Genomic DNA, 65,980 nt, shown 5'->3' with positions numbered 1-65,980 from the left:
AAGCTACGTGTGTGAGGCAGCTGCTGGACTCCCAGGGAGTCAGCCTCCGGGTGTGCGGGGCTGCAGACCCCAGCCAGGGGCCCTGGGAGCCTGGTGCACTCCGTGCGGCGCTGAGCCTGGGCGGCCAAGCAACCGCTGGAGGAGCCCTGCACTGGCCCTTCTCTTCCCTCGCACAGAGCTCTTCCTGCTGGAGCCCTTGGCAGTGTGCAAGCCACCGGCCCCTAAGCCCTCCCCAAGGACGCCTGGGGCCTAGGTGCAAAGGCAAGGCAGGAGCGGAGCTGAGGCCAGGAAGGCGCCAGTGGCATCTCCCAGCCTCGCGCAGCCTGCTCCTTCCTGGGCAGGAAGCCTAGCAGCGAGGCAAGTCTGGGCAAGGCTCGCCCAGGGCAGAGCAGCCTCGCGCCAGCAACTCTGCCAGAACGGGCCTCTGAGCAGAGCTGGAGCTCTGCCGTCCTGGAGGTGCACTCGGCTCCAGCCAAGTAGGGCTTGAGCCAAACGAGGCTGTGCTGCCTCTTCTTCCCTCGAGGAGGCTCGCCTCCGCGCCAGCTGTTCACTCGGCTTCCAGTTGGGGGCGCTCTTCGCCTCCTGCAGGTCTTGGCTCAGGGGCTGCTTGCCCTGAGCTGGGGTTGTGCGCAGGAGCCCAGGCACGCAGGGGCAGGCCCCAACCAGCTGCACACGTCTCTGCTGGGGAGGAGAGCGCTAGGGAAGCTACGTGTGTGAGGCAGCAGCTGGGCGCCCAGGGAGTCAGCCTCTGGGTGTGCGGGGCTGCAGAACCCAGCCAGGGCCCTGGGAGCCTGGTGCACTCCGTGCGGCGCTGAGCCTGGGCGGCCAAGCAACCGCTGGAGGAGCCCTGCACTGGCCCTTCCCTTCCCTCGCACAGAGCTCTTCCTGCTGGAGCCCTTGGCACTGTGCAAGCCACCGGCCCCTAAGCCCTCCCCAAGGACGCCTGGGGCCTAGGTGCAAAGGCAAGGCAGGTGCGGAGCTGAGGCCAGGAAGGCGCCAGTGGCGTCTCCCAGCCTCGCGCAGCCTGCTCCTTCCTGGGCAGGAAGCCTAGCAGCGAGGCAAGTCTGGGCAAGGCTCGCCCAGGGCAGAGCAGCCTCGCGCCAGCAACTCTGCCAGATCGGGCCTCTGAGCAGAGCTGGAGCTCTGCCGTCCTGGAGGCGCACTCGGCTCCAGCCAAGTAGGGCTTGAGCCAAACGAGGCTGGGCTGCCTCTTCTTCCCTCGAGGAGGCTCGCCTCCCCGCCAGCTGTTCACTCGGCTTCCAGGTGGGGGTGCTCTGCGCCTCCTGCAGGTCTTGGCTCAGGGGCTGCTTGCCCTGAGCTGGGGCTGTGGGCGGGAGCCCAGGCACGCAGGGGCAGGCCCCAACCAGCTGCACACGTCTCTGCTGGGGAGGAGAGCGCTAGGGAAGCTACGTGTGTGAGGCAGCTGCTGGACTCCCAGGGAGTCAGCCTCCGGGTGTGCGGGGCTGCAGACCCCAGCCAGGGGCCCTGGGAGCCTGGTGCACTCCGTGCGGCGCTGAGCCTGGGCGGCCAAGCAACCGCTGGAGGAGCCCTGCACTGGCCCTTCCCTTCCCTCGCACAGAGCTCTTCCTGCTGGAGCCCTTGGCAGTGTGCAAGCCACCGGCCCGTAAGCCCTCCCCAAGGACGCCTGGGGCCTAGGTGCAAAGGCAAGGCAGGAGCGGAGCTGAGGCCAGGAAGGCGCCAGTGGCGTCTCCCAGCCTCGCGCAGCCTGCTCCTTCCTGGGCAGGAAGCCTAGCAGCGAGGCAAGTCTGGGCAAGGCTCGCCCAGGGCAGAGCAGCCTCGCGCCAGCAACTCTGCCAGAACGGGCCTCTGAGCAGAGCTGGAGCTCTGCCGTCCTGGAGGCGCACTCGGCTCCAGCCAAGTAGGGCTTGAGCCAAACGAGGCTGGGCTGCCTCTTCTTCCCTCGAGGAGGCTCGCCTCCCCGCCAGCTGTTCACTCGGCTTCCAGGTGGGGGCGCTCTGCGCCTCCTGCAGGTCTTAGCTCAGGGGCTGCTTGCCCTGAGCTGGGGCTGTGTGCGGGAGCCCAGGCACGCAGGGGCAGGCCCCAACCAGCTGCACACGTCTCTGCTGGGGAGGAGAGCGCTAGGGAAGCTACGTGTGTGAGGCAGCTGCTGGACTCCCAGGGAGTCAGCCTCCGGGTGTGCGGGGCTGCAGACCCCAGCCAGGGGCCCTGGGAGCCTGGTGCACTCCGTGCGGCGCTGCGCCTGGGCGGCCAAGCAACCACTGGAGGAGCCCTGCACTGGCACTCCCCTTCCCTCGCACAGAGCTCTTCCTGCTGGAGCCCTTGGCACTGTGCAAGCCACCGACCCCTAAGCCCTCCCCAAGGACGCCTGGGGCCTAGGTGCAAAGGCAAGGCAGGAGCGGAGCTGAGGCCAGGAAGGCGCCAGTGGCGTCTCCCAGCCTCGCGCAGCCTGCTCCTTCCTGGGCAGGAAGCCTAGCAGCGAGGCAAGTCTGGGCAAGGCTCGCCCAGGGCAGAGCAGCCTCGCGCCAGCAACTCTGCCAGAACGGGCCTCTGAGCAGAGCTGGAGCTCTGCCGTCCTGGAGGCGCACTCGGATCCAGCCAAGTAGGTCTTGAGCCAAAAGAGGCTGTGCTGCCTCTTCTTCCCTCGAGGAGGCTCGCCTCTCCGCCAGCTGTTCACACGGCTTCCAGTTGGGGGCGCTCTTCGCCTCTTGCAGGTCTTGGCTCAGGGGCTGCTTGCCCTGTACTGGGGCTGTGCGCAGGAGCCCAGGCACGCAGGGGCAGGCCCCAACCAGCTGCACACGTCTCTGCTGGGGAGGAGAGCGCTAGGGAAGCTACGTGTGTGAGGCAGCTGCTGGGCGCCCAGGGAGTCAGCCTCCGGGTGTGCGGGGCTGCAGACCCCAGCCAGGGCCCAGGGAGCCTGGGGCACTCCGTGCGGCGCTGAGTCTGGGCGGCCAAGCCACCGCTGGAGGAGCCCTGCACTGGCCCTTCCCTTCCCTCGCACAGAGCTCTTCCTGCTGGAGCCCTTGGCACTCTGCAAGCCACCGGCCCGTAAGCCCTCCCCAAGGACGCCTGGGGCCTAGGTTCAAAGGCAAGGCAGGAGCGGAGCTGAGGCCAGGAAGGCGCCAGTGGCGTCTCCCAGCCTCGCGCAGCCTGCTCCTTCCTGGGCAGGAAGCCTAGCAGCGAGGCAAGTCTGGGCAAGGCTCGCCCAGGGCAGAGAAGCCTCGCGCCAGCAACTCTGCCAGAACGGGCCTCTGAGCAGAGCTGGAGCTCTGCCGTCCTGGAGGCGCACTCGGCTCCAGCCAAGTAGGGCTTGAGCCAAACGAGGCTGGGCTGCCTCTTCTTCCCTCGAGGAGGCTCGCCTCCCCGCCAGCTGTTCACTCGGCTTCCAGGTGGGGGCGCTCTTCGCCTCCTGCAGGTCTTGGCTCAGGGGCTGCTTGCCCTGAGCTGGGGCTGTGGGCGGGAGCCCAGGCACGCAGGGGCAGGCCCCAACTAGCTGCACACGTCTCTGCTGGGGAGGAGAGCGCTAGGGAAGCTACGTGTGTGAGGCAGCTGCTGGACTCCCAGGGAGTCAGCCTCCGGGTGTGCGGGGCTGCAGACCCCAGCCAGGGGCCCTGGGAGCCTGGTGCACTCCGTGCGGCGCTGAGCCTGGGCGGCCAAGCAACCGCTGGAGGAGCCTGCACTGGCCCTTCCCTTCCCTCGCACAGAGCTCTTCCTGCTGGACCCCTTGGCAGTGTGCAAGCCACCGGCCCCTAAGCCCTCCCCAAGGACGCCTGGGGCCTAGGTGCAAAGGCAAGGCAGGAGCGGAGCTGAGGCCAGGAAGGCGCCAGTGGCGTCTCCCAGCCTCGCGCAGCCTGCTCTTTCCTGGGCAGGAAGCCTAGCAGCGAGGCAAGTCTGGGCAAGTCTCGCCCAGGGCAGAGCAGCCTCGCGCCAGCAACTCTGCCAGAACGGGCCTCTGAGCAGAGCTGGAGCTCTGCCGTCCTGGAGGCGCACTCGGCTCCAGCCAAGTAGGGCTTGAGCCAAACGAGGCTGTGCTGCCTCTTCTTCCCTCGAGGAGGCTCGCCTCCCCGCCAGCTGTTCACTCGGCTTCCAGTTGGGGGCGCTCTTCGCCTCCGGCAGGTCTTGGCTCAGGGGCTGCTTGCCCTGAGCTGGGGCTGTGCGCAGGAGCCCAGACACGCAGGGGCAGGCCCCAACCAGCTGCACACGTCTCTGCTGGGGAGGAGAGCGCTAGGGAAGCTACGTGTGTGAGGCAGCTGCTGGGCGCCCAGGGAGTCAGCCTCCGGGTGTGCGGGGCTGCAGACCCCAGCCAGGGGCCCTGGGAGCCTGGGGCACTCCGAGCGGCGCTGAGTCTGGGCGGCCAAGCCACCGCTGGAGGAGCCCTGCACTGGCCCTTCCCTTCCCTCGCACAGAGCTCTTCCTGCTGGAGCCCTTGGCACTCTGCAAGCCACCGGCCCGTAAGCCCTCCCCAAGGACGCCTGGGGCCTAGGTTCAAAGGCAAGGCAGGAGCGGAGCTGAGGCCAGGAAGGCGCCAGTGGCGTCTCCCAGCCTCGCGCAGCCTGCTCCTTCCTGGGCAGGAAGCCTAGCAGCGAGGCAAGTCTGGGCAAGGCTCGCCCAGGGCAGAGAAGCCTCGCGCCAGCAACTCTGCCAGAACGGGCCTCTGAGCAGAGCTGGAGCTCTGCCGTCCTGGAGGCGCACTCGGCTCCAGCCAAGTAGGGCTTGAGCCAAACGAGGCTGGGCTGCCTCTTCTTCCCTCGAGGAGGCTCGCCTCCCCGCCAGCTGTTCACTCGGCTTCCAGGTGGGGGCGCTCTTCGCCTCCTGCAGGTCTTGGCTCAGGGGCTGCTTGCCCTGAGCTGGGGCTGTGGGCGGGAGCCCAGGCACGCAGGGGCAGGCCCCAACTAGCTGCACACGTCTCTGCTGGGGAGGAGAGCGCTAGGGAAGCTACGTGTGTGAGGCAGCTGCTGGACTCCCAGGGAGTCAACCTCCGGGTGTGCGGGGCTGCAGACCCCAGCCAGGGGCCCTGGGAGCCTGGTGCACTCCGTGCGGCGCTGAGCCTGGGCGGCCAAGCAACCGCTGGAGGAGCCTGCACTGGCCCTTCCCTTCCCTCGCACAGAGCTCTTCCTGCTGGACCCCTTGGCAGTGTGCAAGCCACCGGCCCCTAAGCCCTCCCCAAGGACGCCTGGGGCCTAGGTGCAAAGGCAAGGCAGGAGCGGAGCTGAGGCCAGGAAGGCGCCAGTGGCGTCTCCCAGCCTCGCGCAGCCTGCTCTTTCCTGGGCAGGAAGCCTAGCAGCGAGGCAAGTCTGGGCAAGTCTCGCCCAGGGCAGAGCAGCCTCGCGCCAGCAACTCTGCCAGAACGGGCCTCTGAGCAGAGCTGGAGCTCTGCCGTCCTGGAGGCGCACTCGGCTCCAGCCAAGTAGGGCTTGAGCCAAACGAGGCTGTGCTGCCTCTTCTTCCCTCGAGGAGGCTCGCCTCCCCGCCAGCTGTTCACTCGGCTTCCAGTTGGGGGCGCTCTTCGCCTCCGGCAGGTCTTGGCTCAGGGGCTGCTTGCCCTGAGCTGGGGCTGTGCGCAGGAGCCCAGACACGCAGGGGCAGGCCCCAACCAGCTGCACACGTCTCTGCTGGGGAGGAGAGCGCTAGGGAAGCTACGTGTGTGAGGCAGCTGCTGGGCGCCCAGGGAGTCAGCCTCCGGGTGTGCGGGGCTGCAGACCCCAGCCAGGGGCCCTGGGAGCCTGGGGCACTCCGAGCGGCGCTGAGCCTGGGCGGCCAAGCAACCGCTGGAGGAGCCCTGCACTGGCCCTTCCCTTCCCTCGCACAGAGCTCTTCCTGCTGGAGCCCTTGGCACTGTGCAAGCCACCGGCCCCTAAGCCCTCCCCAAGGACGCCTGGGGCCTAGGTGCAAAGGCAAGGCAGGAGCGGAGCTGAGGCCAGGAAGGCGCCAGTGGCGTCTCCCAGCCGAGCGCAGCATGCTCCTTCCTGGGCAGGAAACCTAGCAGCGAGGCAAGTCTGGGCAAGGCTCGCCCAGGGCAGAGCAGCCTCGCGCCAGAAACTCTGCCAGAACGGGCCTCTGAGCAGAGCTGGAGCTCTGCCGTCCTGGAGGTGCACTCGGCTCCAGCCAAGTAGGGCTTGAGCCAAACGAGGCTGGGCTGCCTCTTCTTCCCTCGAGGAGGCTCGCCTCCCCGCCAGCTGTTCACTCGGCTTCCAGGTGGGGGCGCTCTGCGCCTCCGGCAGGTCTTGGCTCAGGGGCTGCTTGCCCTGAGCTGGGGCTGTGCGCGGGAGCCCAGGCACGCAGGGGCAGGCCCCAACCAGCTGCACACGTCTCTGCTGGGGAGGAGAGCGCTAGGGAAGCTACGTGTGTGAGGCAGCTGCTGGACTCCCAGGGAGTCAGCCTCCGGGTGTGCGGGGCTGCAGACCCCAGCCAGGGGCCCTGGGAGCCTGGTGCACTCCGTGCGGCGCTGAGCCTGGGCGGCCAAGCAACCACTGGAGGAGCCCTGCACTGGCCCTTCCCTTCCCTCGCACAGAGCTCTTCCTGCTGGAGCCCTTGGCACTGTGCAAGCCACCGACCCCTAAGCCCTCCCCAAGGACGCCTGGGGCCTAGGTGCAAAGGCAAGGCAGGAGCGGAGCTGAGGCCAGGAAGGCGCCAGTGGCGTCTCCCAGCCTCGCGCAGCCTGCTCCTTCCTGGGCAGGAAGCCTAGCAGCGAGGCAAGTCTGGGCAAGTCTCGCCCAGGGCAGAGCAGCCTCGCGCCAGCAACTCTGCCAGAACGGGCCTCTGAGCAGAGCTGGAGCTCTGCCGTCCTGGAGGCGCACTCGGCTCCAGCCAAGTAGGGCTTGAGCCAAACGAGGCTGGGCTGCCTCTTCTTCCCTCGAGGAGGCTCGCCTCCCCGCCAGCTGTTCACTCGGCTTCCAGTTGGGGGCGCTCTTCGCCTCCTGCAGGTCTTGGCTCAGGGGCTGCTTGCCCTGAGCTGGGGCTGTGCGCAGGAGCCCAGACACGCAGGGGCAGGCCCCAACCAGCTGCACACGTCTCTGCTGGGGAGGAGAGCGCTAGGGAAGCTACGTGTGTGAGGCAGGTGCTGGGCGCCCAGGGAGTCAGCCTCCGGGTGTGCGGGGCTGCAGACCCCAGCCAGGGGCCCTGGGAGCCTGGGGCACTCCGTGCGGCGCTGCGCCTGGGCGGCCAAGCAACCACTGGAGGAGCCCTGCACTGGCACTCCCCTTCCCTCGCACAGAGCTCTTCCTGCTGGAGCCCTTGGCACTGTGCAAGCCACCGACCCCTAAGCCCTCCCCAAGGACGCCTGGGGCCTAGGTGCAAAGGCAAGGCAGGAGCGGAGCTGAGGCCAGGAAGGCGCCAGTGGCGTCTCCCAGCCTCGCGCAGCCTGCTCCTTCCTGGGCAGGAAGCCTAGCAGCGAGGCAAGTCTGGGCAAGGCTCGCCCAGGGCAGAGCAGCCTCGCGCCAGCAACTCTGCCAGAACGGGCCTCTGAGCAGAGCTGGAGCTCTGCCGTCCTGGAGGCGCACTCGGATCCAGCCAAGTAGGTCTTGAGCCAAAAGAGGCTGTGCTGCCTCTTCTTCCCTCGAGGAGGCTCGCCTCTCCGCCAGCTGTTCACACGGCTTCCAGTTGGGGGCGCTCTTCGCCTCTTGCAGGTCTTGGCTCAGGGGCTGCTTGCCCTGTACTGGGGCTGTGCGCAGGAGCCCAGGCACGCAGGGGCAGGCCCCAACCAGCTGCACACGTCTCTGCTGGGGAGGAGAGCGCTAGGGAAGCTACGTGTGTGAGGCAGCTGCTGGGCGCCCAGGGAGTCAGCCTCCGGGTGTGCGGGGCTGCAGACCCCAGCCAGGGCCCAGGGAGCCTGGGGCACTCCGTGCGGCGCTGAGTCTGGGCGGCCAAGCCACCGCTGGAGGAGCCCTGCACTGGCCCTTCCCTTCCCTCGCACAGAGCTCTTCCTGCTGGAGCCCTTGGCACTCTGCAAGCCACCGGCCCGTAAGCCCTCCCCAAGGACGCCTGGGGCCTAGGTTCAAAGGCAAGGCAGGAGCGGAGCTGAGGCCAGGAAGGCGCCAGTGGCGTCTCCCAGCCTCGCGCAGCCTGCTCCTTCCTGGGCAGGAAGCCTAGCAGCGAGGCAAGTCTGGGCAAGGCTCGCCCAGGGCAGAGAAGCCTCGCGCCAGCAACTCTGCCAGAACGGGCCTCTGAGCAGAGCTGGAGCTCTGCCGTCCTGGAGGCGCACTCGGCTCCAGCCAAGTAGGGCTTGAGCCAAACGAGGCTGGGCTGCCTCTTCTTCCCTCGAGGAGGCTCGCCTCCCCGCCAGCTGTTCACTCGGCTTCCAGGTGGGGGCGCTCTTCGCCTCCTGCAGGTCTTGGCTCAGGGGCTGCTTGCCCTGAGCTGGGGCTGTGGGCGGGAGCCCAGGCACGCAGGGGCAGGCCCCAACTAGCTGCACACGTCTCTGCTGGGGAGGAGAGCGCTAGGGAAGCTACGTGTGTGAGGCAGCTGCTGGACTCCCAGGGAGTCAGCCTCCGGGTGTGCGGGGCTGCAGACCCCAGCCAGGGGCCCTGGGAGCCTGGTGCACTCCGTGCGGCGCTGAGCCTGGGCGGCCAAGCAACCGCTGGAGGAGCCTGCACTGGCCCTTCCCTTCCCTCGCACAGAGCTCTTCCTGCTGGACCCCTTGGCAGTGTGCAAGCCACCGGCCCCTAAGCCCTCCCCAAGGACGCCTGGGGCCTAGGTGCAAAGGCAAGGCAGGAGCGGAGCTGAGGCCAGGAAGGCGCCAGTGGCGTCTCCCAGCCTCGCGCAGCCTGCTCTTTCCTGGGCAGGAAGCCTAGCAGCGAGGCAAGTCTGGGCAAGTCTCGCCCAGGGCAGAGCAGCCTCGCGCCAGCAACTCTGCCAGAACGGGCCTCTGAGCAGAGCTGGAGCTCTGCCGTCCTGGAGGCGCACTCGGCTCCAGCCAAGTAGGGCTTGAGCCAAACGAGGCTGTGCTGCCTCTTCTTCCCTCGAGGAGGCTCGCCTCCCCGCCAGCTGTTCACTCGGCTTCCAGTTGGGGGCGCTCTTCGCCTCCGGCAGGTCTTGGCTCAGGGGCTGCTTGCCCTGAGCTGGGGCTGTGCGCAGGAGCCCAGACACGCAGGGGCAGGCCCCAACCAGCTGCACACGTCTCTGCTGGGGAGGAGAGCGCTAGGGAAGCTACGTGTGTGAGGCAGCTGCTGGGCGCCCAGGGAGTCAGCCTCCGGGTGTGCGGGGCTGCAGACCCCAGCCAGGGGCCCTGGGAGCCTGGGGCACTCCGAGCGGCGCTGAGTCTGGGCGGCCAAGCCACCGCTGGAGGAGCCCTGCACTGGCCCTTCCCTTCCCTCGCACAGAGCTCTTCCTGCTGGAGCCCTTGGCACTCTGCAAGCCACCGGCCCGTAAGCCCTCCCCAAGGACGCCTGGGGCCTAGGTTCAAAGGCAAGGCAGGAGCGGAGCTGAGGCCAGGAAGGCGCCAGTGGCGTCTCCCAGCCTCGCGCAGCCTGCTCCTTCCTGGGCAGGAAGCCTAGCAGCGAGGCAAGTCTGGGCAAGGCTCGCCCAGGGCAGAGAAGCCTCGCGCCAGCAACTCTGCCAGAACGGGCCTCTGAGCAGAGCTGGAGCTCTGCCGTCCTGGAGGCGCACTCGGCTCCAGCCAAGTAGGGCTTGAGCCAAACGAGGCTGGGCTGCCTCTTCTTCCCTCGAGGAGGCTCGCCTCCCCGCCAGCTGTTCACTCGGCTTCCAGGTGGGGGCGCTCTTCGCCTCCTGCAGGTCTTGGCTCAGGGGCTGCTTGCCCTGAGCTGGGGCTGTGGGCGGGAGCCCAGGCACGCAGGGGCAGGCCCCAACTAGCTGCACACGTCTCTGCTGGGGAGGAGAGCGCTAGGGAAGCTACGTGTGTGAGGCAGCTGCTGGACTCCCAGGGAGTCAACCTCCGGGTGTGCGGGGCTGCAGACCCCAGCCAGGGGCCCTGGGAGCCTGGTGCACTCCGTGCGGCGCTGAGCCTGGGCGGCCAAGCAACCGCTGGAGGAGCCTGCACTGGCCCTTCCCTTCCCTCGCACAGAGCTCTTCCTGCTGGACCCCTTGGCAGTGTGCAAGCCACCGGCCCCTAAGCCCTCCCCAAGGACGCCTGGGGCCTAGGTGCAAAGGCAAGGCAGGAGCGGAGCTGAGGCCAGGAAGGCGCCAGTGGCGTCTCCCAGCCTCGCGCAGCCTGCTCTTTCCTGGGCAGGAAGCCTAGCAGCGAGGCAAGTCTGGGCAAGGCTCGCCCAGGGCAGAGCAGCCTCGCGCCAGCAACTCTGCCAGAACGGGCCTCTGAGCAGAGCTGGAGCTCTGCCGTCCTGGAGGCGCACTCGGCTCCAGCCAAGTAGGGCTTGAGCCAAACGAGGCTGTGCTGCCTCTTCTTCCCTCGAGGAGGCTCGCCTCCCCGCCAGCTGTTCACTCGGCTTCCAGTTGGGGGCGCTCTTCGCCTCCGGCAGGTCTTGGCTCAGGGGCTGCTTGCCCTGAGCTGGGGCTGTGCGCAGGAGCCCAGACACGCAGGGGCAGGCCCCAACCAGCTGCACACGTCTCTGCTGGGGAGGAGAGCGCTAGGGAAGCTACGTGTGTGAGGCAGCTGCTGGGCGCCCAGGGAGTCAGCCTCCGGGTGTGCGGGGCTGCAGACCCCAGCCAGGGGCCCTGGGAGCCTGGGGCACTCCGAGCGGCGCTGAGCCTGGGCGGCCAAGCAACCGCTGGAGGAGCCCTGCACTGGCCCTTCCCTTCCCTCGCACAGAGCTCTTCCTGCTGGAGCCCTTGGCACTGTGCAAGCCACCGGCCCCTAAGCCCTCCCCAAGGACGCCTGGGGCCTAGGTGCAAAGGCAAGGCAGGAGCGGAGCTGAGGCCAGGAAGGCGCCAGTGGCGTCTCCCAGCCGAGCGCAGCATGCTCCTTCCTGGGCAGGAAACCTAGCAGCGAGGCAAGTCTGGGCAAGGCTCGCCCAGGGCAGAGCAGCCTCGCGCCAGAAACTCTGCCAGAACGGGCCTCTGAGCAGAGCTGGAGCTCTGCCGTCCTGGAGGTGCACTCGGCTCCAGCCAAGTAGGGCTTGAGCCAAACGAGGCTGGGCTGCCTCTTCTTCCCTCGAGGAGGCTCGCCTCCCCGCCAGCTGTTCACTCGGCTTCCAGGTGGGGGCGCTCTGCGCCTCCGGCAGGTCTTGGCTCAGGGGCTGCTTGCCCTGAGCTGGGGCTGTGCGCGGGAGCCCAGGCACGCAGGGGCAGGCCCCAACCAGCTGCACACGTCTCTGCTGGGGAGGAGAGCGCTAGGGAAGCTACGTGTGTGAGGCAGCTGCTGGACTCCCAGGGAGTCAGCCTCCGGGTGTGCGGGGCTGCAGACCCCAGCCAGGGGCCCTGGGAGCCTGGTGCACTCCGTGCGGCGCTGAGCCTGGGCGGCCAAGCAACCACTGGAGGAGCCCTGCACTGGCCCTTCCCTTCCCTCGCACAGAGCTCTTCCTGCTGGAGCCCTTGGCACTGTGCAAGCCACCGACCCCTAAGCCCTCCCCAAGGACGCCTGGGGCCTAGGTGCAAAGGCAAGGCAGGAGCGGAGCTGAGGCCAGGAAGGCGCCAGTGGCGTCTCCCAGCCTCGCGCAGCCTGCTCCTTCCTGGGCAGGAAGCCTAGCAGCGAGGCAAGTCTGGGCAAGTCTCGCCCAGGGCAGAGCAGCCTCGCGCCAGCAACTCTGCCAGAACGGGCCTCTGAGCAGAGCTGGAGCTCTGCCGTCCTGGAGGCGCACTCGGCTCCAGCCAAGTAGGGCTTGAGCCAAACGAGGCTGGGCTGCCTCTTCGTCCCTCGAGGAGGCTCGCCTCCCCGCCAGCTGTTCACTCGGCTTCCAGTTGGGGGCGCTCTTCGCCTCCTGCAGGTCTTGGCTCAGGGGCTGCTTGCCCTGAGCTGGGGCTGTGCGCAGGAGCCCAGACACGCAGGGGCAGGCCCCAACCAGCTGCACACGTCTCTGCTGGGGAGGAGAGCGCTAGGGAAGCTACGTGTGTGAGGCAGGTGCTGGGCGCCCAGGGAGTCAGCCTCCGGGTGTGCGGGGCTGCAGACCCCAGCCAGGGGCCCTGGGAGCCTGGGGCACTCCGTGCGGCGCTGCGCCTGGGCGGCCAAGCAACCACTGGAGGAGCCCTGCACTGGCACTCCCCTTCCCTCGCACAGAGCTCTTCCTGCTGGAGCCCTTGGCACTGTGCAAGCCACCGACCCCTAAGCCCTCCCCAAGGACGCCTGGGGCCTAGGTGCAAAGGCAAGGCAGGAGCGGAGCTGAGGACAGGAAGGCGCCAGTGGCGTCTCCCAGCCTCGCGCAGCCTGCTCCTTCCTGGGCAGGAAGCCTAGCAGCGAGGCAAGTCTGGGCAAGGCTCGCCCAGGGCAGAGCAGCCTCGCGCCAGCAACTCTGCCAGAACGGGCCTCTGAGCAGAGCTGGAGCTCTGCCGTCCTGGAGGCGCACTCGGATCCAGCCAAGTAGGTCTTGAGCCAAAAGAGGCTGTGCTGCCTCTTCTTCCCTCGAGGAGGCTCGCCTCTCCGCCAGCTGTTCACACGGCTTCCAGTTGGGGGCGCTCTTCGCCTCTTGCAGGTCTTGGCTCAGGGGCTGCTTGCCCTGTACTGGGGCTGTGCGCAGGAGCCCAGGCACGCAGGGGCAGGCCCCAACCAGCTGCACACGTCTCTGCTGGGGAGGAGAGCGCTAGGGAAGCTACGTGTGTGAGGCAGCTGCTGGGCGCCCAGGGAGTCAGCCTCCGGGTGTGCGGGGCTGCAGACCCCAGCCAGGGCCCAGGGAGCCTGGGGCACTCCGTGCGGCGCTGAGTCTGGGCGGCCAAGCCACCGCTGGAGGAGCCCTGCACTGGCCCTTCCCTTCCCTCGCACAGAGCTCTTCCTGCTGGAGCCCTTGGCACTCTGCAAGCCACCGGCCCGTAAGCCCTCCCCAAGGACGCCTGGGGCCTAGGTTCAAAGGCAAGGCAGGAGCGGAGCTGAGGCCAGGAAGGCGCCAGTGGCGTCTCCCAGCCTCGCGCAGCCTGCTCCTTCCTGGGCAGGAAGCCTAGCAGCGAGGCAAGTCTGGGCAAGGCTCGCCCAGGGCAGAGAAGCCTCGCGCCAGCAACTCTGCCAGAACGGGCCTCTGAGCAGAGCTGGAGCTCTGCCGTCCTGGAGGCGCACTCGGCTCCAGCCAAGTAGGGCTTGAGCCAAACGAGGCTGGGCTGCCTCTTCTTCCCTCGAGGAGGCTCGCCTCCCCGCCAGCTGTTCACTCGGCTTCCAGGTGGGGGCGCTCTTCGCCTCCTGCAGGTCTTGGCTCAGGGGCTGCTTGCCCTGAGCTGGGGCTGTGGGCGGGAGCCCAGGCACGCAGGGGCAGGCCCCAACTAGCTGCACACGTCTCTGCTGGGGAGGAGAGCGCTAGGGAAGCTACGTGTGTGAGGCAGCTGCTGGACTCCCAGGGAGTCAGCCTCCGGGTGTGCGGGGCTGCAGACCCCAGCCAGGGGCCCTGGGAGCCTGGTGCACTCCGTGCGGCGCTGAGCCTGGGCGGCCAAGCAACCGCTGGAGGAGCCTGCACTGGCCCTTCCCTTCCCTCGCACAGAGCTCTTCCTGCTGGACCCCTTGGCAGTGTGCAAGCCACCGGCCCCTAAGCCCTCCCCAAGGACGCCTGGGGCCTAGGTGCAAAGGCAAGGCAGGAGCGGAGCTGAGGCCAGGAAGGCGCCAGTGGCGTCTCCCAGCCTCGCGCAGCCTGCTCTTTCCTGGGCAGGAAGCCTAGCAGCGAGGCAAGTCTGGGCAAGTCTCGCCCAGGGCAGAGCAGCCTCGCGCCAGCAACTCTGCCAGAACGGGCCTCTGAGCAGAGCTGGAGCTCTGCCGTCCTGGAGGCGCACTCGGCTCCAGCCAAGTAGGGCTTGAGCCAAACGAGGCTGTGCTGCCTCTTCTTCCCTCGAGGAGGCTCGCCTCCCCGCCAGCTGTTCACTCGGCTTCCAGTTGGGGGCGCTCTTCGCCTCCGGCAGGTCTTGGCTCAGGGGCTGCTTGCCCTGAGCTGGGGCTGTGCGCAGGAGCCCAGACACGCAGGGGCAGGCCCCAACCAGCTGCACACGTCTCTGCTGGGGAGGAGAGCGCTAGGGAAGCTACGTGTGTGAGGCAGCTGCTGGGCGCCCAGGGAGTCAGCCTCCGGGTGTGCGGGGCTGCAGACCCCAGCCAGGGGCCCTGGGAGCCTGGGGCACTCCGAGCGGCGCTGAGTCTGGGCGGCCAAGCCACCGCTGGAGGAGCCCTGCACTGGCCCTTCCCTTCCCTCGCACAGAGCTCTTCCTGCTGGAGCCCTTGGCACTCTGCAAGCCACCGGCCCGTAAGCCCTCCCCAAGGACGCCTGGGGCCTAGGTTCAAAGGCAAGGCAGGAGCGGAGCTGAGGCCAGGAAGGCGCCAGTGGCGTCTCCCAGCCTCGCGCAGCCTGCTCCTTCCTGGGCAGGAAGCCTAGCAGCGAGGCAAGTCTGGGCAAGGCTCGCCCAGGGCAGAGAAGCCTCGCGCCAGCAACTCTGCCAGAACGGGCCTCTGAGCAGAGCTGGAGCTCTGCCGTCCTGGAGGCGCACTCGGCTCCAGCCAAGTAGGGCTTGAGCCAAACGAGGCTGGGCTGCCTCTTCTTCCCTCGAGGAGGCTCGCCTCCCCGCCAGCTGTTCACTCGGCTTCCAGGTGGGGGCGCTCTTCGCCTCCTGCAGGTCTTGGCTCAGGGGCTGCTTGCCCTGAGCTGGGGCTGTGGGCGGGAGCCCAGGCACGCAGGGGCAGGCCCCAACTAGCTGCACACGTCTCTGCTGGGGAGGAGAGCGCTAGGGAAGCTACGTGTGTGAGGCAGCTGCTGGACTCCCAGGGAGTCAACCTCCGGGTGTGCGGGGCTGCAGACCCCAGCCAGGGGCCCTGGGAGCCTGGTGCACTCCGTGCGGCGCTGAGCCTGGGCGGCCAAGCAACCGCTGGAGGAGCCTGCACTGGCCCTTCCCTTCCCTCGCACAGAGCTCTTCCTGCTGGACCCCTTGGCAGTGTGCAAGCCACCGGCCCCTAAGCCCTCCCCAAGGACGCCTGGGGCCTAGGTGCAAAGGCAAGGCAGGAGCGGAGCTGAGGCCAGGAAGGCGCCAGTGGCGTCTCCCAGCCTCGCGCAGCCTGCTCTTTCCTGGGCAGGAAGCCTAGCAGCGAGGCAAGTCTGGGCAAGTCTCGCCCAGGGCAGAGCAGCCTCGCGCCAGCAACTCTGCCAGAACGGGCCTCTGAGCAGAGCTGGAGCTCTGCCGTCCTGGAGGCGCACTCGGCTCCAGCCAAGTAGGGCTTGAGCCAAACGAGGCTGTGCTGCCTCTTCTTCCCTCGAGGAGGCTCGCCTCCCCGCCAGCTGTTCACTCGGCTTCCAGTTGGGGGCGCTCTTCGCCTCCGGCAGGTCTTGGCTCAGGGGCTGCTTGCCCTGAGCTGGGGCTGTGCGCAGGAGCCCAGACACGCAGGGGCAGGCCCCAACCAGCTGCACACGTCTCTGCTGGGGAGGAGAGCGCTAGGGAAGCTACGTGTGTGAGGCAGCTGCTGGGCGCCCAGGGAGTCAGCCTCCGGGTGTGCGGGGCTGCAGACCCCAGCCAGGGGCCCTGGGAGCCTGGGGCACTCCGAGCGGCGCTGAGCCTGGGCGGCCAAGCAACCGCTGGAGGAGCCCTGCACTGGCCCTTCCCTTCCCTCGCACAGAGCTCTTCCTGCTGGAGCCCTTGGCACTGTGCAAGCCACCGGCCCCTAAGCCCTCCCCAAGGACGCCTGGGGCCTAGGTGCAAAGGCAAGGCAGGAGCGGAGCTGAGGCCAGGAAGGCGCCAGTGGCGTCTCCCAGCCGAGCGCAGCATGCTCCTTCCTGGGCAGGAAACCTAGCAGCGAGGCAAGTCTGGGCAAGGCTCGCCCAGGGCAGAGCAGCCTCGCGCCAGAAACTCTGCCAGAACGGGCCTCTGAGCAGAGCTGGAGCTCTGCCGTCCTGGAGGTGCACTCGGCTCCAGCCAAGTAGGGCTTGAGCCAAACGAGGCTGGGCTGCCTCTTCTTCCCTCGAGGAGGCTCGCCTCCCCGCCAGCTGTTCACTCGGCTTCCAGGTGGGGGCGCTCTGCGCCTCCGGCAGGTCTTGGCTCAGGGGCTGCTTGCCCTGAGCTGGGGCTGTGCGCGGGAGCCCAGGCACGCAGGGGCAGGCCCCAACCAGCTGCACACGTCTCTGCTGGGGAGGAGAGCGCTAGGGAAGCTACGTGTGTGAGGCAGCTGCTGGACTCCCAGGGAGTCAGCCTCCGGGTGTGCGGGGCTGCAGACCCCAGCCAGGGGCCCTGTTAGCCTGGTGCACTCCGTGCGGCGCTGAGCCTGGGCGGCCAAGCAACCACTGGAGGAGCCCTGCACTGGCCCTTCCCTTCCCTCGCACAGAGCTCTTCCTGCTGGAGCCCTTGGCACTGTGCAAGCCACCGACCCCTAAGCCCTCCCCAAGGACGCCTGGGGCCTAGGTGCAAAGGCAAGGCAGGAGCGGAGCTGAGGCCAGGAAGGCGCCAGTGGCGTCTCCCAGCCTCGCGCAGCCTGCTCCTTCCTGGGCAGGAAGCCTAGCAGCGAGGCAAGTCTGGGCAAGTCTCGCCCAGGGCAGAGCAGCCTCGCGCCAGCAACTCTGCCAGAACGGGCCTCTGAGCAGAGCTGGAGCTCTGCCGTCCTGGAGGCGCACTCGGCTCCAGCCAAGTAGGGCTTGAGCCAAACGAGGCTGGGCTGCCTCTTCTTCCCTCGAGGAGGCTCGCCTCCCCGCCAGCTGTTCACTCGGCTTCCAGTTGGGGGCGCTCTTCGCCTCCTGCAGGTCTTGGCTCAGGGGCTGCTTGCCCTGAGCTGGGGCTGTGCGCAGGAGCCCAGACACGCAGGGGCAGGCCCCAACCAGCTGCACACGTCTCTGCTGGGGAGGAGAGCGCTAGGGAAGCTACGTGTGTGAGGCAGGTGCTGGGCGCCCAGGGAGTCAGCCTCCGGGTGTGCGGGGCTGCAGACCCCAGCCAGGGGCCCTGGGAGCCTGGGGCACTCCGTGCGGCGCTGCGCCTGGGCGGCCAAGCAACCACTGGAGGAGCCCTGCACTGGCACTCCCCTTCCCTCGCACAGAGCTCTTCCTGCTGGAGCCCTTGGCACTGTGCAAGCCACCGACCCCTAAGCCCTCCCCAAGGACGCCTGGGGCCTAGGTGCAAAGGCAAGGCAGGAGCGGAGCTGAGGCCAGGAAGGCGCCAGTGGCGTCTCCCAGCCTCGCGCAGCCTGCTCCTTCCTGGGCAGGAAGCCTAGCAGCGAGGCAAGTCTGGGCAAGGCTCGCCCAGGGCAGAGCAGCCTCGCGCCAGCAACTCTGCCAGAACGGGCCTCTGAGCAGAGCTGGAGCTCTGCCGTCCTGGAGGCGCACTCGGATCCAGCCAAGTAGGTCTTGAGCCAAAAGAGGCTGTGCTGCCTCTTCTTCCCTCGAGGAGGCTCGCCTCTCCGCCAGCTGTTCACACGGCTTCCAGTTGGGGGCGCTCTTCGCCTCTTGCAGGTCTTGGCTCAGGGGCTGCTTGCCCTGTACTGGGGCTGTGCGCAGGAGCCCAGGCACGCAGGGGCAGGCCCCAACCAGCTGCACACGTCTCTGCTGGGGCGGAGAGCGCTAGGGAAGCTACGTGTGTGAGGCAGCTGCTGGGCGCCCAGGGAGTCAGCCTCCGGGTGTGCGGGGCTGCAGACCCCAGCCAGGGCCCAGGGAGCCTGGGGCACTCCGTGCGGCGCTGAGTCTGGGCGGCCAAGCCACCGCTGGAGGAGCCCTGCACTGGCCCTTCCCTTCCCTCGCACAGAGCTCTTCCTGCTGGAGCCCTTGGCACTCTGCAAGCCACCGGCCCGTAAGCCCTCCCCAAGGACGCCTGGGGCCTAGGTTCAAAGGCAAGGCAGGAGCGGAGCTGAGGCCAGGAAGGCGCCAGTGGCGTCTCCCAGCCTCGCGCAGCCTGCTCCTTCCTGGGCAGGAAGCCTAGCAGCGAGGCAAGTCTGGGCAAGGCTCGCCCAGGGCAGAGAAGCCTCGCGCCAGCAACTCTGCCAGAACGGGCCTCTGAGCAGAGCTGGAGCTCTGCCGTCCTGGAGGCGCACTCGGCTCCAGCCAAGTAGGGCTTGAGCCAAACGAGGCTGGGCTGCCTCTTCTTCCCTCGAGGAGGCTCGCCTCCCCGCCAGCTGTTCACTCGGCTTCCAGGTGGGGGCGCTCTTCGCCTCCTGCAGGTCTTGGCTCAGGGGCTGCTTGCCCTGAGCTGGGGCTGTGGGCGGGAGCCCAGGCACGCAGGGGCAGGCCCCAACTAGCTGCACACGTCTCTGCTGGGGAGGAGAGCGCTAGGGAAGCTACGTGTGTGAGGCAGCTGCTGGACTCCCAGGGAGTCAGCCTCCGGGTGTGCGGGGCTGCAGACCCCAGCCAGGGGCCCTGGGAGCCTGGTGCACTCCGTGCGGCGCTGAGCCTGGGCGGCCAAGCAACCGCTGGAGGAGCCTGCACTGGCCCTTCCCTTCCCTCGCACAGAGCTCTTCCTGCTGGAGCCCTTGGCAGTGTGCAAGCCACCGGCCCCTAAGCCCTCCCCAAGGACGCCTGGGGCCTAGGTGCAAAGGCAAGGCAGGAGCGGAGCTGAGGCCAGGAAGGCGCCAGTGGCGTCTCCCAGCCTCGCGCAGCCTGCTCTTTCCTGGGCAGGAAGCCTAGCAGCGAGGCAAGTCTGGGCAAGTCTCGCCCAGGGCAGAGCAGCCTCGCGCCAGCAACTCTGCCAGAACGGGCCTCTGAGCAGAGCTGGAGCTCTGCCGTCCTGGAGGCGCACTCGGCTCCAGCCAAGTAGGGCTTGAGCCAAACGAGGCTGTGCTGCCTCTTCTTCCCTCGAGGAGGCTCGCCTCCCCGCCAGCTGTTCACTCGGCTTCCAGTTGGGGGCGCTCTTCGCCTCCGGCAGGTCTTGGCTCAGGGGCTGCTTGCCCTGAGCTGGGGCTGTGCGCAGGAGCCCAGACACGCAGGGGCAGGCCCCAACCAGCTGCACACGTCTCTGCTGGGGAGGAGAGCGCTAGGGAAGCTACGTGTGTGAGGCAGCTGCTGGGCGCCCAGGGAGTCAGCCTCCGGGTGTGCGGGGCTGCAGACCCCAGCCAGGGGCCCTGGGAGCCTGGGGCACTCCGAGCGGCGCTGAGCCTGGGCGGCCAAGCAACCGCTGGAGGAGCCCTGCACTGGCCCTTCCCTTCCCTCGCACAGAGCTCTTCCTGCTGGAGCCCTTGGCACTGTGCAAGCCACCGGCCCCTAAGCCCTCCCCAAGGACGCCTGGGGCCTAGGTGCAAAGGCAAGGCAGGAGCGGAGCTGAGGCCAGGAAGGCGCCAGTGGCGTCTCCCAGCCGAGCGCAGCATGCTCCTTCCTGGGCAGGAAACCTAGCAGCGAGGCAAGTCTGGGCAAGGCTCGCCCAGGGCAGAGCAGCCTCGCGCCAGAAACTCTGCCAGAACGGGCCTCTGAGCAGAGCTGGAGCTCTGCCGTCCTGGAGGCGCACTCGGCTCCAGCCAAGTAGGGCTTGAGCCAAACGAGGCTGGGCTGCCTCTTCTTCCCTCGAGGAGGCTCGCCTCCCCGCCAGCTGTTCACTCGGCTTCCAGGTGGGGGCGCTCTGCGCCTCCGGCAGGTCTTGGCTCAGGGGCTGCTTGCCCTGAGCTGGGGCTGTGCGCGGGAGCCCAGGCACGCAGGGGCAGGCCCCAACCAGCTGCACACGTCTCTGCTGGGGAGGAGAGCGCTAGGGAAGCTACGTGTGTGAGGCAGCTGCTGGACTCCCAGGGAGTCAGCCTCCGGGTGTGCGGGGCTGCAGACCCCAGCCAGGGGCCCTGGGAGCCTGGTGCACTCCGTGCGGCGCTGAGCCTGGGCGGCCAAGCAACCACTGGAGGAGCCCTGCACTGGCCCTTCCCTTCCCTCGCACAGAGCTCTTCCTGCTGGAGCCCTTGGCACTGTGCAAGCCACCGACCCCTAAGCCCTCCCCAAGGACGCCTGGGGCCTAGGTGCAAAGGCAAGGCAGGAGCGGAGCTGAGGCCAGGAAGGCGCCAGTGGCGTCTCCCAGCCTCGCGCAGCCTGCTCCTTCCTGGGCAGGAAGCCTAGCAGCGAGGCAAGTCTGGGCAAGTCTCGCCCAGGGCAGAGCAGCCTCGCGCCAGCAACTCTGCCAGAACGGGCCTCTGAGCAGAGCTGGAGCTCTGCCGTCCTGGAGGCGCACTCGGCTCCAGCCAAGTAGGGCTTGAGCCAAACGAGGCTGGGCTGCCTCTTCTTCCCTCGAGGAGGCTCGCCTCCCCGCCAGCTGTTCACTCGGCTTCCAGTTGGGGGCGCTCTTCGCCTCCTGCAGGTCTTGCCTCAGGGGCTGCTTGCCCTGAGCTGGGGCTGTGCGCAGGAGCCCAGACACGCAGGGGCAGGCCCCAACCAGCTGCACACGTCTCTGCTGGGGAGGAGAGCGCTAGGGAAGCTACGTGTGTGAGGCAGGTGCTGGGCGCCCAGGGAGTCAGCCTCCGGGTGTGCGGGGCTGCAGACCCCAGCCAGGGGCCCTGGGAGCCTGGGGCACTCCGAGCGGCGCTGAGCCTGGGCGGCCAAGCAACCGCTGGAGGAGCCCTGCACTGGCCCTTCCCTTCCCTCGCACAGAGCTCTTCCTGCTGGAGCCCTTGGCACTGTGCAAGCCACCGGCCCCTAAGCCCTCCCCAAGGACGCCTGGGGCCTAGGTGCAAAGGCAAGGCAGGAGCGGAGCTGAGGCCAGGAAGGCGCCAGTGGCGTCTCCCAGCCTCGCGCAGCCTGCTCCTTCCTGGGCAGGAAGCCTAGCAGCGAGGCAAGTCTGGGCAAGGCTCGCCCAGGGCAGAGCAGCCTCGCGCCAGCAACTCTGCCAGAACGTGCCTCTGAGCAGAGCTGGAGCTCTGCCGTCCTGGAGGCGCACTCGGCTCCAGCCAAGTAGGGCTTGAGCCAAACGAGGCTGTGCTGCCTCTTCTTCCCTCGAGGAGGCTCGCCTCCCCGCCAGCTGTTCACTCGGCTTCCAGGTGGGGGCGCCCTTCGCCTCCTGCAGGTCTTGGCTCAGGGGCTGCTTGCCCTGAGCTGGGGCTGTGCGCGGGAGCCCAGACACGCAGGGGCAGGCCCCAACCAGCTGCACACGTCTCTGCTGGGGAGGAGAGCGCTAGGGACGCTACGTGTGTGAGGCAGGTGCTGGGCGCCCAGGGAGTCAGCCTCCAGGTGTGCGGGGCTGCAGACCCCAGCCAGGGGCCCTGGCAGCCTGGGGCACTCCGAGCGGCGCTGAGCCTGGGCGGCCAAGCAACCGCTGGAGGAGCCCTGCACTGGCCCTTCCCTTCCCTCGCACAGAGCTCTTCCTGCTGGAGCCCTTGGCAGTGTGCAAGCCACCGGCCCCTAAGCCCTCCCCAAGGACGCCTGGGGCCTAGGTGAAAAGGCAAGGCAGGAGCGGAGCTGAGGCCAGGAAGGCGCCAGTGGCTTCTCCCAGCCTCGCGCAGCCTGCTCCTTCCTGGGCAGGAAGCCTAGCAGCCAGGCAAGTCTGGGCAAGGCTCGCCCAGGGCAGAGCAGCCTCGCGCCAGCAACTCTGCCAGAACGGGCCTCTGAGCAGAGCAGGAGCTCTGCCGTCCTGGAGGCGCACTCGGCTCCAGCCAAGTAGGGCTTGAGCCAAACGAGGCTGGGCTGCCTCTTCTTCCCTCGAGGAGGCTCGCCTCCCCGCCAGCTGTTCACTCGGCTTCCAGGTGGGGGCGCTCTTCGCCTCCTGCAGGTCTTGGCTCAGGGGCTGCTTGCCCTGAGCTGGGGCTGTGCGCGGGAGCCCAGGCACGCAGGGGCAGGCCCCAACCAGCTGCACACGTCTCTGCTGGGGAGGAGAGCGCTAGGGAAGCTACGTGTGTGAGGCAGCTGCTGGACTCCCAGGGAGTCAGCCTCCGTGTGTGCGGGGCTGCAGACCCCAGCCAGGAGCCCTGGGAGCCTGGTGCACTCCGTGCGGCGCTGAGCCTGGGCGGCCAAGCCACCGCTGGAGGAGCCCTGCACTGGCCCTTCCCTTCCCTCGCACAGAGCTCTTCCTGCTGGAGCCCTTGGCACTGTGCAAGCCACCGAACCCTAAGCCCTCCTCAAGGACGCCTGGGGCCTAGGTGCAAAGGCAAGGCAGGAGCGGAGCTGAGGCCAGGAAGGCGCCAGTGGCGTCTCCCAGCCTCGCGCAGCCTGCTCCTTCCTGGGCAGGAAGCGTAGCAGCGAGGCAAGTCTGGGCAAGGCTCGCCCAGGGCAGAGCAGCCTCGCGCCAGCAACTCTGCCAGAACGGGTCTCTGAGCAGAGCGGGAGCTCTGCCGTCCTGGAGGCGCACTCGGCTCCAGCCAAGTAGGGCTTGAGCCAAACGAGGCTGGGCTGCCTCTTCTTCCCTCGAGGAGGCTCGCCTCCCCTCCAGCTGTTCACTCAGCTTCCAGGTGGGGGCGCTCTGCGCCTCCTGCAGGTCTTGGCTCAGGGGCTGCTTGCCCTGAGCTGGGGCTGTGCGCGGGAGCCCAGGCACGCAGGGGCAGGCCCCAACCAGCTGCACACGTCTCTGCTGGGGAGGAGAGCGCTAGAGAAGCTACGTGTGTGAGGCAGCTGCTGGGCGCCCAGGCAGTCAGCCTCCGGGTGTGCGGGGCTGCAGACCCCAGCCAGGGGCCCTGGGAGCCTGGGGCACTCCGAGCGGCGCTGAGCCTGGGCGGCCAAGCAACCGCTGGAGGAGCCCTGCACTGGCCCTTCCCTTCCCTCGCACAGAGCTCTTCCTGCTGGAGCCCTTGGCACTGTGCAAGCCACCGGCCCCTAAGCCCTCCCCAAGGACGCCTGGGGCCTAGGTGCAAAGGCAAGGCAGGAGCGGAGCTGAGGCCAGGAAGGCGCCAGTGGCGTCTCCCAGCCTCGCGCAGCCTGCTCCTTCCTGGGCAGGAAGCCTAGCAGCGAGGCAAGTCTGGGCAAGGCTCGCCCAGGGCAGAGCAGCCTCGCGCCAGCAACTCTGCCAGAACGGGCCTCTGAGCAGAGCTGGAGCTCTGCCGTCCTGGAGGCGCACTCGGCTACAGACAAGTAGGGCTTGAGCCAAACGAGGCTGTGCTGCCTCTTCTTCCCTCGAGGAGGCTCGCCTCCCCGCCAGCTGTTCACTCGGCTTCCAGGTGGGGTCGCTCTGCGCCTCCTGCAAGTCTTGGCTCAGGGGCTGCTTGCCCTTGAGCTGGGGCTGTGCGCAGGAGCCCAGGCACGCAGGGGCAGGCCCCAACCAGCTGCACACGTCTCTCCTGGGGAGGAGAGCGCTAGGGAAGCTACGTGTGTGAGGCATCTGCTGGGCGCTCAGAGAGTCAGCCTCCGGGTGTGCGGGGCTGCAGACCCCAGCCAGGGCCCTGGGAGCCTGGGGCACTCCGTGCGGGGCTGAGTCTGGGCGGCCAAGCAACCGCTGGAGGAGCCCTGCACTGGCCCTTCCCTTCCCTCGCACAGAGCTCTTCCTGCTGGAGCCCTTGGCACTCTACAAGCCACCGGCCCCTAAGCCCTCCCCAAGGACGCCTGGGGCCTAGGTGCAAAGGCAAGGCAGGTGCGGAGCTGAGGCCAGGAAGGCGCCAGTGGCGTCTCCCAGCCTCGCGCAGCCTGCTCCTTCCTGGGCAGGAAGCCTAGCAGCGAGGCAAGTCTGGGCAAGGCTCGCCCAGGGCAGAGCAGCCTCGCGCCAGCAACTCTGCCAGGACGGGCCTCTGAGCAGAGCTGGAGCTCTGCCGTCCTGGAGGCGCACTCGGCTCCAGCCAAGTAGGGCTTGAGCCAAACGAGGCTGGGCTGCCTCTTCTTCCCTCGTGGAGGCTCGCCTCCCCGCCAGCTGTTCACTCGGCTTCCAGGTGGGGGTGCTCTGCGCCTCCTGCAGGTCTTGGCTCAGGGGCTGCTTGCCCTGAGCTGGGGCTGTGGGCGGGAGCCCAGGCACGCAGGGGCAGGCCCCAACCAGCTGCACACGTCTCTGCTGGGGAGGAGAGCGCTAGGGAAGCTACGTGTGTGAGGCAGCTGCTGGACTCCCAGGGAGTCAGCCTCCCGGTGTGCGGGGCTGCAGACCCCAGCCAGGGGCCCTGGGAGCCTGGTGCACTCCGTGCGGCGCTGAGCCTGGGCGGCCAAGCAACCGCTGGAGGAGCCCTGCCCTGGCCCTTCCCTTCCCTCGCACAGAGCTCTTCCTGCTGGAGCCCTTGGCAGTGTGCAAGCCACCGGCCCCTAAGCCCTCCCCAAGGACGCCTGGGGCCTAGGTGCAAAGGCAAGGCAGGAGCGGAGCTGAGGCCAGGAAGGCGCCAGTGGCGTCTCCCAGCCTCGCGCAGCCTGCTCCTTCCTGGGCAGGAAGCCTAGCAGCGAGGCAAGTCTGGGCAAGGCTCGCCCAGGGCAGAGCAGCCTCGCGCCAGCAACTCTGCCAGAACGGGCCTCTGAGCAGAGCTGGAGCTCTGCCGTCCTGGAGGCGCACTCGGCTCCAGCCAAGTAGGGCTTGAGCCAAACGAGGCTGGGCTGCCTCTTCTTCCCTCGAGGAGGCTCGCCTCCCCGCCAGCTGTTCACTCGGCTTCCAGGTGGGGGCGCTCTGCGCCTCCTGCAGGTCTTAGCTCAGGGGCTGCTTGCCCTGAGCTGGGGCTGTGTGCGGGAGCCCAGGCACGCAGGGGCAGGCCCCAACCAGCTGCACACGTCTCTGCTGGGGAGGAGAGCGCTAGGGAAGCTACGTGTGTGAGGCAGCTGCTGGACTCCCAGGGAGTCAGCCTCCGGGTGTGCGGGGCTGCAGACCCCAGCCAGGGGCCCTGGGAGCCTGGTGCACTCCGTGCGGCGCTGAGCCTGGGCGGCCAAGCAACCACTGGAGGAGCCCTGCACTGGCACTTCCCTTCCCTCGCACAGAGCTCTTCCTGCTGGAGCCCTTGGCACTGTGTAAGCCACCGACCCCTAAGCCCTCCCCAAGGACGCCTGGGGCCTAGGTGCAAAGGCAAGGCAGGAGCGGAGCTGAGGCCAGGAAGGCGCCAGTGGCGTCTCCCAGCCTCGCGCAGCCTGCTCCTTCCTGGGCAGGAAGCCTAGCAGCGAGGCAAGTCTGGGCAAGTCTCGCCCAGGGCAGAGCAGCCTCGCGCCAGCAACTCTGCCAGAACGGGCCTCTGAGCAGAGCTGGAGCTCTGCCGTCCTGGAGGCGCACTCGGATCCAGCCAAGTAGGTCTTGAGCCAAAAGAGGCTGTGCTGCCTCTTCTTCCCTCGAGGAGGCTCGCCTCTCCGCCAGCTGTTCACACGGCTTCCAGTTGGGGGCGCTCTTCGCCTCTTGCCGGTCTTGGCTCAGGGGCTGCTTGCCCTGTACTGGGGCTGTGCGCAGGAGCCCAGGCACGCAGGGGCAGGCCCCAACCAGCTGCACACGTCTCTGCTGGGGAGGAGAGCGCTAGGGAAGCTACGTGTGTGAGGCAGCTGCTGGGCGCCCAGGGAGTCAGCCTCCGGGTGTGCGGGGCTGCAGACCCCAGCCAGGGCCCAGGGATCCTGGGGCACTCCGTGCGGCGCTGAGTCTGGGCGGCCAAGCCACCGCTGGAGGAGCCCTGCACTGGCCCTTCCCTTCCCTCGCACAGAGCTCTTCCTGCTGGAGCCCTTGGCACTCTGCAAGCCACCGGCCCGTAAGCCCTCCCCAAGGACGCCTGGGGCCTAGGTTCAAAGGCAAGGCAGGAGCGGAGCTGAGGCCAGGAAGGCGCCAGTGGCGTCTCCCAGCCTCGCGCAGCCTGCTCCTTCCTGGGCAGGAAGCCTAGCAGCGAGGCAAGTCTGGGCAAGGCTCGCCCAGGGCAGAGCAGCCTCGCGCCAGCAACTCTGCCAGAACGGGCCTCTGAGCAGAGCTGGAGCTCTGCCGTCCTGGAGGCGCACTCGGCTCCAGCCAAGTAGGGCTTGAGCCAAACGAGGCTGGGCTGCCTCTTCTTCCCTCGAGGAGGCTCGCCTCCCCGCCAGCTGTTCACTCGGCTTCCAGGTGGGGGCGCTCTGCGCCTCCTGCAGGTCTTGGCTCAGGGGCTGCTTGCCCTGAGCTGGGGCTGTGGGCGGGAGCCCAGGCACGCAAGGGCAGGCCCCAACCAGCTGCACACGTCTCTGCTGGGGAGGAGAGCGCTAGGGAAGCTACGTGTGTGAGGCAGCTGCTGGACTCCCAGGGAGTCAGCCTCCGGGTGTGCGGGGCTGCAGACCCCAGCCAGGGGCCCTGGGAGCCTGGTGCACTCCGTGCGGCGCTGAGCCTGGGCGGCCAAGCAACCGCTGGAGGAGCCTGCACTGGCCCTTCCCTTCCCTCGCACAGAGCTCTTCCTGCTGGACCCCTTGGCAGTGTGCAAGCCACCGGCCCCTAAGCCCTCCCCAAGGACGCCTGGGGCCTAGGTGCAAAGGCAAGGCAGGAGCGGAGCTGAGGCCAGGAAGGCGCCAGTGGCGTCTCCCAGCCTCGCGCAGCCTGCTCTTTCCTGGGCAGGAAGCCTAGCAGCGAGGCAAGTCAGGGCAAGTCTCGCCCAGGGCAGAGCAGCCTCGCGCCAGCAACTCTGCCAGAACGGGCCTCTGAGCAGAGCTGGAGCTCTGCCGTCCTGGAGGCGCACTCGGCTCCAGCCAAGTAGGGCTTGAGCCAAACGAGGCTGTGCTGCCTCTTCTTCCCTCGAGGAGGCTCGCCTCCCCGCCAGCTGTTCACTCGGCTTCCAGTTGGGGGCGCTCTTCGCCTCCGGCAGGTCTTGGCTCAGGGGCTGCTTGCCCTGAGCTGGGGCTGTGCGCAGGAGCCCAGACACGCAGGGGCAGGCCCCAACCAGCTGCACACGTCTCTGCTGGGGAGGAGAGCGCTAGGGAAGCTACGTGTGTGAGGCAGCTGCTGGGCGCCCAGGGAGTCAGCCTCCGGGTGTGCGGGGCTGCAGACCCCAGCCAGGGGCCCTGGGAGCCTGGGGCACTCCGAGCGGCGCTGAGCCTGGGCGGCCAAGCAACCGCTGGAGGAGCCCTGCACTGGCCCTTCCCTTCCCTCGCACAGAGCTCTTCCTGCTGGAGCCCTTGGCACTGTGCAAGCCACTGGCCCCTAAGCCCTCCCCAAGGACGCCTGGGGCCTAGGTGCAAAGGCAAGGCAGGAGCGGAGCTGAGGCCAGGAAGGCGCCAGTGGCGTCTCCCAGCCGAGCGCAGCATGCTCCTTCCTGGGCAGGAAACCTAGCAGCGAGGCAAGTCTGGGCAAGGCTCGCCCAGGGCAGAGCAGCCTCGCGCCAGAAACTCTGCCAGAACGGGCCTCTGAGCAGAGCTGGAGCTCTGCCGTCCTGGAGGCGCACTCGGCTCCAGCCAAGTAGGGCTTGAGCCAAAACAGGCTGTGCTGCCTCTTCTTCCCTCGAGGAGGCTCGCCTCCCCGCCAGCTGTTCACTCGGCTTCCAGTTGGGGGCGCTCTTCGCCTCTTGCAGGTCTTGGCTCAGGGGCTGCTTGCCCTGTACTGGGGCTGTGCGCAGGAGCCCAGGCACGCAGGGGCAGGCCCCAACCAGCTGCACACGTCTCTGCTGGGGAGGAGAGCGCTAGGGAAGCTACGTGTGTGAGGCAGCTGCTGGGCGCCCAGGGAGTCAGCCTCCGGGTGTGCGGGGCTGCAGACCCCAGCCAGGGCCCTGGGAGCCTGGGGCACTCCGTGCGGCGCTGAGTCTGGGCGGCCAAGCCACCGCTGGAGGAGCCCTGCACTGGCCCTTCCGTTCCCTCGCACAGAGCTCTTCCTGCTGGAGCCCTTGGCACTCTGCAAGCCACCGGCCCCTAAGCCCTCCCCAAGGACGCCTGGGGCCTAGGTTCAAAGGCAAGGCAGGAGCGGAGCTGAGGCCAGGAAGGCGCCAGTGGCGTCTCCCAGCCTCGCGCAGCCTGCTCCTTCCTGGGCAGGAAGCCTAGCAGCGAGGCAAGTCTGGGCAAGGCTCGCCCAGGGCAGAGCAGCCTCGCGCCAGCAACTCTGCCAGAACGTGCCTCTGAGCAGAGCTGGAGCTCTGCCGTCCTGGAGGCGCACTCGGCTCCAGCCAAGTAGGGCTTGAGCCAAACGAGGCTGTGCTGCCTCTTCTTCCCTCGAGGAGGCTCGCCTCCCCGCCAGCTGTTCACTCGGCTTCCAGTTGGGGGCGCTCTTCGCCTCCTGCAGGTCTTGGCTCAGGGGCTGCTTGCCCTGAGCTGGGGCTGTGCGCGGGAGCCCAGACACGCAGGGGCAGGCCCCAACCAGCTGCACACGTCTCTGCTGGGGAGGAGAGCGCTAGGGAAGCTACGTGTGTGAGGCAGCTGCTGGGCGCCCAGGGAGTCAGCCTCCGGGTGTGCGGGGCTGCAGACCCCAGCCAGGGGCCCTGGCAGCCTGGGGCACTCCGAGCGGCGCTGAGCCTGGGCGGCCAAGCAACCGCTGGAGGAGCCCTGCACTGGCCCTTCCCTTCCCTCGCACAGAGCTCTTCCTGCTGGAGCCCTTGGCAGTGTGCAAGCCACCGGCCCCTAAGCCCTCCCCAAGGACGCCTGGGGCCTAGGTGCAAAGGCAAGGCAGGAGCGGAGCTGAGGCCAGGAAGGCGCCAGTGGCGTCTCCCAGCCTCGCGCAGCCTGCTCCTTCCTGGGCAGGAAGCCTAGCAGCCAGGCAAGTCTGGGCAAGGCTCGCCCAGGGCAGAGCAGCCTCGCGCCAGCAACTCTGCCAGAACGGGCCTCTGAGCAGAGCAGGAGCTCTGCCGTCCTGGAGGCGCACTCGGCTCCAGCCAAGTAGGGCTTGAGCCAAACGAGGCTGGGCTGCCTCTTCTTCCCTCGAGGAGGCTCGCCTCCCCGCCAGCTGTTCACTCGGCTTCCAGGTGGGGGCGCTCTTCGCCTCCTGCAGGTCTTGGCTCAGGGGCTGCTTGCCCTGAGCTGGGGCTGTGCGCGGGAGCCCAGGCACGCAGGGGCAGGCCCCAACCAGCTGCACACGTCTCTGCTGGGGAGGAGAGCGCTAGGGAAGCTACGTGTGTGAGGCAGCTGCTGGACTCCCAGGGAGTCAGCCTCCGGGTGTGCGGGGCTGCAGACCCCAGCCAGGAGCCCTGGGAGCTTGGTGCACTCCGTGCGGCGCTGAGCCTGGGCGGCCAAGCCACCGCTGGAGGAGCCCTGCACTGGCCCTTCCCTTCCCTCGCACAGAGCTCTTCCTGCTGGAGCCCTTGGCACTGTGCAAGCCACCGAACCCTAAGCCCTCCCCAAGGACGCCTGGGGCCTAGGTGCAAAGGCAAGGCAGGAGCGGAGCTGAGGCCAGGAAGGCGCCAGTGGCGTCTCCCAGCCTCGCGCAGCCTGCTCCTTCCTGGGCAGGAAGCCTAGCAGCGAGGCAAGTCTGGGCAAGGCTCGCCCAGGGCAGAGCAGCCTCGCGCCAGCAACTCTGCCAGAACGGGTCTCTGAGCAGAGCTGGAGCTCTGCCGTCCTGGAGGCGCACTCGGCTCCAGCCAAGTAGGGCTTGAGCCAAACGAGGCTGGGCTGCCTCTTCTTCCCTCGAGGAGGCTCGCCTCCCCTCCAGCTGTTCACTCAGCTTCCAGGTGGGGGCGCTCTGCGCCTCCTGCAGGTCTTGGCTCAGGGGCTGCTTGCCCTGAGCTGGGGCTGTGCGCGGGAGCCCAGGCACGCAGGGGCAGGCCCCAACCAGCTGCACACGTCTCTGCTGGGGAGGAGAGCGCTAGAGAAGCTACGTGTGTGAGGCAGCTGCTGGGCGCCCAGGCAGTCAGCCTCCGGGTGTGCGGGGCTGCAGACCCCAGCCAGGGGCCCTGGGAGCCTGGGGCACTCCGAGCGGCGCTGAGCCTGGGCGGCCAAGCAACCGCTGGAGGAGCCCTGCACTGGCCCTTCCCTTCCCTCGCACAGAGCTCTTCCTGCTGGAGCCCTTGGCACTGTGCAAGCCACCGGCCCCTAAGCCCTCCCCAAGGACGCCTGGGGCCTAGGTGCAAAGGCAAGGCAGGAGCGGAGCTGAGGCCAGGAAGGCGCCAGTGGCGTCTCCCAGCCTCGCGCAGCCTGCTCCTTCCTGGGCAGGAAGCCTAGCAGCGAGGCAAGTCTGGGCAAGGCTCGCCCAGGGCAGAGCAGCCTCGCGCCAGCAACTCTGCCAGAACGTGCCTCTGAGCAGAGCTGGAGCTCTGCCGTCCTGGAGGCGCACTCGGCTCCAGCCAAGTAGGGCTTGAGCCAAACGAGGCTGTGCTGCCTCTTCTTCCCTCGAGGAGGCTCGCCTCCCCGCCAGCTGTTCACTCGGCTTCCAGTTGGGGGCGCTCTTCGCCTCCTGCAGGTCTTGGCTCAGGGGCTGCTTGCCCTGAGCTGGGGCTGTGCGCGGGAGCCCAGACACGCAGGGGCAGGCCCCAACCAGCTGCACACGTCTCTGCTGGGGAGGAGAGCGCTAGGGAAGCTACGTGTGTGAGGCAGCTGCTGGGCGCCCAGGGAGTCAGCCTCCGGGTGTGCGGGGCTGCAGACCCCAGCCAGGGGCCCTGGCAGCCTGGGGCACTCCGAGCGGCGCTGAGCCTGGGCGGCCAAGCAACCGCTGGAGGAGCCCTGCACTGGCCCTTCCCTTCCCTCGCACAGAGCTCTTCCTGCTGGAGCCCTTGGCAGTGTGCAAGCCACCGGCCCCTAAGCCCTCCCCAAGGACGCCTGGGGCCTAGGTGCAAAGGCAAGGCAGGAGCGGAGCTGAGGCCAGGAAGGCGCCAGTGGCGTCTCCCAGCCTCGCGCAGCCTGCTCCTTCCTGGGCAGGAAGCCTAGCAGCCAGGCAAGTCTGGGCAAGGCTCGCCCAGGGCAGAGCAGCCTCGCGCCAGCAACTCTGCCAGAACGGGCCTCTGAGCAGAGCAGGAGCTCTGCCGTCCTGGAGGCGCACTCGGCTCCAGCCAAGTAGGGCTTGAGCCAAACGAGGCTGGGCTGCCTCTTCTTCCCTCGAGGAGGCTCGCCTCCCCGCCAGCTGTTCACTCGGCTTCCAGGTGGGGGCGCTCTTCGCCTCCTGCAGGTCTTGGCTCAGGGGCTGCTTGCCCTGAGCTGGGGCTGTGCGCGGGAGCCCAGGCACGCAGGGGCAGGCCCCAACCAGCTGCACACGTCTATGCTGGGGAGGAGAGCGCTAGGGAAGCTACGTGTGTGAGGCAGCTGCTGGACTCCCAGGGAGTCAGCCTCCGGGTGTGCGGGGCTGCAGACCCCAGCCAGGAGCCCTGGGAGCCTGGTGCACTCCGTGCGGCGCTGAGCCTGGGCGGCCAAGCCACCGCTGGAGGAGCCCTGCACTGGCCCTTCCCTTCCCTCGCACAGAGCTCTTCCTGCTGGAGCCCTTGGCACTGTGCAAGCCACCGAACCCTAAGCCCTCCCCAAGGACGCCTGGGGCCTAGGTGCAAAGGCAAGGCAGGAGCGGAGCTGAGGCCAGGAAGGCGCCAGTGGCGTCTCCCAGCCTCGCGCAGCCTGCTCCTTCCTGGGCAGGAAGCCTAGCAGCGAGGCAAGTCTGGGCAAGGCTCGCGCAGGGCAGAGCAGCCTCGCGCCAGCAACTCTGCCAGAACGGGCCTCTGAGCAGAGCTGGAGCTCTGCCGTCCTGGAGGCGCACTCGGCTCCAGCCAAGTAGGGCTTGAGCCAAACGAGGCTGGGCTGCCTCTTCTTCCCTCGAGGAGGCTCGCCTCCCCTCCAGCTCTTCACTCAGCTTCCAGGTGGGGGCGCTCTGCGCCTCCTGCAGGTCTTGGCTCAGGGGCTGCTTGCCCTGAGCTGGGGCTGTGCGCGGGAGCCCAGGCACGCAGGGGCAGGCCCCAACCAGCTGCACACGTCTCTGCTGGGGAGGAGAGCGCTAGAGAAGCTACGTGTGTGAGGCAGCTGCTGGGCGCCCAGGCAGTCAGCCTCCGGGTGTGCGGGGCTGCAGACCCCAGCCAGGGGCCCTGGGAGCCTGGGGCACTCCGAGCGGCGCTGAGCCTGGGCGGCCAAGCAACCGCTGGAGGAGCCCTGCACTGGCCCTTCCCTTCCCTCGCACAGAGCTCTTCCTGCTGTAGCCCTTGGCACTGTGCAAGCCACCGGCCCCTAAGCCCTCCCCAAGGACGCCTGGGGCCTAGGTGCAAAGGCAAGGCAGGAGCGGAGCTGAGGCCAGGAAGGCGCCAGTGGCGTCTCCCAGCCTCGCGCAGCCTGCTCCTTCCTGGGCAGGAAGCCTAGCAGCGAGGCAAGTCTGGGCAAGGCTCGCCCAGGGCAGAGCAGCCTCGCGCCAGCAACTCTGCCAGAACGTGCCTCTGAGCAGAGCTGGAGCTCTGCCGTCCTGGAGGCGCACTCGGCTCCAGCCAAGTAGGGCTTGAGCCAAACGAGGCTGTGCTGCCTCTTCTTCCCTCGAGGAGGCTCGCCTCCCCGCCAGCTGTTCACTCGGCTTCCAGTTGGGGGCGCTCTTCGCCTCCTGCAGGTCTTGGCTCAGGGGCTGCTTGCCCTGAGCTGGGGCTGTGCGCGGGAGCCCAGACACGCAGGGGCAGGCCCCAACCAGCTGCACACGTCTCTGCTGGGGAGGAGAGCGCTAGGGAAGCTACGTGTGTGAGGCAGCTGCTGGGCGCCCAGGGAGTCAGCCTCCGGGTGTGCGGGGCTGCAGACCCCAGCCAGGGGCCCTGGCAGCCTGGGGCACTCCGAGCGGCGCTGAGCCTGGGCGGCCAAGCAACCGCTGGAGGAGCCCTGCACTGGCCCTTCCCTTCCCTCGCACAGAGCTCTTCCTGCTGGAGCCCTTGGCAGTGTGCAAGCCACCGGCCCCTAAGCCCTCCCCAAGGACGCCTGGGGCCTAGGTGCAAAGGCAAGGCAGGAGCGGAGCTGAGGCCAGGAAGGCGCCAGTGGCGTCTCCCAGCCTCGCGCAGCCTGCTCCTTCCTGGGCAGGAAGCCTAGCAGCCAGGCAAGTCTGGGCAAGGCTCGCCCAGGGCAGAGCAGCCTCGCGCCAGCAACTCTGCCAGAACGGGCCTCTGAGCAGAGCAGGAGCTCTGCCGTCCTGGAGGCGCACTCGGCTCCAGCCAAGTAGGGCTTGAGCCAAACGAGGCTGGGCTGCCTCTTCTTCCCTCGAGGAGGCTCGCCTCCCCGCCAGCTGTTCACTCGGCTTCCAGGTGGGGGCGCTCTTCGCCTCCTGCAGGTCTTGGCTCAGGGGCTGCTTGCCCTGAGCTGGGGCTGTGCGCGGGAGCCCAGGCACGCAGGGGCAGGCCCCAACCAGCTGCACACGTCTCTGCTGGGGAGGAGAGCGCTAGGGAAGCTACGTGTGTGAGGCAGCTGCTGGACTCCCAGGGAGTCAGCCTCCGGGTGTGCGGGGCTGCAGACCCCAGCCAGGAGCCCTGGGAGCCTGGTGCACTCCGTGCGGCGCTGAGCCTGGGCGGCCAAGCCACCGCTGGAGGAGCCCTGCACTGGCCCTTCCCTTCCCTCGCACAGAGCTCTTCCTGCTGGAGCCCTTGGCACTGTGCAAGCCACCGAACCCTAAGCCCTCCCCAAGGACGCCTGGGGCCTAGGTGCAAAGGCAAGGCAGGAGCGGAGCTGAGGCCAGGAAGGCGCCAGTGGCGTCTCCCAGCCTCGCGCAGCCTGCTCCTTCCTGGGCAGGAAGCCTAGCAGCGAGGCAAGTCTGGGCAAGGCTCGCCCAGGGCAGAGCAGCCTCGCGCCAGCAACTCTGCCAGAACGGGTCTCTGAGCAGAGCTGGAGCTCTGCCGTCCTGGAGGCGCACTCGGCTCAAGCCAAGTAGGGCTTGAGCCAAACGAGGCTGGGCTGCCTCTTCTTCCCTCGAGGAGGCTCGCCTCCCCTCCAGCTGTTCACTCAGCTTCCAGGTGGGGGCGCTCTGCGCCTCCTGCAGGTCTTGGCTCAGGGGCTGCTTGCCCTGAGCTGGGGCTGTGCGCGGGAGCCCAGGCACGCAGGGGCAGGCCCCAACCAGCTGCACACGTCTCTGCTGGGGAGGAGAGCGCTAGAGAAGCTACGTGTGTGAGGCAGCTGCTGGGCGCCCAGGCAGTCAGCCTCCGGGTGTGCGGGGCTGCAGACCCCAGCCAGGGGCCCTGGGAGCCTGGGGCACTCCGAGCGGCGCTGAGCCTGGGCGGCCAAGCAACCGCTGGAGGAGCCCTGCACTGGCCCTTCCCTTCCCTCGCACAGAGCTCTTCCTGCTGGAGCCCTTGGCACTGTGCAAGCCACCGGCCCCTAAGCCCTCCCCAAGGACGCCTGGGGCCTAGGTGCAAAGGCAAGGCAGGAGCGGAGCTGAGGCCAGGAAGGCGCCAGTGGCGTCTCCCAGCCTCGCGCAGCCTGCTCCTTCCTGGGCAGGAAGCCTAGCAGCGAGGCAAGTCTGGGCAAGGCTCGCCCAGGGCAGAGCAGCCTCGCGCCAGCAACTCTGCCAGAACGGGCCTCTGAGCAGAGCTGGAGCTCTGCCGTCCTGGAGGTGCACTCGGCTCCAGCCAAGTAGGGCTTGAGCCAAACGAGGCTGTGCTGCCTCTTCTTCCCTCGAGGAGGCTCGCCTCCGCGCCAGCTGTTCACTCGGCTTCCAGTTGGGGGCGCTCTTCGCCTCCTGCAGGTCTTGGCTCAGGGGCTGCTTGCCCTGAGCTGGGGTTGTGCGCAGGATCCCAGGCACGCAGGGGCAGGCCCCAACCAGCTGCACACGTCTCTGCTGGGGAGGAGAGCGCTAGGGAAGCTACGTGTGTGAGGCAGCAGCTGGGCGCCCAGGGAGTCAGCCTCCGGGTGTGCGGGGCTGCAGAACCCAGCCAGGGCCCTGGGAGCCTGGTGCACTCCGTGCGGCGCTGAGCCTGGGCGGCCAAGCAACCGCTGGAGGAGCCCTGCACTGGCCCTTCCCTTCCCTCGCACAGAGCTCTTCCTGCTGGAGCCCTTGGCAGTGTGCAAGCCACCGGACCCTAAGCCCTCCCCAAGGACGCCTGGGGCCTAGGTGCAAAGGCAAGGCAGGAGCGGAGCTGAGGCCAGGAAGGCGCCAGTGGCGTCTCCCAGCCTCGCGCAGCCTGCTCCTTCCTGGGCAGGAAGCCTAGCAGCGAGGCAAGTCTGGGCAAGGCTCGCCCAGGGCAGAGCAGCCTCGCGCCAGCAACTCTGCCAGAACGGGCCTCTGAGCAGAGCTGGAGCTCTACCGTCCTGGAGGCGCACTCGGCTCCAGCCAAGTAGGGCTTGAGCCAAACGAGGCTGGGCTGCCTCTTCTTCCCTCGAGGAGGCTCGCCTCCCCGCCAGCTGTTCACTCGGCTTCCAGTTGGGGGCGCTCTTCGCCTCCTGCAGGTCTTGGCTCAGGGGCTGCTTGCCCTGAGCTGGGGCTGTGCGCAGGAGCCCAGACACGCAGGGGCAGGCCCCAACCAGCTGCACACGTCTCTGCTGGCGAGGAGAGCGCTAGGGAAGCTACGTGTGTGAGGCAGGTGCTGGGCGCCCAGGGAGTCAGCCTCCGGGTGTGCGGGGCTGCAGACCCCAGCCAGGGGCCCTGGGAGCCTGGGGCACTCCGAGCGGCGCTGAGCCTGGGCGGCCAAGCAACCGCTGGAGGAGCCCTGCACAGGCCCTTCCCTTCCCTCGCACAGAGCTCTTCCTGCTGGAGCCCTTGGCACTGTGCAAGCCACCGGCCCCTAAGCCCTCCCCAAGGACGCCTGGGGCCTAGGTGCAAAGGCAAGGCAGGAGCGGAGCTGAGGCCAGGAAGGCGCCAGTGGCGTCTCCCAGCCTCGCGCAGCCTGCTCCTTCCTGGGCAGGAAGCCTAGCAGCGAGGCAAGTCTGGGCAAGGCTCGCCCAGGGCAGAGCAGCCTCGCGCAAGCAACTCTGCCAGAACGGGCCTCTGAGCAGAGCTGGAGCTCTGCCGTCCTGGAGGCGCACTCGGCTCCAGCCAAGTAGGGCTTGAGCCAAAAGAGGCTGTGCTGCCTCTTCTTCCCTCGAGGAGGCTCGCCTCCCCGCCAGCTGTTCACTCGGCTTCCAGTTGGGGGCGCTCTTCGCCTCTTGCAGGTCTTGGCTCAGGGGCTGCTTGCCCTGTACTGGGGCTGTGCGCAGGAGCCCAGGCACGCAGGGGCAGGCCCCAACCAGCTGCACACGTCTCTGCTGGGGAGGAGAGCGCTAGGGAAGCTACGTGTGTGAGGCAGCTGCTGGGCGCCCAGGGAGTCAGCCTCCGGGTGTGCGGGGCTGCAGACCCCAGCCAGGGCCCTGGGAGCCTGGGGCACTCCGTGCGGCGCTGAGTCTGGGCGGCCAAGCCACCGCTGGAGGAGCCCTGCACTGGCCCTTCCGTTCCCTCGCACAGAGCTCTTCCTGCTGGAGCCCTTGGCACTCTGCAAGCCACCGGCCCCTAAGCCCTCCCCAAGGACGCCTGGGGCCTAGGTTCAAAGGCAAGGCAGGAGCGGAGCTGAGGCCAGGAAGGCGCCAGTGGCGTCTCCCAGCCTCGCGCAGCCTGCTCCTTCCTGGGCAGGAAGCCTAGCAGCGAGGCAAGTCTGGGCAAGGCTCGCCCAGGGCAGAGCAGCCTCGCGCCAGCAACTCTGCCAGAACGTGCCTCTGAGCAGAGCTGGAGCTCTGCCGTCCTGGAGGCGCACTCGGCTCCAGCCAAGTAGGGCTTGAGCCAAACGAGGCTGTGCTGCCTCTTCTTCCCTCGAGGAGGCTCGCCTCCCCTCCAGCTGTTCACTCGGCTTCCAGTTGGGGGCGCTCTTCGCCTCCTGCAGGTCTTGGCTCAGGGGCTGCTTGCCCTGAGCTGGGGCTGTGCGCGGGAGCCCAGACACGCAGGGGCAGGCCCCAACCAGCTGCACACGTCTCTCCTGGGGAGGAGAGCGCTAGGGAAGCTACGTGTGTGAGGCAGCTGCTGGGCGCCCAGGGAGTCAGCCTCCGGGTGTGCGGGGCTGCAGACCCCAGCCAGGGGCCCTGGCAGCCTGGGGCACTCCGAGCGGCGCTGAGCCTGGGCGGCCAAGCAACCGCTGGAGGAGCCCTGCACTGGCCCTTCCCTTCCCTCGCACAGAGCTCTTCCTGCTGGAGCCCTTGGCAGTGTGCAAGCCACCGGCCCCTAAGCCCTCCCCAAGGACGCCTGGGGCCTAGGTGCAAAGGCAAGGCAGGAGCGGAGCTGAGGCCAGGAAGGCGCCAGTGGCGTCTCCCAGCCTCGCGCAGCCTGCTCCTTCCTGGGCAGGAAGCCTAGCAGCCAGGCAAGTCTGGGCAAGGCTCGCCCAGGGCAGAGCAGCCTCGCGCCAGCAACTCTGCCAGAACGGGCCTCTGAGCAGAGCAGGAGCTCTGCCGTCCTGGAGGCGCACTCGGCTCCAGCCAAGTAGGGCTTGAGCCAAACGAGGCTGGGCTGCCTCTTCTTCCCTCGAGGAGGCTCGCCTCCCCGCCAGCTGTTCACTCGGCTTCCAGGTGGGGGCGCTCTTCGCCTCCTGCAGGTCTTGGCTCAGGGGCTGCTTGCCCTGAGCTGGGGCTGTGCGCGGGAGCCCAGGCACGCAGGGGCAGGCCCCAACCAGCTGCACACGTCTCTGCTGGGGAGGAGAGCGCTAGGGAAGCTACGTGTGTGAGGCAGCTGCTGGACTCCCAGGGAGTCAGCCTCCGGGTGTGCGGGGCTGCAGACCCCAGCCAGGAGCCCTGGGAGCCTGGTGCACTCCGTGCGGCGCTGAGCCTGGGCGGCCAAGCCACCGCTGGAGGAGCCCTGCACTGGCCCTTCCCTTCCCTCGCACAGAGCTCTTCCTGCTGGAGCCCTTGGCACTGTGCAAGCCACCGAACCCTAAGCCCTCCCCAAGGACGCCTGGGGCCTAGGTGCAAAGGCAAGGCAGGAGCGGAGCTGAGGCCAGGAAGGCGCCAGTGGCGTCTCCCAGCCTCGCGCAGCCTGCTCCTTCCTGGGCAGGAAGCCTAGCAGCGAGGCAAGTCTGGGCAAGGCTCGCCCAGGGCAGAGCAGCCTCGCGCCAGCAACTCTGCCAGAACGGGTCTCTGAGCAGAGCTGGAGCTCTGCCGTCCTGGAGGCGCACTCGGCTCCAGCCAAGTAGGGCTTGAGCCAAACCAGGCTGGGCTGCCTCTTCTTCCCTCGAGGAGGCTCGCCTCCCCTCCAGCTGTTCACTCAGCTTCCAGGTGGGGGCGCTCTGCGCCTCCTGCAGGTCTTGGCTCAGGGGCTGCTTGCCCTGAGCTGGGGCTGTGCGCGGGAGCCCAGGCACGCAGGGGCAGGCCCCAACCAGCTGCACACGTCTCTGCTGGGGAGGAGAGCGCTAGAGAAGCTACGTGTGTGAGGCAGCTGCTGGGCGCCCAGGCAGTCAGCCTCCGGGTGTGCGGGGCTGCAGACCCCAGCCAGGGGCCCTGGGAGCCTGGGGCACTCCGAGCGGCGCTGAGCCTGGGCGGCCAAGCAACCGCTGGAGGAGCCCTGCACTGGCCCTTCCCTTCCCTCGCACAGAGCTCTTCCTGCTGGAGCCCTTGGCACTGTGCAAGCCACCGGCCCCTAAGCCCTCCCCAAGGACGCCTGGGGCCTAGGTGCAAAGGCAAGGCAGGAGCGGAGCTGAGGCCAGGAAGGCGCCAGTGGCGTCTCCCAGCCTCGCGCAGCCTGCTCCTTCCTGGGCAGGAAGCCTAGCAGCGAGGCAAGTCTGGGCAAGGCTCGCCCAGGGCAGAGCAGCCTCGCGCCAGCAACTCTGCCAGAACGGGCCTCTGAGCAGAGCTGGAGCTCTGCCGTCCTGGAGGCGCACTCGGCTACAGCCAAGTAGGGCTTGAGCCAAACGAGGCTGGGCTGCCTCTTCTTCCCTCGAGGAGGCTCGCCTCCCCGCCAGCTGTTCACTCGGCTTCCAGGTGGGGTCGCTCTGCGCCTCCTGCAAGTCTTGGCTCAGGGGCTGCTTGCCCTGAGCTGGGGCTGTGCGCAGGAGCCCAGGCACGCAGGGGCAGGCCCCAACCAGCTGCACACGTCTCTGCTGGGGAGGAGAGCGCTAGGGAAGCTACGTGTGTGAGGCATCTGCTGGGCGCTCAGAGAGTCAGCCTCCGGGTGTGCGGGGCTGCAGACCCCAGCCAGGGCCCTGGGAGCCTGGGGCACTCCGTGCGGGGCTGAGTCTGGGCGGCCAAGCAACCGCTGGAGGAGCCCTGCACTGGCCCTTCCCTTCCCTCGCACAGAGCTCTTCCTGCTGGAGCCCTTGGCACTCTACAAGCCACCGGCCCCTAAGCCCTCCCCAAGGACGCCTGGGGCCTAGGTGCAAAGGCAAGGCAGGTGCGGAGCTGAGGCCAGGAAGGCGCCAGTGGCGTCTCCCAGCCTCGCGCAGCCTGCTCCTTCCTGGGCAGGAAGCCTAGCAGCGAGGCAAGTCTGGGCAAGGCTCGCCCAGGGCAGAGCAGCCTCGCGCCAGCAACTCTGCCAGATCGGGCCTCTGAGCAGAGCTGGAGCTCTGCCGTCCTGGAGGCGCACTCGGCTCCAGCCAAGTAGGGCTTGAGCCAAACGAGGCTGGGCTGCCTCTTCTTCCCTCGAGGAGGCTCGCCTCCCCGCCAGCTGTTCACTCGGCTTCCAGGTGGGGGTGCTCTGCGCCTCCTGCAGGTCTTGGCTCAGGGGCTGCTTGCCCTGAGCTGGGGCTGTGGGCGGGAGCCCAGGCACGCAGGGGCAGGCCCCAACCAGCTGCACACGTCTCTGCTGGGAGGAGAGCGCTAGGGAAGCTACGTGTGTGAGGCAGCTGCTGGACTCCCAGGGAGTCAGCCTCCGGGTGTGCGGGGCTGCAGACCCCAGCCAGGGGCCCTGGGAGCCTGGTGCACTCCGTGCGGCGCTGAGCCTGGGCGGCCAAGCAACCGCTGGAGGAGCCCTGCACTGGCCCTTCCCTTCCCTCGCACAGAGCTCTTCCTGCTGGAGCCCTTGGCAGTGTGCAAGCCACCGGCCCCTAAGCCCTCCCCAAGGATGCCTGGGGCCTAGGTGCAAAGGCAAGGCAGGAGCGGAGCTGAGGCCAGGAAGGCGCCAGTGGCGTCTCCCAGCCTCGCGCAGCCTGCTCCTTCCTGGGCAGGAAGCCTAGCAGCGAGGCAAGTCTGGGCAAGGCTCGCCCAGGGCAGAGCAGCCTCGCGCCAGCAACTCTGCCAGAACGGGCCTCTGAGCAGAGCTGGAGCTCTGCCGTCCTGGAGGCGCACTCGGCTCCAGCCAAGTAGGGCTTGAGCCAAACGAGGCTGGGCTGCCTCTTCTTCCCTCGAGGAGGCTCGCCTCCCCGCCAGCTGTTCACTCGGCTTCCAGGTGGGGGCGCTCTGCGCCTCCTGCAGGTCTTAGCTCAGGGGCTGCTTGCCCTGAGCTGGGGCTGTGTGCGGGAGCCCAGGCACGCAGGGGCAGGCCCCAACCAGCTGCACACGTCTCTGCTGGGGAGGAGAGCGCTAGGGAAGCTACGTGTGTGAGGCAGCTGCTGGACTCCCAGGGAGTCAGCCTCCGGGTGTGCGGGGCTGCAGACCCCAGCCAGGGGCCCTGGGAGCCTGGTGCACTCCGTGCGGCGCTGAGCCTGGGCGGCCAAGCAACCACTGGAGGAGCCCTGCACTGGCACTTCCCTTCCCTCGCACAGAGCTCTTCCTGCTGGAGCCCTTGGCACTGTGCAAGCCACCGACCCCTAAGCCCTCCCCAAGGACGCCTGGGGCCTAGGTGCAAAGGCAAGGCAGGAGCGGAGCTGAGGCCAGGAAGGCGCCAGTGGCGTCTCCCAGCCTCGCGCAGCCTGCTCCTTCCTGGGCAGGAAGCCTAGCAGCGAGGCAAGTCTGGGCAAGGCTCGCCCAGGGCAGAGCAGCCTCGCGCCAGCAACTCTGCCAGAACGGGCCTCTGAGCAGAGCTGGAGCTCTGCCGTCCTGGAGGCGCACTCGGATCCAGCCAAGTAGGTCTTGAGCCAAAAGAGGCTGTGCTGCCTCTTCTTCCCTCGAGGAGGCTCGCCTCTCCGCCAGCTGTTCACACGGCTTCCAGTTGGGGGCGCTCTTCGCCTCTTGCCGGTCTTGGCTCAGGGGCTGCTTGCCCTGTAATGGGGCTGTGCGCAGGAGCCCAGGCACGCAGGGGCAGGCCCCAACCAGCTGCACACGTCTCTGCTGGGGAGGAGAGCGCTAGGGAAGCTACGTGTGTGAGGCAGCTGCTGGGCGCCCAGGGAGTCAGCCTCCGGGTGTGCGGGGCTGCAGACCCCAGCCAGGGCCCAGGGATCATGGGGCACTTCGTGCGGCGCTGAGTCTGGGCGGCCAAGCCACCGCTGGAGGAGCCCTGCACTGGCCCTTCCCTTCCCTCGCACAGAGCTCTTCCTGCTGGAGCCCTTGGCACTCTGCAAGCCACCGGCCCGTAAGCCCTCCCCAAGGACGCCTGGGGCCTAGGTTCAAAGGCAAGGCAGGAGCGGAGCTGAGGCCAGGAAGGCGCCAGTGGCGTCTCCCAGCCTCGCGCAGCCTGCTCCTTCCTGGGCAGGAAGCCTAGCAGCGAGGCAAGTCTGGGCAAGGCTCGCCCAGGGCAGAGCAGCCTCGCGCCAGCAACTCTGCCAGAACGGGCCTCTGAGCAGAGCTGGAGCTCTGCCGTCCTGGAGGCGCACTCGGCTCCAGCCAAGTAGGGCTTGAGCCAAACGAGGCTGGGCTGCCTCTTCTTCCCTCGAGGAGGCTCGCCTCCCCGCCAGCTGTTCACTCGGCTTCCAGGTGGGGGCGCTCTGCGCCTCCTGCAGGTCTTGGCTCAGGGGCTGCTTGCCCTGAGCTGGGGCTGTGGGCGGGAGCCCAGGCACGCAGGGGCAGGCCCCAACTAGCTGCACACGTCTCTGCTGGGGAGGAGAGCGCTAGGGAAGCTACGTGTGTGAGGCAGCTGCTGGACTCCCAGGGAGTCAGCCTCCGGGTGTGCGGGGCTGCAGACCCCAGCCAGGGGCCCTGGGAGCCTGGTGCACTCCGTGCGGCGCTGAGCCTGGGCGGCCAAGCAACCGCTGGAGGAGCCTGCACTGGCCCTTCCCTTCCCTCGCACAGAGCTCTTCCTGCTGGACCCCTTGGCAGTGTGCAAGCCACCGGCCCCTAAGCCCTCCCCAAGGACGCCTGGGGCCTAGGTGCAAAGGCAAGGCAGGAGCGGAGCTGAGGCCAGGAAGGCGCCAGTGGCGTCTCCCAGCCTCGCGCAGCCTGCTCTTTCCTGGGCAGGAAGCCTAGCAGCGAGGCAAGTCTGGGCAAGTCTCGCCCAGGGCAGAGCAGCCTCGCGCCAGCAACTCTGCCAGAACGGGCCTCTGAGCAGAGCTGGAGCTCTGCCGTCCTGGAGGCGCACTCGGCTCCAGCCAAGTAGGGCTTGAGCCAAACGAGGCTGTGCTGCCTCTTCTTCCCTCGAGGAGGCTCGCCTCCCCGCCAGCTGTTCACTCGGCTTCCAGTTGGGGGCGCTCTTCGCCTCCGGCAGGTCTTGGCTCAGGGGCTGCTTGCCCTGAGCTGGGGCTGTGCGCAGGAGCCCAGACACGCAGGGGCAGGCCCCAACCAGCTGCACACGTCTCTGCTGGGGAGGAGAGCGCTAGGGAAGCTACGTGTGTGAGGCAGCTGCTGGGCGCCCAGGGAGTCAGCCTCCGGGTGTGCGGGGCTGCACACCCCAGCCAGGGGCCCTGGGAGCCTGGGGCACTCCGAGCGGCGCTGAGCCTGGGCGGCCAAGCAACCGCTGGAGGAGCCCTGCACTGGCCCTTCCCTTCCCTCGCACAGAGCTCTTCCTGCTGGAGCCCTTGGCACTGTGCAAGCCACCGGCCCCTAAGCCCTCCCCAAGGACGCCTGGGGCCTAGGTGCAAAGGCAAGGCAGGAGCGGAGCTGAGGCCAGGAAGGCGCCAGTGGCGTCTCCCAGCCTCGCGCAGCCTGCTCCTTCCTGGGCAGGAAACCTAGCAGCGAGGCAAGTCGGGGCAAGGCTCGCCCAGGGCAGAGCAGCCTCGCGCCAGAAACTCTGCCAGAACGGGCCTCTGAGCAGAGCTGGAGCTCTGCCGTCCTGGAGGCGCACTCGGCTCCAGCCAAGTAGGGCTTGAGAAAAACGAGGCTGGGCTGCCTCTTCTTCCCTCGAGGAGGCTCGCCTCCCCGCCAGCTGTTCACTCGGCTTCCAGGTGGGGGCGCTCTGCGCCTCCTGCAGGTCTTAGCTCAGGGGCTGCTTGCCCTGAGCTGGGGCTGTGTGCGGGAGCCCAGGCACGCAGGGGCAGGCCCCAACCAGCTGCACACGTCTCTGCTGGGGAGGAGAGCGCTAGGGAAGCTACGTGTGTGAGGCAGCTGCTGGACTCCCAGGGAGTCAGCCTCCGGGTGTGCGGGGCTGCAGACCCCAGCCAGGGGCCCTGGGAGCCTGGTGCACTCCGTGAGGCGCTGAGCCTGGGCGGCCAAGCAACCACTGGAGGAGCCCTGCACTGGCACTTCCCTTCCCTCGCACAGAGCTCTTCCTGCTGGAGCCCTTGGCACTGTGCAAGCCACCGACCCCTAAGCCCTCCCCAAGGACGCCTGGGGCCTAGGTGCAAAGGCAAGGCAGGAGCGGAGCTGAGGCCAGGAAGGCGCCAGTGGCGTCTCCCAGCCTCGCGCAGCCTGCTCCTTCCTGGGCAGGAAGCCTAGCAGCGAGGCAAGTCTGGGCAAGGCTCGCCCAGGGCAGAGCAGCCTCGCGCCAGCAACTCTGCCAGAACGGGCCTCTGAGCAGAGCTGGAGCTCTGCCGTCCTGGAGGCGCACTCGGATCCAGCCAAGTAGGTCTTGAGCCAAAAGAGGCTGTGCTGCCTCTTCTTCCCTCGAGGAGGCTCGCCTCTCCGCCAGCTGTTCACACGGCTTCCAGTTGGGGGCGCTCTTCGCCTCTTGCCGGTCTTGGCTCAGGGGCTGCTTGCCCTGTAATGGGGCTGTGCGCAGGAGCCCAGGCACGCAGGGGCAGGCCCCAACCAGCTGCACACGTCTCTGCTGGGGAGGAGAGCGCTAGGGAAGCTACGTGTGTGAGGCAGCTGCTGGGCGCCCAGGGAGTCAGCCTCCGGGTGTGCGGGGCTGCAGACCCCAGCCAGGGCCCAGGGATCATGGGGCACTTCGTGCGGCGCTGAGTCTGGGCGGCCAAGCCACCGCTGGAGGAGCCCTGCACTGGCCCTTCCCTTCCCTCGCACAGAGCTCTTCCTGCTGGAGCCCTTGGCACTCTGCAAGCCACCGGCCCGTAAGCCCTCCCCAAGGACGCCTGGGGCCTAGGTTCAAAGGCAAGGCAGGAGCGGAGCTGAGGCCAGGAAGGCGCCAGTGGCGTCTCCCAGCCTCGCGCAGCCTGCTCCTTCCTGGGCAGGAAGCCTAGCAGCGAGGCAAGTCTGGGCAAGGCTCGCCCAGGGCAGAGCAGCCTCGCGCCAGCAACTCTGCCAGAACGGGCCTCTGAGCAGAGCTGGAGCTCTGCCGTCCTGGAGGCGCACTCGGCTCCAGCCAAGTAGGGCTTGAGCCAAACGAGGCTGGGCTGCCTCTTCTTCCCTCGAGGAGGCTCGCCTCCCCGCCAGCTGTTCACTCGGCTTCCAGGTGGGGGCGCTCTGCGCCTCCTGCAGGTCTTGGCTCAGGGGCTGCTTGCCCTGAGCTGGGGCTGTGGGCGGGAGCCCAGGCACGCAGGGGCAGGCCCCAACTAGCTGCACACGTCTCTGCTGGGGAGGAGAGCGCTAGGGAAGCTACGTGTGTGAGGCAGCTGCTGGACTCCCAGGGAGTCAGCCTCCGGGTGTGCGGGGCTGCAGACCCCAGCCAGGGGCCCTGGGAGCCTGGTGCACTCCGTGCGGCGCTGAGCCTGGGCGGCCAAGCAACCGCTGGAGGAGCCTGCACTGGCCCTTCCCTTCCCTCGCACAGAGCTCTTCCTGCTGGACCCCTTGGCAGTGTGCAAGCCACCGGCCCCTAAGCCCTCCCCAAGGACGCCTGGGGCCTAGGTGCAAAGGCAAGGCAGGAGCGGAGCTGAGGCCAGGAAGGCGCCAGTGGCGTCTCCCAGCCTCGCGCAGCCTGCTCTTTCCTGGGCAGGAAGCCTAGCAGCGAGGCAAGTCTGGGCAAGTCTCGCCCAGGGCAGAGCAGCCTCGCGCCAGCAACTCTGCCAGAACGGGCCTCTGAGCAGAGCTGGAGCTCTGCCGTCCTGGAGGCGCACTCGGCTCCAGCCAAGTAGGGCTTGAGCCAAACGAGGCTGTGCTGCCTCTTCTTCCCTCGAGGAGGCTCGCCTCCCCGCCAGCTGTTCACTCGGCTTCCAGTTGGGGGCGCTCTTCGCCTCCGGCAGGTCTTGGCTCAGGGGCTGCTTGCCCTGAGCTGGGGCTGTGCGCAGGAGCCCAGACACGCAGGGGCAGGCCCCAACCAGCTGCACACGTCTCTGCTGGGGAGGAGAGCGCTAGGGAAGCTACGTGTGTGAGGCAGCTGCTGGGCGCCCAGGGAGTCAGCCTCCGGGTGTGCGGGGCTGCACACCCCAGCCAGGGGCCCTGGGAGCCTGGGGCACTCCGAGCGGCGCTGAGCCTGGGCGGCCAAGCAACCGCTGGAGGAGCCCTGCACTGGCCCTTCCCTTCCCTCGCACAGAGCTCTTCCTGCTGGAGCCCTTGGCACTGTGCAAGCCACCGGCCCCTAAGCCCTCCCCAAGGACGCCTGGGGCCTAGGTGCAAAGGCAAGGCAGGAGCGGAGCTGAGGCCAGGAAGGCGCCAGTGGCGTCTCCCAGCCTCGCGCAGCCTGCTCCTTCCTGGGCAGGAAACCTAGCAGCGAGGCAAGTCTGGGCAAGGCTCGCCCAGGGCAGAGCAGCCTCGCGCCAGAAACTCTGCCAGAACGGGCCTCTGAGCAGAGCTGGAGCTCTGCCGTCCTGGAGGCGCACTCGGCTCCAGCCAAGTAGGGCTTGAGAAAAACGAGGCTGGGCTGCCTCTTCTTCCCTCGAGGAGGCTCGCCTCCCCGCCAGCTGTTCACTCGGCTTCCAGGTGGGGGCGCTCTGCGCCTCCTGCAGGTCTTAGCTCAGGGGCTGCTTGCCCTGAGCTGGGGCTGTGTGCGGGAGCCCAGGCACGCAGGGGCAGGCCCCAACCAGCTGCACACGTCTCTGCTGGGGAGGAGAGCGCTAGGGAAGCTACGTGTGTGAGGCAGCTGCTGGACTCCCAGGGAGTCAGCCTCCGGGTGTGCGGGGCTGCAGACCCCAGCCAGGGGCCCTGGGAGCCTGGTGCACTCCGTGAGGCGCTGAGCCTGGGCGGCCAAGCAACCACTGGAGGAGCCCTGCACTGGCACTTCCCTTCCCTCGCACAGAGCTCTTCCTGCTGGAGCCCTTGGCACTGTGCAAGCCACCGACCCCTAAGCCCTCCCCAAGGACGCCTGGGGCCTAGGTGCAAAGGCAAGGCAGGAGCGGAGCTGAGGCCAGGAAGGCGCCAGTGGCGTCTCCCAGCCTCGCGCAGCCTGCTCCTTCCTGGGCAGGAAGCCTAGCAGCGAGGCAAGTCTGGGCAAGGCTCGCCCAGGGCAGAGCAGCCTCGCGCCAGCAACTCTGCCAGAACGGGCCTCTGAGCAGAGCTGGAGCTCTGCCGTCCTGGAGGCGCACTCGGATCCAGCCAAGTAGGTCTTGAGCCAAAAGAGGCTGTGCTGCCTCTTCTTCCCTCGAGGAGGCTCGCCTCTCCGCCAGCTGTTCACACGGCTTCCAGTTGGGGGCGCTCTTCGCCTCTTGCAGGTCTTGGCTCAGGGGCTGCTTGCCCTGTACTGGGGCTGTGCGCAGGAGCCCAGGCACGCAGGGGCAGGCCCCAACCAGCTGCACACGTCTCTGCTGGGGAGGAGAGCGCTAGGGAAGCTACGTGTGTGAGGCAGCTGCTGGGCGCCCAGGGAGTCAGCCTCCGGGTGTGCGGGGCTGCAGACCCCAGCCAGGGCCCAGGGAGCCTGGGGCACTCCGTGCGGCGCTGAGTCTGGGCGGCCAAGCCACCGCTGGAGGAGCCCTGCACTGGCCCTTCCCTTCCCTCGCACAGAGCTCTTCCTGCTGGAGCCCTTGGCACTCTGCAAGCCACCGGCCCGTAAGCCCTCCCCAAGGACGCCTGGGGCCTAGGTTCAAAGGCAAGGCAGGAGCGGAGCTGAGGCCAGGAAGGCGCCAGTGGCGTCTCCCAGCCTCGCGCAGCCTGCTCCTTCCTGGGCAGGAAGCCTAGCAGCGAGGCAAGTCTGGGCAAGGCTCGCCCAGGGCAGAGCAGCCTCGCGCCAGCAACTCTGCCAGAACGGGCCTCTGAGCAGAGCTGGAGCTCTGCCGTCCTGGAGGCGCACTCGGCTCCAGCCAAGTAGGGCTTGAGCCAAACGAGGCTGTGCTGCCTCTTCTTCCCTCGAGGAGGCTCGCCTCCCCGCCAGCTGTTCACTCGGCTTCCAGGTGGGGGTGCTCTGCGCCTCCTGCAGGTCTTGGCTCAGGGGCTGCTTGCCCTGAGCTGGGGCTGTGGGCGGGAGCCCAGGCACGCAGGGGCAGGCCCCAACCAGCTGCACACGTCTCTGCTGGGGAGGAGAGCGCTAGGGAAGCTACGTGTGTGAGGCAGCTGCTGGACTCCCAGGGAGTCAGCCTCCGGGTGTGCGGGGCTGCAGACCCCAGCCAGGGGCCCTGGGAGCCTGGTGCACTCCGTGCGGCGCTGAGCCTGGGCAGCCAAGCAACCGCTGGAGGAGCCCTGCACTGGCCCTTCCCTTCCCTCGCACAGAGCTCTTCCTGCTGGAGCCCTTGGCAGTGTGGAAGCCACCGGCCCCTAAGCCCTCCCCAAGGACCCCTGGGGCCTAGGTGCAAAGGCAAGGCAGGAGCGGAGCTGAGGCCAGGAAGGCGCCAGTGGCGTCTCCCAGCCTCGCGCAGCCTGCTCCTTCCTGGGCAGGAAGCCTAGCAGCGAGGCAAGTCTGGGCAAGGCTCGCCCAGGGCAGAGCAGCCTCGCGCCAGCAACTCTGCCAGAACGGGCCTCTGAGCAGAGCTGGAGCTCTGCCGTCCTGGAGGCGCACTCGGCTCCAGCCAAGTAGGGCTTGAGCCAAACGAGGCTGGGCTGCCTCTTCTTCCCTCGAGGAGGCTCGCCTCCCCGCCAGCTGTTCACTCGGCTTCCAGGTGGGGGCGCTCTGCGCCTCCTGCAGGTCTTAGCTCAGGGGCTGCTTGCCCTGAGCTGGGGCTGTGTGCGGGAGCCCAGGCACGCAGGGGCAGGCCCCAACCAGCTGCACACGTCTCTGCTGGGGAGGAGAGCGCTAGGGAAGCTACGTGTGTGAGGCAGCTGCTGGACTCCCAGGGAGTCAGCCTCCGGGTGTGCGGGGCTGCAGACCCCAGCCAGGGGCCCTGGGAGCCTGGTGCACTCCGTGCGGCGCTGAGCCTGGGCGGCCAAGCAACCACTGGAGGAGCCCTGCACTGGCACTTCCCTTCCCTCGCACAGAGCTCTTCCTGCTGGAGCCCTTGGCACTGTGCAAGCCACCGACCCCTAAGCCCTCCCCAAGGACGCCTGGGGCCTAGGTGCAAAGGCAAGGCAGGAGCGGAGCTGAGGCCAGGAAGGCGCCAGTGGCGTCTCCCAGCCTCGCGCAGCCTGCTCCTTCCTGGGCAGGAAGCCTAGCAGCGAGGCAAGTCTGGGCAAGGCTCGCCCAGGGCAGAGCAGCCTCGCGCCAGCAACTCTGCCAGAACGGGCCTCTGAGCAGAGCTGGAGCTCTGCCGTCCTGGAGGCGCACTCGGATCCAGCCAAGTAGGTCTTGAGCCAAAAGAGGCTGTGCTGCCTCTTCTTCCCTCGAGGAGGCTCGCCTCTCCGCCAGCTGTTCACACGGCTTCCAGTTGGGGGCGCTCTTCGCCTCTTGCCGGTCTTGGCTCAGGGGCTGCTTGCCCTGTACTGGGGCTGTGCGCAGGAGCCCAGGCACGCAGGGGCAGGCCCCAACCAGCTGCACACGTCTCTGCTGGGGAGGAGAGCGCTAGGGAAGCTACGTGTGTGAGGCAGCTGCTGGGCGCCCAGGGAGTCAGCCTCCGGGTGTGCGGGGCTGCAGACCCCAGCCAGGGCCCAGGGATCCTGGGGCACTCCGTGCGGCGCTGAGTCTGGGCGGCCAAGCCACCGCTGGAGGAGCCCTGCACTGGCCCTTCCCTTCCCTCGCACAGAGCTCTTCCTGCTGGAGCCCTTGGCACTCTGCAAGCCACCGGCCCCTAAGCCCTCCCCAAGGACGCCTGGGGCCTAGGTTCAAAGGCAAGGCAGGAGCGGAGCTGAGGCCAGGAAGGCGCCAGTGGCGTCTCCCAGCCTCGCGCAGCCTGCTCCTTCCTGGGCAGGAAGCCTAGCAGCGAGGCAAGTCTGGGCAAGGCTCGCCCAGGGCAGAGCAGCCTCGCGCCAGCAACTCTGCCAGAACGGGCCTCTGAGCAGAGCTGGAGCTCTGCCGTCCTGGAGGCGCACTCGGCTCCAGCCAAGTAGGGCTTGAGCCAAACGAGGCTGGGCTGCCTCTTCTTCCCTCGAGGAGGCTCGCCTCCCCGCCAGCTGTTCACTCGGCTTCCAGGTGGGGGCGCTCTGCGCCTCCTGCAGGTCTTGGCTCAGGGACTGCTTGCCCTGAGCTGGGGCTGTGGGCGGGAGCCCAGGCACGCAGGGGCAGGCCCCAACTAGCTGCACACGTCTCTGCTGTGGAGGAGAGCGCTAGGGAAGCTACGTGTGTGAGGCAGCTGCTGGACTCCCAGGGAGTCAGCCTCCGGGTGTGCGGGGCTGCAGACCCCAGCCAGGGGCCCTGGGAGCCTGGTGCACTCCGTGCGGCGCTGAGCCTGGGCGGCCAAGCAACCGCTGGAGGAGCCTGCACTGGCCCTTCCCTTCCCTCGCACAGAGCTCTTCCTGCTGGACCCCTTGGCAGTGTGCAAGCCACCGGCCCCTAAGCCCTCCCCAAGGACGCCTGGGGCCTAGGTGCAAAGGCAAGGCAGGAGCGGAGCTGAGGCCAGGAAGGCGCCAGTGGCGTCTCCCAGCCTCGCGCAGCCTGCTCTTTCCTGGGCAGGAAGCCTAGCAGCGAGGCAAGTCTGGGCAAGTCTCGCCCAGGGCAGAGCAGCCTCGCGCCAGCAACTCTGCCAGAACGGGCCTCTGAGCAGAGCTGGAGCTCTGCCGTCCTGGAGGCGCACTCGGCTCCAGCCTAGTAGGGCTTGAGCCAAACGAGGCTGTGCTGCCTCTTCTTCCCTCGAGGAGGCTCGCCTCCCCGCCAGCTGTTCACTCGGCTTCCAGTTGGGGGCGCTCTTCGCCTCCGGCAGGTCTTGGCTCAGGGGCTGCTTGCCCTGAGCTGGGGCTGTGCGCAGGAGCCCAGACACGCAGGGGCAGGCCCCAACCAGCTGCACACGTCTCTGCTGGGGAGGAGAGCGCTAGGGAAGCTACGTGTGTGAGGCAGCTGCTGGGCGCCCAGGGAGTCAGCCTCCGGGTGTGCGGGGCTGCACACCCCAGCCAGGGGCCCTGGGAGCCTGGGGCACTCCGAGCGGCGCTGAGCCTGGGCGGCCAAGCAACCGCTGGAGGAGCCCTGCACTGGCCCTTCCCTTCCCTCGCACAGAGCTCTTCCTGCTGGAGCCCTTGGCACTGTGCAAGCCACCGGCCCCTAAGCCCTCCCCAAGGACGCCTGGGGCCTAGGTGCAAAGGCAAGGCAGGAGCGGAGCTGAGGCCAGGAAGGCGCCAGTGGCGTCTCCCAGCCGAGCGCAGCCTGCTCCTTCCTGGGCAGGAAACCTAGCAGCGAGGCAAGTCTGGGCAAGGCTCGCCCAGGGCAGAGCAGCCTCGCGCCAGAAACTCTGCCAGAACGGGCCTCTGAGCAGAGCTGGAGCTCTGCCGTCCTGGAGGCGCACTCGGCTCCAGCCAAGTAGGGCTTGAGCCAAACGAGGCTGGGCTGCCTCTTCTTCCCTCGAGGAGGCTCGCCTCCCCGCCAGCTGTTCACTCGGCTTCCAGGTGGGGGCGCTCTGCGCCTCCTGCAGGTCTTAGCTCAGGGGCTGCTTGCCCTGAGCTGGGGCTGTGTGCGGGAGCCCAGGCACGCAGGGGCAGGCCCCAACCAGCTGCACTCGTCTCTGCTGGGGAGGAGAGCGCTAGGGAAGCTACGTGTGTGAGGCAGCTGCTGGGCGCCCAGGGAGTCAGCCTCCGGGTGTGCGGGGCTGCAGACCCCAGCCAGGGGCCCTGGGAGCCTGGTGCACTCCGTGCGGCGCTGAGCCTGGGCGGCCAAGCAACCACTGGAGGAGCCCTGCACTGGCACTTCCCTTCCCTCGCACAGAGCTCTTCCTGCTGGAGCCCTTGGCACTGTGCAAGCCACCGACCCCTAAGCCCTCCCCAAGGACGCCTGGGGCCTAGGTGCAAAGGCAAGGCAGGAGCGGAGCTGAGGCCAGGAAGGCGCCAGTGGCGTCTCCCAGCCTCGCGCAGCCTGCTCCTTCCTGGGCAGGAAGCCTAGCAGCGAGGCAAGTCTGGGCAAGGCTCGCCCAGGGCAGAGCAGCCTCGCGCCAGCAACTCTGCCAGAACGGGCCTCTGAGCAGAGCTGGAGCTCTGCCGTCCTGGAGGCGCACTCGGATCCAGCCAAGTAGGTCTTGAGCCAAAAGAGGCTGTGCTGCCTCTTCTTCCCTCGAGGAGGCTCGCCTCTCCGCCAGCTGTTCACACGGCTTCCAGTTGGGGGCGCTCTTCGCCTCTTGCAGGTCTTGGCTCAGGGGCTGCTTGCCCTGTACTGGGGCTGTGCGCAGGAGCCCAGGCACGCAGGGGCAGGCCCCAACCAGCTGCACACGTCTCTGCTGGGGAGGAGAGCGCTAGGGAAGCTACGTGTGTGAGGCAGCTGCTGGGCGCCCAGGGAGTCAGCCTCCGGGTGTGCGGGGCTGCAGACCCCAGCCAGGGGCCCTGGGAGCCTGGGGCACTCCGAGCGGCGCTGAGCCTGGGCGGCCAAGCAACCGCTGGAGGAGCCCTGCACTGGCACTTCCCTTCCCTCGCACAGAGCTCTTCCTGCTGGAGCCCTTGGCACTGTGCAAGCCACCGACCCCTAAGCCCTCCCCAAGGACGCCTGGGGCCTAGGTGCAAAGGCAAGGCAGGAGCGGAGCTGAGGCCAGGAAGGCGCCAGTGGCGTCTCCCAGCCTCGCGCAGCCTGCTCCTTCCTGGGCAGGAAGCCTAGCAGCGAGGCAAGTCTGGGCAAGTCTCGCCCAGGGCAGAGCAGCCTCGCGCCAGCAACTCTGCCAGAACGGGCCTCTGAGCAGAGCTGGAGCTCTGCCGTCCTGGAGGCGCACTCGGCTCCAGCCAAGTAGGGCTTGAGCCAAACGAGGCTGGGCTGCCTCTTCTTCCCTCGAGGAGGCTCGCCTCCCCGCCAGCTGTTCACTCGGCTTCCAGTTGGGGGCGCTCTTCGCCTCCTGCAGGTCTTGGCTCAGGGGCTGCTTGCCCTGAGCTGGGGCTGTGCGCAGGAGCCCAGACACGCAGGGGCAGGCCCCAACCAGCTGCACACGTCTCTGCTGGCGAGGAGAGCGCTAGGGAAGCTACGTGTGTGAGGCAGGTGCTGGGCGCCCAGGGAGTCAGCCTCCGGGTGTGTGGGGCTGCAGACCCCAGCCAGGGGCACTGGGAGCCTGGGGCACTCCGAGCGGCGCTGACCCTGGGCGGCCAAGCAACCGCTGGAGGAGCCCTGCACAGGCCCTTCCCTTCCCTCGCACAGAGCTCTTCCTGCTGGAGCCCTTGGCACTGTGCAAGCCACCGGCCCCTAAGCCCTCCCCAAGGACGCCTGGGGCCTAGGTGCAAAGGCAAGGCAGGAGCGGAGCTGAGGCCAGGAAGGCGCCAGTGGCGTCTCCCAGCCTCGCGCAGCCTGCTCCTTCCTGGGCAGGAAGACTAGCAGCGAGGCAAGTCTGGGCAAGGCTCGCCCAGGGCAGAGCAGCCTCGCGCAAGCAACTCTGCCAGAACGGGCCTCTGAGCAGAGCTGGAGCTCTGCCGTCCTGGAGGCGCACTCGGCTCCAGCCAAGTAGGGCTTGAGCCAAAAGAGGCTGTGCTGCCTCTTCTTCCCTCGAGGAGGCTCGCCTCCCCGCCAGCTGTTCACTCGGCTTCCAGTTGGGGGCGCTCTTCGCCTCTTGCAGGTCTTGGCTCAGGGGCTGCTTGCCCTGTACTGGGGCTGTGCGCAGGAGCCCAGGCACGCAGGGGCAGGCCCCAACCAGCTGCACACGTCTCTGCTGGGGAGGAGAGCGCTAGGGAAGCTACGTGTGTGAGGCAGCTGCTGGGCGCCCAGGGAGTCAGCCTCCGGGTGTGCGGGGCTGCAGACCCCAGCCAGGGCCCTGGGAGCCTGGGGCACTCCGTGCGGCGCTGAGTCTGGGCGGCCAAGCCACCACTGGAGGAGCCCTGCACTGGCCCTTCCGTTCCCTCGCACAGAGCTCTTCCTGCTGGAGCCCTTGGCACTCTGCAAGCCACCGGCCCCTAAGCCCTCCCCAAGGACGCCTGGGGCCTAGGTTCAAAGGCATGGCAGGAGCGGAGCTGAGGCCAGGAAGGCGCCAGTGGCGTCTCCCAGCCTCGCGCAGCCTGCTCCTTCCTGGGCAGGAAGCCTAGCAGCGAGGCAAGTCTGGGCAAGGCTCGCCCAGGGCAGAGCAGCCTCGCGCCAGCAACTCTGCCAGAACGTGCCTCTGAGCAGAGCTGGAGCTCTGCCGTCCTGGAGGCGCACTCGGCTCCAGCCAAGTAGGGCTTGAGCCAAACGAGGCTGTGCTGCCTCTTCTTCCCTCGAGGAGGCTCGCCTCCCCGCCAGCTGTTCACTCGGCTTCCAGGTGGGGGCGCTCTTCGCCTCCTGCAGGTCTTGGCTCAGGGGCTGCTTGCCCTGAGCTGGGGCTGTGCGCGGGAGCCCAGACACGCAGGGGCAGGCCCCAACCAGCTGCACACGTCTCTGCTGGGGAGGAGAGCGCTAGGGAAGCTACGTGTGTGAGGCAGCTGCTGGGCGCCCAGGGAGTCAGCCTCCGAGTGTGCGGGGCTGCAGACCCCAGCCAGGGGCCCTGGCAGCCTGGGGCACTCCGAGCGGCGCTGAGCCTGGGCGGCCAAGCAACCGCTGGAGGAGCCCTGCACTGGCCCTTCCCTTCCCTCGCACAGAGCTCTTCCTGCTGGAGCCCTTGGCAGTGTGCAAGCCACCGGCCCCTAAGCCCTCCCCAAGGACGCCTGGGGCCTAGGTGCAAAGGCAAGGCAGGAGCGGAGCTGAGGCCAGGAAGGCGCCAGTGGCGTCTCCCAGCCTCGCGCAGCCTGCTCCTTCCTGGGCAGGAAGCCTAGCAGCCAGGCAAGTCTGGGCAAGGCTCGCCCAGGGCAGAGCAGCCTCGCGCCAGCAACTCTGCCAGAACGGCCCTCTGAGCAGAGCAGGAGCTCTGCCGTCCTGGAGGCGCGCTCGGCTCCAGCCAAGTAGGGCTTGAGCCAAACGAGGCTGGGCTGCCTCTTCTTCCCTCGAGGAGGCTCGCCTCCCCGCCAGCTGTTCACTCGGCTTCCAGGTGGGGGCGCTCTTCGCCTCCTGCAGGTCTTGGCTCAGGGGCTGCTTGCCCTGAGCTGGGGCTGTGCGCGGGAGCCCAGGCACGCAGGGGCAGGCCCCAACCAGCTGCACACGTCTCTGCTGGGGAGGAGAGCGCTAGGGAAGCTACGTGTGTGAGGCAGCTGCTGGACTCCCAGGGAGTCAGCCTCCGGGTGTGCGGGGCTGCAGACCCCAGCCAGGAGCCCTGGGAGCCTGGTGCACTCCGTGCGGCGCTGAGCCTGGGCGGCCAAGCCACCGCTGGAGGAGCCCTGCACTGGCCCTTCCCTTCCCTCGCACAGAGCTCTTCCTGCTGGAGCCCTTGGCACTGTGCAAGCCACCGAACCCTAAGCCCTCCCCAAGGACGCCTGGGGCCTAGGTGCAAAGGCAAGGCAGGAGCGGAGCTGAGGCCAGGAAGGCGCCAGTGGCGTCTCCCAGCCTCGCGCAGCCTGCTCCTTCCTGGGCAGGAAGCCTAGCAGCGAGGCAAGTCTGGGCAAGGCTCGCCCAGGGCAGAGCAGCCTCGCGCCAGAAACTCTGCCAGAACGGGTCTCTGAGCAGAGCTGGAGCTCTGCCGTCCTGGAGGCGCACTCGGCTCCAGCCAAGTAGGGCTTGAGCCAAACGAGGCTGGGCTGCCTCTTCTTCCCTCGAGGAGGCTCGCCTCCCCTCCAGCTGTTCACTCAGCTTCCAGGTGGGGGCGCTCTGCGCCTCCTGCAGGTCTTGGCTCAGGGGCTGCTTGCCCTGAGCTGGGGCTGTGCGCGGGAGCCCAGGCACGCAGGGGCAGGCCCCAACCAGCTGCACACGTCTCTGCTGGGGAGGAGAGCGCTAGAGAAGCTACGTGTGTGAGGCAGCTGCTGGGCACCCAGGCAGTCAGCCTCCGGGTGTGCGGGGCTGCAGACCTCAGCCAGGGGCCCTGGGAGCCTGGGGCACTCCGAGCGGCGCTGAGCCTGGGCGGCCAAGCAACCGCTGGAGGAGCCCAGCACTGGCCCTTCCCTTCCCTCGCACAGAGCTCTTCCTGCTGGAGCCCTTGGCACTGTGCAAGCCACCGGCCCCTAAGCCCTCCCCAAGGACGCCTGGGGCCTAGGTGCAAAGGCAAGGCAGGAGCGGAGCTGAGGCCAGGAAGGCGCCAGTGGCGTCTCCCAGCCTCGCGCAGCCTGCTCCTTCCTGGGCAGGAAGCCTAGCAGCGAGGCAAGTCTGGGCAAGGCTCGCCCAGGGCAGAGCAGCCTCGCGCCAGCAACTCTGCCAGAACGGGCCTCTGAGCAGAGCTGGAGCTCTGCCGTCCTGGAGACGCACTCGGCTACAGCCAAGTAGGGCTTGAGCCAAACGAGGCTGGGCTGCCTCTTCTTCCCTCGAGGAGGCTCGCCTCCCCGCCAGCTGTTCACTCGGCTTCCAGGTGGGGTCGCTCTGCGCCTCCTGCAAGTCTTGGCTCAGGGGCTGCTTGCCCTGAGCTGGGGCTGTGCGCAGGAGCCCAGGCACGCAGGGGCAGGCCCCAACCAGCTGCACACGTCTCTCCTGGGGAGGAGAGCGCTAGGGAAGCTACGTGTGTGAGGCATCTGCTGGGCGCTCAGAGAGTCAGCCTCCGGGTGTGCGGGGCTGCAGACCCCAGCCAGGGCCCTGGGAGCCTGGGGCACTCCGTGCGGGGCTGAGTCTGGGCGGCCAAGCAACCGCTGGAGGAGCCGTGCACTGGCCCTTCCCTTCCCTCGCACAGAGCTCTTCCTGCTGGAGCCCTTGGCACTCTACAAGCCACCGGCCCCTAAGCCCTCCCCAAGGACGCCTGGGGCCTAGGTGCAAAGGCAAGGCAGGTGCGGAGCTGAGGCCAGGAAGGCGCCAGTGGCGTCTCCCAGCCTCGCGCAGCTTGCTCCTTCCTGGGCAGGAAGCCTAGCAGCGAGGCAAGTCTGGGCAAGGCTCGCCCAGGGCAGAGCAGCCTCGCGCCAGCAACTCTGCCAGATCGGGCCTCTGAGCAGAGCTGGAGCTCTGCCGTCCTGGAGGCGCACTCGGCTCCAGCCAAGTAGGGCTTGAGCCAAACGAGGCTGGGCTGCCTCTTCTTCCCTCGAGGAGGCTCGCCTCCCCGCCAGCTGTTCACTCGGCTTCCAGGTGGGGGTGCTCTGCGCCTCCTGCAGGTCTTGGCTCAGGGGCTGCTTGCCCTGAGCTGGGGCTGTGGGCGGGAGCCCAGGCACGCAGGGGCAGGCCCCAACCAGCTGCACACGTCTCTGCTGGGGAGGAGAGCGCTAGGGAAGCTACGTGTGTGAGGCAGCTGCTGGACTCCCAGGGAGTCAGCCTCCGGGTGTGCGGGGCTGCAGACCCCAGCCAGGGGCCCTGGGAGCCTGGTGCACTCCGTGCGGCGCTGAGCCTGGGCGGCCAAGCAACCGCTGGAGGAGCCCTGCACTGGCCCTTCCCTTCCCTCGCACAGAGCTCTTCCTGCTGGAGCCCTTGGCAGTGTGCAAGCCACCGGCCCCTAAGCCCTCCCCAAGGACGCCTGGGGCCTAGGTGCAAAGGCTAGGCAGGAGCGGAGCTGAGGCCAGGAAGGCGCCAGTGGCGTCTCCCAGCCTCGTGCAGCCTGCTCCTTCCTGGGCAGGAAGCCTAGCAGCGAGGCAAGTCTGGGCAAGGCTCGCCCAGGGCAGAGCAGCCTCGCGCCAGCAACTCTGCCAGAACGGGCCTCTGAGCAGAGCTGGAGCTCTGCCGTCCTGGAGGCGCACTCGGCTCCAGCCAAGTAGGGCTTGAGCCAAACGAGGCTGGGCTGCCTCTTCTTCCCTCGAGGAGGCTCGCCTCCCCGCCAGCTGTTCACTCGGCTTCCAGGTGGGGGCGCTCTGGGCCTCCTGCAGGTCTTAGCTCAGGGGCTGCTTGCCCTGAGCTGGGGCTGTGTGCGGGAGCCCAGGCACGCAGGGGCAGGCCCCAACCAGCTGCACACGTCTCTGCTGGGGAGGAGAGCGCTAGGGAAGCTACGTGTGTGAGGCAGCTGCTGGACTCCCAGGGAGTCAGCCTCCGGGTGTGCGGGGCTGCAGACCCCAGCCAGGGGCCCTGGGAGCCTGGTGCACTCCGTGCGGCGCTGAGCCTGGGCGGCCAAGCAACCACTGGAGGAGCCCTGCACTGGCACTTCCCTTCCCTCGCACAGAGCTCTTCCTGCTGGAGCCCTTGGCACTGTGCAAGCCACCGACCCCTAAGCCCTCCCCAAGGACGCCTGGGGCCTAGGTGCAAAGGCAAGGCAGGAGCGGAGCTGAGGCCAGGAAGGCGCCAGTGGCGTCTCCCAGCCTCGCGCAGCCTGCTCCTTCCTGGGCAGGAAGCCTAGCAGCGAGGCAAGTCTGGGCAAGGCTCGCCCAGGGCAGAGCAGCCTCGCGCCAGCAACTCTGCCAGAACGGGCCTCTGAGCAGAGCTGGAGCTCTGCCGTCCTGGAGGCGCACTCGGATCCAGCCAAGTAGGTCTTGAGCCAAAAGAGGCTGTGCTGCCTCTTCTTCCCTCGAGGAGGCTCGCCTCTCCGCCAGCTGTTCACACGGCTTCCAGTTGGGGGCGCTCTTCGCCTCTTGCCGGTCTTGGCTCAGGGGCTGCTTGCCCTGTACTGGGGCTGTGCGCAGGAGCCCAGGCACGCAGGGGCAGGCCCCAACCAGCTGCACACGTCTCTGCTGGGGAGGAGAGCGCTAGGGAAGCTACGTGTGTGAGGCAGCTGCTGGGCGCCCAGGGAGTCAGCCTCCGGGTGTGCGGGGCTGCAGACCCCAGCCAGGGCCCAGGGATCCTGGGGCACTCCGTGCGGCGCTGAGTCTGGGCGGCCAAGCCACCGCTGGAGGAGCCCTGCACTGGCCCTTCCCTTCCCTCGCACAGAGCTCTTCCTGCTGGAGCCCTTGGCACTCTGCAAGCCACCGGCCCGTAAGCCCTCCCCAAGGACGCCTGGGGCCTAGGTTCAAAGGCAAGGCAGGAGCGGAGCTGAGGCCAGGAAGGCGCCAGTGGCGTCTCCCAGCCTCGCGCAGCCTGCTCCTTCCTGGGCAGGAAGCCTAGCAGCGAGGCAAGTCTGGGCAAGGCTCGCCCAGGGCAGAGCAGCCTCGCGCCAGCAACTCTGCCAGAACGGGCCTCTGAGCAGAGCTGGAGCTCTGCCGTCCTGGAGGCGCACTCGGCTCCAGCCAAGTAGGGCTTGAGCCAAACGAGGCTGGGCTGCCTCTTCTTCCCTCGAGGAGGCTCGCCTCCCCGCCAGCTGTTCACTCGGCTTCCAGTTGGGGGCGCTCTTCGCCTCCTGCAGGTCTTGGCTCACGGGCTGCTTGCCCTGAGCTGGGGCTGTGCGCAGGAGCCCAGGCACGCAGGGGCAGGCCCCAACCAGCTGCACACGTCTCTGCTGGGGAGGAGAGCGCTAGGGAAGCTACGTGTGTGAGGCAGCTGCTGGGCGCCCAGGGAGTCAGCCTCCGGGTGTGCGGGGCTGCAGACCGCAGCCAGGGGCCCTGGGAGCCTGGGGCACTCCGAGCGGCGCTGAGCCTGGGCGGCCAAGCAACCGCTGGAGGAGCCCTGCACTGGCCCTTCCCTTCCCTTGCACAGAGCTCTTCCTGCTGGAGCCCTTGGCACTGTGCAAGCCACCGGCCCCTAAGCCCTCCCCAAGGAAGCCTGGGGCCTAGGTGCAAAGGCAAGGCAGGAGCGGAGCTGAGGCCAGGAAGGCGCCAGTGGCGTCTCCCAGCCTCGCGCAGCCTGCTCCTTCCTGGGCAGGAAGCCTAGCACCGAGGCAAGTCTGGGCAAGGCTCGCCCAGGGCAGAGCAGCCTCGCGCCAGCAACTCTGCCAGAACGGGCCTCTGAGCAGAGCTGGAGCTCTGCCGTCCTGGAGGCGCACTCGGCTCCAGCCAAGTAGGGCTTGAGCCAAACGAGGCTGGGCTGCCTCTTCTTCCCTCGAGGAGGCTCGCCTCCCCGCCAGCTGTTCACTCGGCTTCCAGGTGGGGGCGATCTTCGCCTCCTGCAGGTCTTGGCTCAGGGGCTGCTTGCCCTGAGCTGGGGCTCTGCGCAGGAGCCCAAGCACGCAGGGGCAGGCCCCAACCAGCTGCACACGTCTCTGCTGGGGAGGAGAGCGCTAGGGAAGCTACGTGTGTGAGGCAGCTGCTGGGCGCCCAGGGAGTCAGCCTCCGGGTGTGTGGGGCTGCAGTCCCCAGCCAGGGGCCCTGGGAGCCTGGTGCACTCCGTGCGGCGCTGAGTCTGGGCGGCCAAGCAACCGCTGGAGGAGCCCTGCACTAGCCCTTCCCTTCCCTCGCACAGAGCTCTTCCTGCTGGAGACCTTGGCAGTGTGCAAGCCACCGGCCCCTAAGCCCTCCCCAAGGACGCCTGGGGCATAGGTGCAAAGGCAAGGCAGGAGCGGAGCTGAGGCCAGGAAGGCGCCAGTGGCGTCTCCCAGCCTCGCGCAGCCTGCTCCTTCCTGGGCAGGAAGCCTAGCAGCGAGGCAAGTCTGGGCAAGGCTCGCCCAGGGCAGAGCAGCCTCGCGCCAGCAACTCTGCCAGATCGGGCCTCTGAGCAGAGCTGGAGCTCTGCGCCCTGGAGGCGCACTCGGCTCCAGCCAAGTAGGGCTTGAGCCAAACGAGGCTGGGCTGCCTCTTCTTCCCTCGAGGAGGCTCGCCTTCCCCCAGGTGTTCACTCGGCTTCCAGGTGGGGGCCCTCTGCGCCTCCTGCAGGTCTTGGCTCAGGGGCTGCTTGCCCTGAGCTGGGGCTGTGGGTGGAGCCCAGGCACGCAGGGGCAGGCCCCAACCAGCTGCACACGTCTCTGCTGGGGAGGAGAGCGCTAGGGAAGCTACGTGTCTGAGGCAGCTGCTGGGCGCCCAGGGAGTCAGCCTCCGGGTGTGCGGGGCTGCAGACCCCAGCCAGGGGCCCTGGGAGCCTGGTGCACTCCGTTCCGAGCTGAGTCTGGGCGGCCAAGCAACCGCTGGAGGAGACCTGCACTAGCCCTTCCCTTCCCTCGCACAGAGCTCTTCCTGCTGGAGCCCTTGGCAGTGTGCAAGCCACCGGCCCCTATGCCCTCCACTAGGACGCCTGGGGCCTAGGTGTAAAGACAAGGCAGGAGTGGAGCTGAGGCCAGGAAGGCGCCAGTGGCGTCTCCAAGCCTCGCGCAGCCTGCTCCTTCCTGGGCAGGAAGCCTAGCAGCGAGGCAAGTCTGGGCAAGGCTCGCCCAGGGCAGAGCAGCCTCGCGCCAGCAACTCTGCCAGATCGGGCCTCTGAGCAGAGCTGGAGCTCTGCGCCCTGGAGGCGCACTCGGCTCCAGCCAAGTAGGGCTTGAGCCAAACGAGGCTGGGCTGCCTCTTCTTCCCTCGAGGAGGCTCGCCTTCCCGCCAGGTGTTCACTCGGCTTCCAGGTGGGGGCGCTCTGCGCCTCCTGCAGGTCTTGGCTCAGGGGCTGCTTGCCCTGAGCTGGGGCTGTGGGTGGAGCCCAGGCACGCAGGGGCAGGCCCCAACCAGCTGCACACGTCTCTGCTGGGGAGGAGAGCGCTAGGGAAGCTACGTGTGTGAAGCAGCTGCTGGGCGCCCAGGGAGTCAGCCTCCGGGTGTGCGGGGCTGCAGACCCCAGCCAGGGGCCCTGGGAGCCTGGTGCACTCCGTTCCGAGCTGAGGCTGGGCGGCCAAGCAACCGCTGGAGGAGCCCTGCACTAGCCCTTCCCTTCCCTCGCACAGAGCTCTTCCTGCTGGAGCCCTTGGCACTGTGCAAGCCACCGGCCCCTAAGCCCTCCCCAAGGACGCCTGGGGCCTAGGTGCAAAGGCAAGGCAGGAGCGGAGCTGAGGCCAGGAAGGCGCCAGTGGCGTCTCCCAGCCTCGCGCAGCCTGCTCCTTCCTGGGCAGGAAGCCTAGCAGCGAGGCAAGTCTGGGCAAGGCTCACCCAGGGCAGAGCAGCCTCGCGCCAGCAACTCTGCCAGATCGGGCCTCTGAGCAGAGCTGGAGCTCTGCCGTCCTGGAGGCGCACTCGGCTCCAGCCAAATAGGGCTTGAGCCAAACGAGGCTGGGCTGCCTCTTCTTCCCTCGAGGAGGCTCGCCTCCCCGCCAGCTGTTCACTCGGCTTCCAGGTGGGGGCGCTCTGCGCCTCCTGCAGGTCTTGGCTCAGGGGCTGCTTGCCCTGAGCTGGGGCTGTGGGCGGGAGCCCAGGCACGCAGGGGCAGGCCCCAACCAGCTGCACACGTCTCTGCTGGGGAGGAGAGCGCTTGGGAAGCTACGTGTGTGAGGCAGCTGCTGGGCGCCCAGGGAGTCAGCCTCCGGGTGTGCGGGGCTGCAGACCACAGCCAGGGGCACTGGGAGCCTGGTGCACTCCGTGCAGCGCTGAGTCTGGGCGGCCAAGCAACCGCTGGAGGAGCCCTGCACTAGCCCTTCCCTTCCCTCGCACAGAGTTCTTTCTGCTGGAGGCCTTGGCAGTGTGCAAGCCACTGGCCCCTAAGCCCTCCCCAAGGACGCCTGGGGCCTAGGTGCAAAGGCAAGGCAGGAGCGGAGCTGAGGCCAGGAAGGCGCCAGTGGCATCTCCCAGCCTCGCGCAGCCTGCTCCTTCCTGGGCAGGAAGCCTAGCAGGGGGGCAAGTCTGGGCAAGGCTCGCCCAGGGCAGAGCAGCCTCGCGCCAGCAACTCTGCCAGATCGGGCCTCTGAGCAGAGCTGGAGCTCTGCCGTCCTGGAGGCGCACTCGGCTCCAGCCAAGTAGGGCTTGAGCCAAACGAGGCTGGGCTGCCTCTTCTTCCCTCGAGGAGGCTCGCCTCCCCGCCAGCTGTTCACTCGGCTTCCAGGTGGGGGCGCTCTGCGCCTCCTGCAGGTCTTGGCTCAGGGGCTGCTTGCCCTGAGCTGGGGCTATGCACAGGAACCCAGGCACGCAGGGGCAGGCCGCAACCAGCTGCACACCTCTCTGCTGGGGAGGAGAGCGCTAGGGAAGCTACGTGTGTGAGGCAGCTGCTGGGCGCCCAGGGAGTCAGCCTCCGGGTGTGCGGGGCTGCAGACCCCAGCCAGGGGCCCTGGGAGCCTGGTACACTCCGTGCCGAGCTGAGTCTGGGGGGCCAAGCAACCGCTGGAGGAGCCCTGCACAAGCCCTTCCCTTCCCTCGCACAGAGCTCTTCCTGCTGGAGCCCTTGGCAGTGTGCAAGCCACCGGCCCCTAAGCCCTCCCCAAGGACGCCTGGCGCCTAGGTGCAAAGGCAAGGCAGGAGCGGAGCTGAGGCCAGGAAGGCGCCAGTGGCGTCTCCCAGCCTCGCGCAGCCTGCTCCTTCCTGGGCAGGAAGCCTAGCAGCGAGGCAAGTCTGGGCAAGGCTCGCCCAGGGCAGAGCAGCCTCGCGCCAGCAACTCTGCCAGATCGGGCCTCTGAGCAGAGCTGGTGCTCTGCCGTCCTGGAGGCGCACTCGGCTCCAGCCAAGTAGGGCTTGAGCCAAACGAGGCTGCGCTGCCTCTTCTTCACTCCAGGAGGCTCGCCTCCCCACCAGCTGTTCACTCGGCATCCAGGTGGGGGCGCTCTGCGCCTCCTGCAGGTCTTGGCTCAGAGGCTGCTTGCCCTGAGCTGGGGCTGTGCGCGGGAGCCCAGGCACGCAGGGGCAGGCCCCAACCAGCTGCACACGTCTCTGCTGGGGAGGAGAGCGCTAGGGAAGCTACGTGTGTGAGGCAGCTGCTGGGCGCCCAGGGAGTCAGCCTCCGGGTGTGCGGGGCTGCAGACCAAAGCCAGGGGTCCTGGGAGCCTGGTGCACTCCGTGCAGCGCTGAGTCTGGGCGGCCAAGCAACCGCTGGAGGAGCCCTGCACTGGCCCTTCCCTTCCCTCGCACAGAGCTCTTCCTGCTGGAGCCCTTGGCAGTGTGCAAGCCACTGGCCCCTAAGCCCTCCACAAGGACGCCTGGGGCCTAGGTGCAAAGGCAAGGCAGGAGCGGAGCTGAGGCCAGGAAGGCGCCAGTGACGTCTCCCAGCCTCGCGCAGCCTGCTCCTTCCTGGGCAGGAAGCCTAGCAGAGAGGCAAGTCTGGGCAAGGCTCGCCCAGGGCAGAGCAGCCTCGCGCCAGCAACTCTGCCAGATCGGGCCTCTGAGCAGTGCCGGAGCTCTGCCGTCCTGGAGGTGCACTGGGCTCTGGCCAAGTAGGGCTTGAGCCAAACGAGGCTGGGCTGCCTCTTCTTCCCTCGAGGAGGCTCGCCTCCCCGCTAGCTGTTCACTCGGCTTCCAGGTGGGGGCGCTCTTCGCCTCCTGCAGGTCTTGGCTCAGGGGCTGCTTGCCCTGAGCTGGGGCTGTGCGCGGGAGCCCAGGCACGCAGGGGCAGACCCCAACCAGCTGCACACGTCGCTGCTGGGGAGGAGAGTGCTAGTGAAGCTACGTGTGTGAGGCAGCTGCTGGGCGCCCAGGGAGTCAGCCTCCGGGTGTGCGGGGCTGCAGACCCCAGCCAGGGGCCCTGGGAGCCTGGTGCACTCCGTGCCGAGCTGAGTATGGGCGGCCAAGCAACCGCTGGAGGAGCCCTGCACTAGCCCTTCCCTTCCTTCGCACAGAGCTCTTCCTGCTGGAGCCCCTGGCAGTGTGCAAGCCACCGGCCCCTAAGCCCTCCCCAAGGACGCCTGGGGCCTAGGTGCAAAGGCAAGGCAGGAGCGGAGCTGAGGCCAGGAAGGCGCCAGTGGCGTCTACCAGCCTCGCGCAGCCTGCTCCTTCCTGGGCAGGAAGCCTAGCAGCGAGGCAAGTCTGGGCAAGGCTCCCAGGGCAAAGCAGCCTCGAGCCAGCAACTCTGCCATATCGGGCCTCTGAGCAGAGCTGGAGCTCTGCCGTCCTGGAGGCGCACTCGGCTCCAGCCAAGTAGGGCTTGAGCCAAACGAGGCTGGGCTGCCTCTTCTTCCCTCGAGGAGGCTCTCCTCCCCGCCAGCTGTTCACTCGGCTTCCAGGTGGGGGCGATCTTCGCCTCCTGCAGGTCTTGGCTCAGGGGCTGCTTGCCCTGAGCTGGGGCTCTGCGCAGGAGCCCAAGCACGCAGGGGCAGGCCCCAACCAGCTGCACACGTCTCTGCTGGGGAGGAGAGCGCTAGGGAAGCTACGTGTGTGAGGCAGCTGCTGGGCGCCCAGGGAGTCAGCCTCCGGGTGTGTGGGGCTGCAGTCCCCAGCCAGGGGCCCTGGGAGCCTGGTGCACTCCGTGCGGCGCTGAGTCTGGGCGGCCAAGCAACCGCTGGAGGAGCCCTGCACTAGCCCTTCCCTTCCCTCGCACAGAGCTCTTCCTGCTGGAGACCTTGGCAGTGTGCAAGCCACCGGCCCCTAAGCCCTCCCCAAGGACGCCTGGGGCATAGGTGCAAAGGCAAGGCAGGAGCGGAGCTGAGGCCAGGAAGGCGCCAGTGGCGTCTCCCAGCCTCGCGCAGCCTGCTCCTTCCTGGGCAGGAAGCCTAGCAGCGAGGCAAGTCTGGGCAAGGCTCGCCCAGGGCAGAGCAGCCTCGCGCCAGCAACTCTGCCAGATCGGGCCTCTGAGCAGAGCTGGAGCTCTGCGCCCTGGAGGCGCACTCGGCTCCAGCCAAGTAGGGCTTGAGCCAAACGAGGCTGGGCTGCCTCTTCTTCCCTCGAGGAGGCTCGCCTTCCCGCCAGGTGTTCACTCGGCTTCCAGGTGGGGGCGCTCTGCGCCTCCTGCAGGTCTTGGCTCAGGGGCTGCTTGCCCTGAGCTGGGGCTGTGGGTGGAGCCCAGGCACGCAGGGGCAGGCCCCAACCAGCTGCACACGTCTCTGCTGGGGAGGAGAGCGCTTGGGAAGCTACGTGTGTGAGGCAGCTGCTGGGCGCCCAGGGAGTCAGCCTCCGGGTGTGCGGGGCTGCAGACCACAGCCAGGGGCACTGGGAGCCTGGTGCACTCCGTGCAGCGCTGAGTCTGGGGGCCAAGCAACCGCTGGAGGAGCCCTGCACTAGCCCTTCCCTTCCCTCGCACAGAGTTCTTTCTGCTGGAGGCCTTGGCAGTGTGCAAGCCACTGGCCCCTAAGCCCTCCCCAAGGACGCCTGGGGCCTAGGTGCAAAGGCAAGGCAGGAGCGGAGCTGAGGCCAGGAAGGCGCCAGTGGCATCTCCCAGCCTCGCGCAGCCTGCTCTTTCCTGGGCAGGAAGCCTAGCAGGGGGGCAAGTCTGGGCAAGGCTCGCCCAGGGCAGAGCAGCCTCGCGCCAGCAACTCTGCCAGATCGGGCCTCTGAGCAGAGCTGGAGCTCTGCCGTCCTGGAGGCGCACTCGGCTCCAGCCAAGTAGGGCTTGAGCCAAACGAGGCTGGGCTGCCTATTCTTCCCTCGAGGAGGCTCGCCTCCCCGCCAGCTGTTCACTCGGCTTCCAGGTGGGGGCGCTCTGCGCCTCCTGCAGGTCTTGGCTCAGGGGCTGCTTGCCCTGAGCTGGGGCTGTGCACAGGAACCCAGGCACGCAGGGGCAGGCCGCAACCAGCTGCACACGTCTCTGCTGGGGAGGAGAGCGCTAGGGAAGCTACGTGTGTGAGGCAGCTGCTGGGCGCCCAGGGAGTCAGCCTCCGGGTGTGCGGGGCTGCAGACCCCAGCCAGGGGCCCTGGGAGCCTGGTGCACTCCGTGCAGAGCTGAGTCTGGGGGGCCAAGCAACCGCTGGAGGAGCCCTGCACTGGCCCTTCCCTTCCCTCGCACAGAGCTCTTCCTGCTGGAGCCCTTGGCAGTGTGCAAGCCACCGGCCCCTAAGCCCTCCCCACGGACGCCTGGTGCCTAGGTGCAAAGGCAAGGCAGGAGCGGAGCTGAGGCCAGGAAGGCGCCAGTGGCGTCTCCCAGCCTCACGCAGCCTGCTCCTTCCTGGGCAGGAAGCCTAGCAGCGAGGCAAGTCTGGGCAAGGCTCGCCCAGGGCAGAGCAGCCTCGCGCCAGCAACTCTGCCAGAACGGGCCTCTGAGCAGAGCTGGAGCTCTGCCGTCCTGGAGGCGCACTCGGCTCCAGCCAAGTAGGGCTTGAGCCAAACGAGGCTGGGCTGCCTCTTCTTCCCTCGAGGAGGCTCGCCTCCCCGCCAGCTGTTCACTCGGCTTCCAGGTGGGGTCGCTCTGCGCCTCCGGCAGGTCTTGGCTCAGGGGCTGCTTGCCCTGAGCTGGGGCTGTGCGCGGGAGCCCAGGCACGCAGGGGCAGGCCCCAACCAGCTGCACACGTCTCTGCTGGGGAGGAGAGCGCTAGGGAAGCTACGTGTGTGAGGCAGCTGCTGGGCGC

This window comes from Ovis canadensis, chromosome 13, assembly GCF_042477335.2.
Source record: "Ovis canadensis isolate MfBH-ARS-UI-01 breed Bighorn chromosome 13, ARS-UI_OviCan_v2, whole genome shotgun sequence".
NCBI lineage: Eukaryota > Metazoa > Chordata > Mammalia > Artiodactyla > Bovidae > Ovis > Ovis canadensis.
Note: the sequence above shows the minus strand (reverse complement) of the source record.